Source organism: Macaca thibetana, chromosome 8 (genome assembly GCF_024542745.1).
Source record: "Macaca thibetana thibetana isolate TM-01 chromosome 8, ASM2454274v1, whole genome shotgun sequence".
Classification (NCBI taxonomy): Eukaryota; Metazoa; Chordata; class Mammalia; order Primates; family Cercopithecidae; genus Macaca; species Macaca thibetana.
In genome coordinates, this window is record NC_065585.1 from 100,459,074 (window position 1) to 100,523,144 (window position 64,071).

A 64,071-nucleotide genomic window follows, 5' to 3' on the forward strand; every position below is an offset into this window, starting at 1 on the left:
AACCTCTGCCTCACGACGAGTTCAAGTGATTCTTCTGCCTCAGCCTCCGGAGTGGCTGGGATTACATGCGCTGGTCACCACCCCTGGCTAATTCTTGTATTTTTACTAGAGATGGGGTTTCACGATGTTGACCAGCCTGGTCACACGATCTGCCTCCGTCTCCCAAAGTGCTGGGATTACAGGTGTGAGCCACCGCACCAGGCTCCCTACATTTTCTTCTAGGATTTTTCTAGTTTGAGGTCTTACATTTAAGTCTTTAATCCATCCTCAGCTAATTTTTGTAAATAGTGAGAGGTATGGGTCCAATTTCATTCTTCTGCACGTGGAAATCCAATTTTCCTAGCACTACTTATTGAATAGGGTGTCCTTTCTCCAGTGTATGTTTTTGTCAATTTTCTTGAAGATCAGTTGGCTGTAGGTATTAATATGTGGCTTTATTTCTGGGTTCTATATTTTGTTCTATTGATCTATGTGTCTCTTTCTTTTCTTTTTTTTTTTTTTTGAGACGGTGTCTCACTATGCCGCCCAGGCTGGAGTGCAGTGGTGCAATCTCTGCTCACTGCAAGCTCCATTCCCCGGGTTCACGCCATTCTCCTGCCTCAGCCTCCTGAATAGCTGGGACTACAGGCGCCTGCCACCATGCCCAGCTAATTTTTTTTATATTTAGTAGAGATGGGGTTTCACCATGTTAGCCAGGATGGTCTCAATCTCCTGACCTCATGATCCACCCGCCTCAGCCTCCCAAAGTTCTGGGATTACAGGTGTGAGCCACCGCTCAACCCTTGTGTCTATTTTTATACTGTGGTGTTTTGGTTATTACAACCCTGTGGTATAATTTGAGGTCAGGTAATGTGATGCCTCCAGATATGTCCTTTTCGCTTAGGATTTCTTTGGCTATTCAGGCTCTTTTTTGGACTCACAAATTTTAGGAATTCCTCCCTCCCTCCCTCTCTCCCTCCCTTCCTGTGACAATGTGCTAGCAGCCCTCACTCTCTGCACCTCCTCGGCCTCCGCATCCACCCTGGCAGCGCTTGAGGAGCCCTTCAGCCTGCCACTGGCACTGTGGGAGCCCCTCTCTGGGCTGGCGGAGGCTGGAGCTGGCTCCCTCTGCTTGCGGGGAGGCATGGAGGGAGAGGCCCCCGTGGGAACCAGGGCTGCACACAGTGCTCACAGGCCAGTGCGAGTTCCAGTGGGCGCGGGCTCGGCGGCCCACACTCAGAGCAGCTGGCGGACCCCTGGCCCAGGGCAGTGAGGGGCTTAGCACCAGGGCCAGCAGCTGCGGAGGCTGCGCAGGGTCCCCCAGCACTGCCAGCCTGCATGCACCACGCTTGAATTCTCACTGGACCTCAGCCGCCTCCCCGTGGGCAGGGCTAGGGACCTGCAGCCAACCATGTCCCAGCCCCACCTCCGCGGTGGGCTCCCACCGGCCCAAGCCTCCCCTACCGCACCACCTCCTGCTCCGTGGCACCCAGTCCCACCTACCGCCCAAGGGCTAGAGGAGGGCAGGTGCTGCTTCAGACTGGTGTGCAGCTCAGCCTGCAGCGGGGGTGCTGGAGCCACTAGGTGAAGCCAGCTGGGCTGGTGAGTATAGTGGCAACTTGGAGAACCTTTATGTCTAGCTAAGGGATCGTAAATGCACCAATCAGCACTCTGTCAAAACGGACCAATCAGCACTCTGTAAAATGGACCAATCAGTTCTCTGTAAAATAGACCAATCAGCTCTCTCTAAAATGGACCAATCAGCAGGAAGTGAGTGGGGTCAAATAAGGGAATAAAAGCAGGCTGCCGGACCCCCTCCCCACCCCCACCCAGGGGCAATTTGTTGGGGTCCCTTTCTACATTGTGGAAGCTTTGTTTTTTTGCTCTTTACAATAAATGTTGCTGATGCTGGTTCTTTGGGTCCACAATACATGTGAGAGCTGTTAACAATTACCACGCTCTGTAGCTTTACTCCTGAAACCAGCAAGACCAGGAACCCACCAGGAAGAGAACAACTCCCGACGTGCAGCCTCTAAGAGCTGTAACACTACGAAGGTCTGCAGTTTCACTCCTGTCAGTGACACCAGGAACCTACCAGAAGGAAGAAGCTCCAGACATGCTTGAACATCAGAAGAAACAAACTGTGGACACACTCTCTTTGAGAACTGTAATAGTTCTCAAATAGGTCTGTGGCTTCATTCTTGAAGTGCGCCAGACCAAGAACCCACCAATTCCTAACACCTTTCCTTCCGTCCCTCCCTCCTCTCCATTGCTTCCTCCATTCCCTCCCTCTCTCCCCTCCGTTTTTTCCCTCTCTCCCCTCTTTTCTCTCTGTCCCTTCTTCCCTCCTTCCTTCAGCTCTTGTTGGCCAGGCGCTCACTGCAATCTCTGTCTCCCTGGTTGATGCAGTTTTCCTGCTCAGCCTCCCAAGTAGCTAGGGTTATAGACATGTGCCATGGCTCTTGGCTAAATTTGTACTTTTAGTAGACAGGGTTTCTCCATGTTGGTCAGGCTAGTCTGGAACTTCCGACCTTAAGTGATCTGCCCACCTTGGCCTCTCAAAGTGTTAGTAGTATAGGCGTGAGCCACCGCGCCCAGCCTCTCTCTTTTTTTTTTTTTTTTTTTTTGAGACGTAGTCTGGCTCTTATCCAGGCAGGAGTGCAGTGGCATGATCTCAGCTCACTGCAACTTCTGCCTCCCAAGTTCAAGCAGTTCTTCCTCGTTCAGTCTCCCCAGTAACTGGTTACAGGCGCTTACCATCATACCCAGCTAATTTTTGTATTTTTGGTAAAGACAGCGTTTCACCACGTTGGCCAGGTTGCTCTCAAAACTCCTGACCTCCAGTGATCCGCCCACCTCAGCCTCGCAAAGTGCTAGAATTACAGGGATGAGCCACTGTGCCCGGCCTGTTTTTTCTAATTCTATGAGAAATGATATTGGTATTCTAATAGGAATTGCATTGAATATGTAGATTGCTTTGGGCAGTATGGTCGTTTTAATGATACTGATTTTTCTAATCCGTGATGGTGGGATGTTTTTCCATTCATTTGTGTCATCTGTAATTTCTTTCTTTAGTGTTTTGTAGTTTTCCTTGTAGAGATCTTTCACCTTCTTGGATAAATGTATTCCTAGGTGTTTTATTTTTGATAGCTGTTGTAAATGAGACTGACTGAGACTGACTTCTTGAGTTTGTTCTCAGCTTGATTATTATTGATGTATAGAACTGTAATTAACTTTCATACATTAATTTTATATCTTGAAACAATTTATTCATCAAATTTGGGAGTCTTTTGGAGGAACCTTTAGAATGTTCTGGGTATAAGATTCTATCATCGACAGAGATAATTTGACTTCCTCTTTTCCAATTTGGATGCATATTTTTTTCTCTTGCCTAATTACTCTGGCTAGGACTTCCAGTACTGTGTTAAATAGGAATGGTGAAAGTGGGCATTCTTGTCTTGTTCCAGTTCTTAGGGGGAATGCTTTCAACTTTTCCCCATTCAGTATAATATGGACTGTGGGTTTGTTGTATATGGCTTTTATTATTTTGAGGTATGTTACTTTTATGCCTAATTTAAGATTTTATCATGAACGGATGCTGAATTTTATCATTTTTTTCTTTATTGAGATGATCGTATGGTTTTTGTTTTTAATTCTGCTTATATGGTGAATCATATTTATTGATTTGCTTGTGGTGAAATATTTTTGCCTCCCTGGAATAAAATCCTCTTAATTATGGTATATTATCTTTTTTATGTACTGTTGGATTCACTTTGCTAGTATTTTGTTTAGAATTTTTGCTTCTGTGTTCATGAGGGATACTGGCCTGTAGCTTTCTTTTTCTATTGTGTCCTTGTCTGGCTTTGGTATCAGGATGATGCTGGCTTCATAAAATGAGTTAGGGAGGATTCCCTTCCGCTTGATTTTTGGGAACAGTTTCAATAGGATTGGTACCAGTTCTTTGTATGTATGGTAGAATTCAGCTGTGAATCCATCTGGGCTTTTTGTTGTTGGGAGATTTTAAATTGCTGATTCAATTTCACTACTTGTTATTGGTCAGTTGAGGATTTCTCTTTCTTCCTGGTTCAATCTTTTCTTTTCAAATTAGTTTTTGAGACAGGATCTCACTCCGTCAGCCAGGCTGAAATGCAGTGGTGCAGTCATAGCTACTGCAGCCTCAACCTCCTGGGCTCAAGTAATCCATAGAACCCTGAGCAGCTGGGACTGCAGTAATGTGCCACTACTCCTGACTAGTCTTTCTTTTTCAATTTTTTGGTAGAAACAGGGTCTCACTGTGTTGCCTCAGGCTGGTTTTGAAGTCCTGGCCTCAAGTAGTCCTCCTGCCTCAACCTCCCAAAGTACTGGGATTACAAGTGAGAGCTACTGTGCTTAGCCTTTAATCTTGGGAGGTTATATCTTTTCAGGAATTTTTTCATTTCCTTCTAGAGAAAATACTTATAAAATAAATTATTGGCTGGGAGCGGTGGCTCACGCCTGTAATCCCTGAACTTTGGAAGGCTGAGGCGGGTGGATCATGAGGTCAAGAGATCGAGACCATCCTGGCCAACATGGTGCAACCCTATCTCTACTAAAAATACAAAAATTAGCTGGGCATGGTGGCGGGCGCCTGTAGTCCTAGCTATTCAGGAGCTAAGGCAGGAGAATCGCTTGAACCTGGGAGGTGGAGGTCACGGTGAGCCAAGATTGCACCACCGCACTGCAGCCTGATGACAGAGTGAGACTCCGTCTCAAAATAAATAAATAATTAAAAACCAAAAGCTTGATACTTCAAAATAAACACAGTGCAAGGTGGAGGTTAGTTCTTAAAGTTCAGTTTCCATCATGTTTTTTCTTTGTTCAAACCTTTCAGTGGTTCCCTGTTACCCCAAGACCAAATTTGTTAGCTTAGTGATATGGTTTGGCTGTGTCCTCATCTCAGTCTTGACTTGAATTGTATCTCCCAGAATTCTGACATGTTGTGCAAGGGAGAGGTAATTGAACCATGGGGATCAGTCTTTTCTGTGCTATTCTCATAATAGCAAGTAAGACTCACGAGATCTGATGGGTTTATCAGGGGTGTCTGCTTTTGCTTCTTGTTCATTGCCACTGCCATGTAAGAAGTGCTTTTCACCTCCCACCATGATTCTGAGGCCTCTCCAGCCACGTGGAACTGTAAGTACAATTAAATCTCTTTTTCTTCCCAGTCTCGGGTATGTCTTTATCAGCAACATGGAAACAGACAAATACAGTAAATTGGTACCAGAAGTGGGGTGTTGCTGAAGATACTTTAGGCCCAGCATGGTGGCTCACACCTGTAATCCCAGCACTTTGGGAGGCCGAGGTGGGCAGATCATGAGGTCAAGAGTTTGAGACCAACCTGACCAACATGGTGAAACCCTGTCTCTACTAAAAATACAAAAATTAGCTGGGTGTGGTGGTGCGTGCCTGAGGAGGCTGAGGCAGGAGAATCACTTGAACATGGAAGGCAGAGGTTGCAGTGAGCCGAGATCCCACTGTTGCACTCCAGCCTGGGCAACAGAGTGAGACTCTGTCTCAAAAAAACACACAAAAAAATTTTTTTCCTGAGTTGTCTAAAACTTGGGGTCAGGAGAAAGGAATGTTAAGGTGTGGCCTGAAGGTATGACGCTCTCCAGTTCCCTCAGGAAAAAACTTACAACAAAGAACGGAGTCTGGGTTTAGTTCTCATTCACCCCTTATCTCAAATCCACATGACAGTGGGGTAGCATTTTTCATCTGAAGGAGATACAGTATTCAGAAAACAAGAGCATATCTTAACATGTTATCTTTTAGTTTTCTGTTTGTTTGTTTGTTTGAAGATGGAGTCTCACATTGTCTCCCGGGCTGGTGTGCAGTGGTGCGATCTCAGTTCACTGAAACTTCCGCCTCCCAGGTTCAAGCAATTCTTCTGCCTCAGTCTCCTGAGTAGCTAGGATTACAGGCGCCCACCACCACTCCTGGCTAATTTTTTTTTCTTTTTCGTATTTTTAGTAGAGACTGGGATTCACTATGTTGGCCAGCAGGCTGGTCTCAAACTCCTGACCTCATGATCTGCTGCCTTGGCCTCCCAGAGTGCTGGGATTACAGGTGTAAGCCACTGCTATCTTTAGTTTTTACAAGGAACCAGAACACCTTGTGACTGTAACTTGGGAAAGTATTATTTAAGTTATTACTATCTCTTAGCTTATTGAGTTGTTTATTTACTTTTAATGCTAGCTACGTGCCTGGAAATTTCTTTGAAGGGGCTCAAGATTTTTTCTTTATTTTCATGTCTTGGATGGGGAGGTCTCGGTAGGCCCCTAAGAAGAGTCCCTGCTTTGTCTCAAGAGGGGCAGTTTCTAGCAGATAGCTATGCAGCCCTTCCTAAAAAAATCGCCTTTATTTGCAACAGAGCTTATTACAAGTATCTAAGAGCATTGTCCAAACCACTAGAGATTTACATGATAAGCAACTAAGAGGAAATGAAACAGATCAGCTAGAAGTTTACCAGGAAGAACCAGGGAAAGAACGAGCTAAGAAGGCCCCTCCTAGGGTCAAAGCAAGCTACAAAGCCTGGCACCACCCTGACTTTAATTTAATTAAATCATACCATAGAGCAACTTTTGCCCCACTATACTGTCAAAAACAATAGATGAATCAGCCTGCAACTAGTGCATGCTAACATCTGGGTGTCATTCTGGCTGAGTGAGTGACCAGCCAGAGCTTAACTGTGAGATAAGGGGAATAGACAGCCTTTTCTTCTCTTAACTGATTTTTAAAGCAGTTGCAAAAATGTATGTACATAATTGCACTGTTGGTCCTGTAACAGATAGAAATATAATATATTTGACAATAATAGCACAAAGGCTGGTGAGGACAAAGCTGTGCTAAAGTAAGTCTAGGATTCCAGATGGGCACTAGAATCACAGGAACAAATGGAGAGGAACAGAAATGATAAATCAGAAGGTTAGTATAACAAACTGTAAATGTACACTTTCTCCTTTTGTTTTCCATAAAAGACAAAACATTATATAACATAATAATTATAATAATGCATTGTTGGGTTTGTAACATATATAGACATCATATGCATACCAATAATAGCACGTAAAAAGGGAAGGAACACATTCTAGATATTTGCTATATGACATTGTGCCCATAGTTAAAAATATGATGTTGTGCTCTTAAAATTTTGCTAAGAGGCCAGGCGTAGTGGCTCACGCCTGTAATCGCAGCACTTTGAGAGGCCAAGGTAGGTGAATCACTTGAGGTCAGGAGTTCAAGACCAGCCTGGACAACATGGCAAAACCCAGTCTCTACTAAAAATACAAAAATTAGCTGGGCGTGGTGGCATGTGCCTGTAATCCCAGCTACTCAGGAGGCTGAGGCAGGAGAATCTCTTGAACCTGGGAGACAGAGGTTGCAGTGAGCCAAGTTCACACCACTGCACTCCAGCCTGGGCCACGGAGCGAGACTTTGTCTCAAAAAAAAAAAAAAATTTTTTTTTTTTGCTAAGAGGATTGATCTTGTTAAATGTTCCACACACACACACACACACACACACACACACACACACACACACACTAACAAGAAAGAAAAACCCCACAAAAGGACACAAGAAAGCTTTTGGAGAGGATGAATATGGTTATTACCTTGATTGTGATGACGGTATCATGGGTGTATGTATATGTCCCAAATCATCAAATTATTTAATTTATACTGGACACGTGCATTTATAAAATATAAAAGATATCTCAATAAAGGTGTTTTTATAACTGAGGAGGAGAAAGGAACAGAGCTTAGAAGTGAAGTTTCTGTATCTCACTTGAAATAAGCTAGTTAAGGCTCTGAAGTAGATAGATTATAAGATGTATATTGTAAGCCCTAGATCAACTATAATGAAAATAAGTGAAAAATGTAGCTTAAAATTCATTAAAAATACACTAGAGGCCAGGCACGGTGGCTCATGCCTGTAATCCCAGCACTTTGGGAAGCTGAGGTGGGTGGATCACGAAGTCAGGAGTTTGAGACCAGCCTGGTCAACATGGTGAAACTCCGTCTCTACTAAAAACACAAAAAATTAACTGGGCATGGTGGCGCATGCCTATAATCCCAGCTACTAGGGAGGCTGAGGCAGGAAAATCACTTGAACCTAGGAGGTGGAGGTTGCAATGAGTCAAGATTGCACCACTGCACTCCAGCCTGGGTGACAGTGCGAGATTCCATCTCAAAAAAAAAAAAAAAAAAAAAAAAAAAAAAAGTGTTCTGGAAAAATTATCTGGAAAAATAAAGACTATAAAGGAGAAACAAAGGAGCAAAAGGGATATGAGACACAGACAACAAAAAACAAAATGGCAGATGTAAATCCAACCATATCAATAATACCAGTAAATGTGAATGGATTAAATAATTCAATAAAAGGCAGATATTGTGAGACTGGATTTAAAAACATAATCTAACTATATACTGTCTACAGGAGCCATACTTCAGATTCAAAGATATAAATAGATTGAAAGTAAAAGAATAGAAAAGAAACATTATGCAATAAAGGATCAAAACAGAGCTTGAGTGACTATACTAATATCAGACAAACTATACTTTAAAACAAAAATGTTAATTCAGCTAAAGTGGGATATTTTATAAACATAAACTTGCTAATTCATCAGGAAAAATAACAGTTATGACCACATATACACCTTATAACAGAGCACCAAAATACATGAAGCAAAACCAATTAGAAGTGAAGGGAGAAACGGACAATTAACAATAGTTGGAGATTTCAATGTTTTACTTTTTTTGAGATGGAGTCTCGCTCTGTTGCCCAGGTTGGAGTGCAGTGGTGCAATGTCAGCTCACTGCAGCCTCTACCTCCCAGGTTCAAGCAATTCTGCTGCCTCAGCCTCCTGACTAGCTGGGACTACAGGCACACGCCACTATGCCCAGCTAATTTTTGTATTTTTACTAGAGACGGGATTTCACCATGTTGGCCAGGATGGTCTTGATCTCCTGACCTCATGATCCACCCGCCTTGGCTTCCCAAAGTGCTGGGATTACAGGCATGAGCCCCTGTGCCCGGCCTCAATGCCTTACTTTCAATAATGGTTAGAACAACAAGGCAGAAGAACAGTAAGGAAATAAAAGACACGAGCAATATAAACCAATGAGACTTAACAGACGTCTATAGTACTTCCCACTCAAAAGCATCAGAATATAAATTTTTCTCAAGTGTGCACAGAACATTCTCCAGAAGAGACCATATACTAGGCCATGAAAAAGTCTCAATAAAGTTATTAATTAATTTGTTTGTTTATAGAGTTGAGGTCTCAATCTGTTGCCCAGGCTGGAGTGCAGTGGCATGATCATGGCTTACTAAAAACTTGAACTCCCGGGCTCAAGTGATCCTCCTACCTCAGCCACCTGAGTAACTGGGGCTACAAGTAAGCACTTCCATTCCTGGCTAAGTTTTTTATTTTTGTGACGGTGGGATTTTGCTATATTTCCAGGCTGGGAATAAGCATATTATTCTCTCATCACAATGGAATTAAATTAGAAATGAATAACAGAAGATACTCTGGGAAATTCATGAATATGTGGAAATTAATCAACACACTCCTGAATAATCAATGGGTCAAAGAAGAAATCAAAAGAGAAATTAGAAAATGCTTTGAGATAAGAGAAAATAAAACTACAACTTATAAAAACTTACAGGATGCAGTTAAAGCAGTGCATAGAGAGAAATTTATAGCTGTAAGTACCTATATTATAAAAAGAAGAAAAGATGATTGGGCACAGTGGCTCATGCCTGTAATCCCAGTACTTTAGGAGGCCAAGGTAGGTGGATTGCCTGAGATCAGGAGTTTGAGACCAGCCTGGCCAACGTGGTGAAACTCTGTCTCTACTAAAAGTACAAAAATTAGCCAGGCATGGTGGCAGGTGCCTGTAATCCCAGCTACTCAGGAGGCTGAGGCAGGAGAATTGCTTGAACCTGGGAGGCAGAAGTTGCAGTGAGCCGATGGCACCACTGTACTCTAGCCTGGGCGACGAGAGCGAGACTCCTTCTCAAAAAGAAAAAAGAAAAAAGAAAAGACCTCAAACTAATAGCCTAGTCTTCTCTTCTACTTTAGAAACTGTAAAAGCCCAAGGCAAGCAGAAGGAAACAACACAGATTAAGGCAGAAATTAATAAAATACAGAATAGGAAAAAAAAAAAAAGGAAAATAATCAATGAAACCAAAAGTTTGGGCTTTGAAAACAATCAACAAAATTGGCCAACTTTTAGCTAGACTGACCAAGAAGAAAAGAGAAGAATGCAATTACTAAAATCAAGAATGAAAGAGGAAAACAGTCTCTACTGATCTTACATAACTAAAATGGAATATTTTGAATGCCTGTATGCCAAAAAGTAGATGACTTAGTTGAAATGACAACTTACTAGACAGACACAAATAGACCTATAAGAACTAAAAAGGTTAAGTGCTATGTTTTGAATATGTCCCCTAAAGTTCATGTGTTCAAAAGTTAATCCCCAATGCAACAGTGTTAAGAGGTAGAGCCTAATAGGTGGTGATCAGGTTACTGATGCCTCATGAATAGGTTAATGTCATTATTACAAGATTGGGTTAGTTATTGCCAGAGACGACTGTAATAGAATCAAATTTGGCCCACTCTTGCTCTCTCTCCCCTGCCCTCTTGCTCTTTTTGCCTTCTGCCACCGTATGACACAACATGAAGGCTCTTGCTAGATGTCAGCCCCTCATCCTTGGACTTACCAGCCTCAAGAACTGTAAGAAATACATTTATTTTCCTTATCAATTACCCAGCCTGTGATATTCTATTATAGCATCACAAAATGAATCAGGGCAGTTGGTAATCAAAAAGCTTCCAACAAAGAACAGACCAGGATCAAATCGCTTCACTGGTTAATTCTAACAAATGTTTACTCTCTTTTAATTGATGTGTTTTATCCATTTACATTTTTTTTTTTTTTTTTTTTTTAGAAGGAGTTTCTCTCCTGTTGCCCAGGCTGGAGTGCAATGGTGAGACCTCTGCTCACTGCAACCTCTGCCTCCCAGGTTTAAACAATTCTCCTGCCTCAGCCTCCTGAGTAGCTGGGATTACAGGCATCCGCCACCACACCACTAATGTTTTGTATTTTTAGTAGAGACAGTGTTTCACCATGTTGGCCAGGCTGGTCTCAAACTCCTGACCTCAGGTGATTCACCCACCTTGGCCTCCCAAAGTGCTGGGATTACAGACATGAGCCACCGGCGCATGACCCCGTTTGCATTTAATGAGTTCTTAAAATATCCATTTTACTACTTTTTCCTATTTTTTGTTTGCTTGCTCTCCTTTTCCCCTTTGTTTTGTGTTAAATAAATATCTTTTATTATTCCATTTTATCTCTTTTCTCAGCTTATTAGCTATGTTTTTCTTTGCTTTTTTCCTACTTCTTGTGAACACAAAGCTATGCATTTTTTGTTATGTAGGTCTAGTGGTTGCCTTAGGATTTATAGTATACACCTTTAACAGATCACAGTCTATCTTCAAGTAATATTACACCATTTTACATGTAGTGTAAGAACATTATAACAATAGACTTCCATTTTTCCTCTCCTGACCTTTGTGCTATTATTATCATACATATTTTCTAACCCCACAGTACATTTAACATTAAGAGATTTTTATTGTATTGTATTGTATTGTATTGTATTGTATTTATTTATTTATTTTCAGACATGGTCTTGCTCTGTCACCAAGGCTGGAGTGGTGTTGCGAACATGGCTCCCTGCAGCCTTGACTTCCTGGGCTCAAGCTATCCTCCTGCCTCAGCCTCCTAAAGTGCTGGGATTACATACATGAGCCACTGCTCCCAGCTGAGATTTTTTTGTTTTTTTGGAGATGGGGATTTGCCGTGTTGCTCAGGCTGATCTCAAACTCTTAGGCTCAAATGATCCACCCACCTCAGCCTCCCAAAGTGCTGAGATCACAGGTGTGAGCCACCATGCTTTGCCTGCAGCTGAGATTTAAAAAAAAAAAAAAAAAAAAATCTTTTATATTTACACACATTTGTCATTCACTAAGCTCTTCATTTCTTTGTTTAGATCCACATTTTTATCTGGTATTTTCTCTTCTCCTTGAGTAGCTTTAAAACATTTCTTATAGTATAGGTTTGCTGGTGATGACATTTTCCTGCTTTTACATATCTGCAAAAATATTTATTCCACTTCTGCTTGCAAAACAAATTTTTGCTGGGAATAGAAAATTCTATTTTCTTTTTTGTACTTTAAAAATATTGCTCCGTTGTCTTCTGGCTGGGCATAGGTTCTTTCTGGCACCCCTGCCTGGATCCCCCTCCCAGCCCCATTTCTCATCCTTCTCCCACTGACTCAGACTCCAGGGTGGCTTTGGCATTTGGGAAGGCTGCTGTGCCCAGCAAGGTAGCAGGGAAGCCTGGGGCAGAGTCAAACTCTCACAGAATCCTAAATAACAGGGCAGTTTTGGGAGAGGGCTGCATTCAGCATGACTGTAGGGGGTTAGAACTGGTGCAGTTAGAACCTTGTGATTAATATCCCAGTTGTATTCACAGACTGGAGAGACCGAAACCCTATTTTGTCCATAATTAGTTTAACTGCGTCTTAAAAATAGAAAACTGATACAACATTTTAATAACTGCAACAAAGGGAAGTTTGAGTTATTATCTTGGAATTGACTTTTAATTTTGCTTTTTTGTGGACAGAGAATATTCTATATGATACAGATTTTTTGTTGCTTGTTGAGACTTTTTCGTGCCTTAACAAGAGGTCAATTTTTATAAATCCATGGGTGTCTGAAAAAAATAAATGTCATTTTGTGTAACTATTTCAGCATCTATCACTGTGCCCAGGACATAGTAGAGTTTATTCTAATGTTGAGTTAGCTTTCTCACGTGAAACACTGTACCTTGTATAGCAACTTTGGAATATCTCTAACATTTTTGCTTTGTGACATACAAATTTATGGGGACACAGATGTCCCAGAAACGTCTAACTCTATAATATCACAGAACCACACCGTAAGTGAACTGCATGGACATCTTCCTGCAACTCTCTGGAGGAGTGCTCCTCAGATGTGTAGTGCTGGCCACCTGCATCAGGATCAACTCTGAAGCTTTAAAAGAATGCAGCTACTCGGGAGGCTGAGGCAGGAGAATGGTGTGAACCCGGGAGGCGGAGCTTGCAGTGAGCCGAGACTGCGCCACTGCACTCCAGCCTGGGGCACAGAGCGAGACTCTGTCTCAAAAAAAAAAAAAAAAAAAAAAAAGAATGCAGTTAAATCTGGGTCCCCACGCCAGATCCACTGAATCAGAATTTCTAAGGATGGGGCCTGTAAACTGATCTTTTAAGATTGGCCAGCTGGGTGTGGTGACTTACCCCTGTAATGCCAGTGCTATAGGAAGCTGGGACAGGAGGATCACTTTAGGTCAGGAGTTCGAGACCGAGCCTGGGCAACATATTGAGACTGTTTCTACAAAAAGTAAAAAAATTATCCAGGCATGGTGGCTCACACCTATAGCTTCAGCTACTTGGGAGGCTGAGGTGAGAGGATTGCTTGAGTACAGGAGTTTGAGGCTGCAGTGAGCTGTAATCATGCCACTGCATTCCAGCCCAGGTGACAGAGACTGTTTCTACAGAAAGTTAAAAAATAAAAAAGGCTGGTCGCAGTGGCTCACGCCTGTAATCCCAGCACTTTGGGAGGCCAAGGCAGGCAGATCACCTGAGGTCGAGAGTTCGAGACCAGCCTGACCAACGTGGAGAAACCCCATCTCCACTAAAAATACAAAATTAGCCAGGCATGGTGGTGCATGCCTGTAATCCCAGCTACTTGGGACGCTGAGGCAGGAAAATCGCTTGAACCCAGGAGGCGGAGGTTGCAGTAAGCCAAGATCCTGCCATTGCACTCCAGCCTGGGCAACAAGAGTGAAACTCCATCTCAAAAAATAAATAAGATTGCCCGCACCCTTGATTCTGATGCGCATTAAAATTTGAGAACTGCTAATTAAGAACCGTCATATCTACAGATTTTCAGGTTTTTTTTTTCTTGAAATGAACAAGAAATTGGTATAATTTTTACTTTTTTTTGGTTGTTTTGTTTTTGTTTTTGTTTTTTGAGGCAGAGTCTTACTCTGTCACCCAGGCAGGTAGTGCAGTGGCGCAATCTCGGCTCACTGTAAGCTCCGCCTCCCGGGTTCACGCCATTCTCCTGCCTCAGCCTCCCGAGTAGCTGGGACTACAGGCGCCTACCGCCACGCCCAGCTCATTTTTTGTATTTTTAGTAGAGATGGGGTTTCACCGTGTTAGCCAGGATGGTCTCCATCTCCTGACCTCGTGATTCGCCCGCCTCGGCCTCCCAAAGTGCTGGGATTACAGGCGTGAGCCACCGTGCCCGACCAGTATAATTTTTCTGTAAAAGCAGTCATAGTTTCTGGGTCTTCCTACTGGCTCCAAAAGCCTGTCATTATACCCATCAAAATGTTGTTCTCTGGAAGAAGAAAATTAATGTGCATTACCCCCATGTATTTCAGTAGCTGCTGTTAGTTACGTATTCTAATTAAATCCTCACCACAATCGTGGGACGTGGTGTAGTGAGCTGAAGGGTGGCCCTCCAAAAAAATACGCTCACGTCCTAAGCCCTGGTACCTGTGAATGTGACCTTCTTTAGAAAAAGGGTCTTTGCGAATGTAATTTAATTAAGAATCTAGAGATGAGATTAACCAAGATTACCTGGGAGGTCCCAGAATAACCAGCTTGCTTGTAAGAGACCGAAGAGGAGAAGGCACAGGCACAGAGAAAGCCGTGCAACCACAAAGTCAGAGGCTGGGGCGATTCCAGCCAGGAGCTGGAAGAAGCAGGGAAGGATCCTCCCCTAGAGCCTCCACAGGGAGTGTGGCCTTGCCCTAGCACCTTGATTTAAGACTTTTAGCCTCAGCCAGGCGTGGTGGCCCATGCCTGTAATCCCAGTGCTGTGGGAGGTCAGGAGTTCAAGACCAGCCTGGCCAACATGGTGAAACCCTATCTCTACTACAAATACAAAAATTAACTGGACGTGGTGGTGCATGCCTATAATCCCAGTTATTCGGGAGGCTGAGGCAGGAGAATCACTTGAACCTGGGAGGCAGAGGCTGCAGTGAGCCAAGATTGCGCTACTGCACTCCAGCCTGGGCAACAGAGCAAGACTCCATCTCAAAGGAAAAAAAAAGACTTTTAGCCTCAGAACTGTGAAAGAATGACTCTTTGCTCTATGAAGTCACCAAGTTGGTGGTAATTCGTTATAGTGGTCCTAGGAAACAAACACATTGGTATTGTTATTTTCATTTACAATCACAGAGCTGAGTCTACTACAGTAGAATAAATTTTATTATAATAACTGCTGTGTTCTAGGACAGTGATAACTGAATTGTTTTAAGGGACTTAAAATTTAGGCACATTTCCTTCTACCTTGAAAGGCCCAGAGATGATCATTAAAGGTTGGAGGGAAATAATAGAAGGTTATTACTGATAGAGGGCTCTCAAAGGTCTGTACAGGAATCATTCTGGCTGGAGGTGTGTGGCCCATGTGCTCTCCACCAGCTCTTAGCTTGGAGATGTTCATAGCACAGCTAGCAAGAGCACAACCTGGATGGGTGTGGCTGTCATTGGCCACTCTCCCAGGGTTGGAAACTTGCCTGATATTAGTTTGTGGCCTAAGAGGGCACTCTCCCCAGCTCCCACTTCTGTCTGGCATTATGTCCGTTGTTTCAACTCCCTGTATTAATTAGTCTTGGCTTCCTCACCTTGTGGAGTGGAACAAGGGGATCAGTGGTGAATAATGACGCAGGTGGAGCTAACCATGGCCCATGTCAGTAACAGCTTTCTAGAAATATATTGAACTTATAAAGTATTTATGGATTAAACAGCACTTTGGGATCACCTTAAGGTTAAAGCATAGCTTTGATATAAACGGACCTGGATTGGAATTCCAATTCAGCCACTCATCAGCTGCGATGGACATTTAAGCGAGTCACCTTGCCTCCCTGAGTGTCCAACTCCTAACCTGCAAAATTGGGTCTTGCTTTATAGAGCTGCTGTGAAGATTAAAATAGATAATTTAGAGACCCTGGCATGGTGACTGACACATAGGACGTGCTCAGAGGAAGCTCTAATTATTATTCAATGTGTCAACATTTTCAACAGTTTTAACTTTCACTGCTTGACACCATCCCAGTTTCTAAGCCTCTCTTTTTTTCTTAAAATTTTGATGGACAAAAGCTGGGCATTGTAGAGTTAATTTGAGCCTTCCTTATAATTAGTGATTTATTAAATGTTTCTTTGTGGTTTAAAATTAGCATTTAATTTGAATACTTACCCTACTGCTGTTTCATTTTCCCTGCGTGATTTGGACATGTCAAGAGTGGTGGATGTGAAATACTACCGACTAGGGATGTAGAACATGTGAGAGTTAATGACAGTGGATATTTTAAAAAAGCAGATGGGATCATTAAATTATTGATGATGTTTTTTGCTGCAGTGGAGTTATAAATAATACATGTTTAAAGGGCTATTTCCTTTATATTTCTTTATGGACAACTAAAGAATGTTCTCATTTTGAGTTTAAAGAGAACTGACAGTTGGAGAAAGGTCAACAAAAATGTTCATTTGTGCACTTTCTATGCCAAAAAACCCTCAAACTTCAAACAAGAGCATAGCCAATTTTGTAGAACCATATCAAATCATCTTTATTTTCAGAGCAGAATGAAGCACTGGATTTAATTTAGCAAATGGGGGTGGAGGGGAAGCTTGAAATAATTTTTATAATAAAAGTTTCGGCTAGGCGAGGTGCCTCACCCCTGTGATCCCAGCACTTTGGGAGGCCAAGGTGGGCGGATCACGAGGTCAGGAGTTTGAGACCAGCCTGGCCAACATGGTGAAACCCTGTCGGTACTAAAACAAAAATTAGCCAGGCGTGGTGGCAGGTGCCTGTAGTCCCAGCTACTCAGGAGGCTGAGGCAGGAGAATCACTTGAACCTGGGAGGTGGAGGTTGCAGTGAGCCGAGATCGCACCACTGCACTGCAGCCTGGGATGACAGATGAGACTCCGTCTCAAAAAAAATAAAAATAAAAAGAGAAAGAAAAAAGAAAAAAAAAGTTTTGTATTAAACAGTATCAACCTCTTTTTTTTATTTCAGAAAACCTCTAAATTGAAATGAGCTTCTATAAATAAAACAGAAAAAGAAACCCAACAATTATTCCCTGAAGTCTATCAGTTTCCTAATACATTAGCTCTTTAGAATGTATTGTTTATTTATTATTATTATTATTTTTTGATGCCGGGTCTCATCTCACTCTGTTGCCCAGACTGGGGTACAGTGATACAATCACAACTCACTGCAGCCTTGGCCTCCTGGGCTCAGCGATCCTCTCATCTCAGCCTCCCAAGTAACTGGGACTACAGGCACACACCACCACACCCAGCCAAGAACGTATGATTTTTTTTTTTTTTTTTTGACGGAGTCTCACTCTGTTGCCCAGGCTGGAGTGCAGTGGCACGATCTCAGCTCACTGCTAGCTCTGCTTCCTAGGTTCACGCCATTCTCCTGCCTCAGCCTCCCAAGTAGCTGGGACTACAGGCACCCGCCACCACGCCCAGCTCATTTTTTTGTATTTTTTAGTAGAGATGGGGTTTCACCGTGTTAGCCAGGATGGTCTCAATCTCCTGACCTCGTGATCCGCCTGCCTCAGCCTCCCAGAGTGCTGTGATTACAGGTGTGAGCCACTGTGCCTGGCCCCAAGAATGTATGATTTTTTAAAAGGGATGGTATTGAGTGACTGGGAACAGATACTGGGGGAAACTATGAAACCAACTATGGTTGGTTTTTTTATGAATCTGTGAGTTCCCAGAAGTCATATGCAAAATTCTGTTTAATCTGCATATGTATATGGGGAGGTATAGGATCCATAGCGTCTTTCTTTTTTTTTTTTTTTTGAGACTTCCCAGAAGTCATATGCAAAATTCTGTTTAATCTGCATATGTATATGGGGAGGTATAGGATCCATAGCTTCTTTCTTTTTTTTTTTTTTTGAGACAGAGTCTCATTCTGTCACCTAGTCTGGAGTATAGTGGCGTGATCTCAGCTCACTGCAACCTTCACCTCCTGGGTTCAAGTGATTCTCCTGCCTTAGCCCTCTGAGTAGCTGGGACTACAGGTGCACACCACCATACTTGGCTAATTTTTTTGTATTTCTAGTAGAGCCAGGGTTTCACTATGTTGGCCAGGCTGGTCTTGAACTCCTGACCTCAGGAGATCCGCCCACCTCAGCCTCCCAAAGTGCTGTGATTACAGGTGTGAGGCACCATGCCTGGCAAGATCCATAGTTTCAATCTGACTCATGGACCTGAAAAAGTTAAGATCCACTGCTGCTTCTTATTTCCCTTTAAAAATGGCTACGAGGAATGAGGGGTAATGTGAAGAGGGAAATAAGGGGCAGGAGACACCAAAGCTCTTCCAATATTAATCAGCCTCTTTCTGTCCAGGGTTGCATGTATCCCTCCACTTCCCTTTATCCTTTCCACCTCACTAAACCTTGGACAGCACTCTAAAGTTTAGACTGTTTAAACAATATAGCTGAACAAAAAATAATTGCTGGAATGTGAACATGAAGCAGTATCAGGTAACATCAGGAAACGACAGAATGTCTTTAAATTTTTGGTTTTTTAAATTTATTTTTTGAAAACATATTTATTTTCTCCCTATACATGTGTTTGCTTTTAACTTCCATCTCTGCAATTTTCTTTTCTTTTGAGATGGAGTCTCACTTTGTCACCAGGCTGGAGTGCAATGGCACGGTCTCAGCTCACTGCAGCTTCCACCTCCTGGGTTCAAGCGATTCTCCTGCCTCAGCCTCCTGAGTAGCCAGGATTACAGGCGAGTGCCACCACACCCGGCTAATGTTTGTATTTTTAATAGCAACGGAGTTTCACCATGTTGGTCAGGCTGGTCTCAAACTCCTGACCTCAAGTAATCCTCAGGCCTCGGCCTCCCAAAGTGCTGGGATTACAGGCTTGAGCCACTGTACCTGGCCTGATCTTTGCAATTTTCAAAAAGAGTTTGGAGCAGGATGAAAACCTGTAAATTCAATGACAAATCTCAAGCATTTTTCTGATGATGGGGGCACAGTTTAAATGTTTTCTTTGAATGGAGAATGTATTTTCTTTATAAGCACTTAAACTGTATCCTTCTTACAAGCTGAGGCTCCAACATTTACTTAAATATTGTGTTATCTATTTGAACTGGCAAGAGAGTGAATAACAATTACATGCAAAACTGGTAGAGAGAGATTCAATGATTTCTATTACTAAATTTAATCACATTTTTCTGATGAGGACAGACTGAGGTAGCTTCAGCGACTTGCCCAATGTCCCCCAGGTGAGTCTCAGGACCAGAGTCCAGCTCTGGGTTTGTCTGACTCCAGAGTCCATATTCTCTCTCCTGCATTCCTTGCCTCTGGGGAGCTCTTCTGCAACCTCCGGACATGAAAAGCCCCATCCTCCTGCTCTGCACCCTTAGTATCGTGGCATGCAGTTCGCCTACTCCTAGAATGGAGCAAGCACTGACTTTTGGCGTATTCCAAAGGACTCCTCCTCTAGAGTGGCTTTTTTTTTTTTTTTTTTTTTTGAGAAAGGGTCTCATTCTGTCACCCAGTCTGGAGTGCAGTGACGTGATCAAGGCTGTCTGCAGCCTTGAACTCCTGGGCTTGGGTGATCCTCCCACCTCAGCCTCTCAAGTAGGTGGAACTACAAGTGCATGCCACCATGCCCAGCTAACTGTTTTGTGTATTTTTTGTAGAGACAGGGTTTCACCATGTTGCCCAGGCTGGTCTTGAACTCCTGAGCTCAAGGGATCTGCCCGCCTTGGCCTCCCAAAGTGCTGGGATTATAGGCATGAGCCACCACGCCTGGTCTTTCTTCAGTTCTAACTCCTCTTTGACCAACACTGATATCTGGTCAGAGGCTCAATTAATTAGAAACCCACTGACATGGCCGGGCGCCGTGGCTCACACCTGTAATCCCAGCACTTTGGGAGGCCGAGGTGGGCAGATCACAAGGTCAGGAGATGGAGACCATCCTGGCTAACACAGTGAAACCCCGTCTCTACTAAAAATACAAAAAATGAGCTGGGCGTGGTGGTGGGCACCTGTAGTCCCAACTACTCGGGAGGTTGAGGCAGGAGAATGGCGTGAACCCGGGAGGTGATCCACCATGCTTTGCAATAAGAATATTTAAATAAATGTGAAAATATCCAGGTGGTATGCATTCCTCTCATTCTCTGACATCTAGTCTCTAGTCCTGGATGATCACTGAACTCAGAAAAGGCACTGGAAGCCCTGGAGTCAGAAAAACAAAAACAAAAACAAACTTCTGTTCTCTCCAAGCTGCACTCATTAAGAGAGAAATGAGGATTCATATTGCAGAAAGTTTTCTAACAAGGTTAAGCCTTGATTAACTGGAGAACTCCATGAGTCAGAACAAACTTGTTGGGACCTAGCGTGAGCTTTATCTGTAGTTGGAGCTCAGTGAATTCCCCTAAGATTATGGTTGAAATTGCACCACAGAAAGATCTCAGCCACTCACAGGTGCTTGTCGTCCCAGGGTCCTGTCTGCCCCAGCATTTCCTTTCTGCTTTTCTTCCCCTTTCTTGCATGAAGAGACATCTAGGCTGATAGGAAATGTGATGACTCATCTGACATCAGATCGAATCCTTTTTATTTGCCCTTCATGTCTGCCTCAGTCTCTGATCCTGGGAATAACCATGTGAAGTCCTGGGGATGTTTTGATTTCTCAGAAGACACACACAGATTGCAGTGGGCTTCTGATGATGTCAAGGTTGGATGCATGTGGCTGACTGATAGTTCTTTGTTTTCCACAATCCTTTGCCTAGAAAAAAGGAATCCAAGTGTGTTTTGACCATGCCGACCAGCAAGGGGCAGGGATTCTTTCACAGGGGCTTGTATCTCTGGCTGTGTGTGTTCACACCTTTCTTTAAAGGTAGGTTTCATTTCTGCTTTATCTTCTATTTCCTTTTTAGCTACATGTATTTACTCTCTTTTCTAGTTGTGCTTGAGAAGATACATTAATAAAAGATTCTGTGGTCTGCATAGGAACCACCACTGTTACAACTGCTAATTAATCTATTTGGTTTTTATGCGTTAGGTGTAACAAAAGATGAAATCTGAGGGGTACGGTGGGGAGGAGAGGACCATGAAACATAGTGCAAACCATATTTTATTTTATTTTTCCCAATGAAAATATAAGAAAAATGATACAGTTTTCTATTGATCTCTGCTGTGACTGTATTGAACTTATTTATTGGCAGTTATGTTTAATGTTTTTTCAAAGTGGTAATATATTTGTTAGCTGATATTATTACTCAGTCAATGAACTCTTCCATTTTGTAGGTAATTGTGTTCATTTGGGGAAACACATCACATGATTATGCTGAAACGTATCCCATGAGTAAGATCATTCATTTTAAAAGTTACAACTTAGAAATGAACCACTGCTGTTGTGCTGAATAAAATCACATTTTTATGCTGTTAGATTTGCAGGGGACTTGCTTTTCAAGGCTGATGGAGGGTTTATCTGCTATAAAAAGTCTTCAAGAGGAAGAAAATGGGTAATGAGGATTATTTGTTGTCTGCCATGGAGAAATATGTTTATCATGATTAATTACGATGTCAAGAATGATGTTTTACCTTAAATTTGTCCTTCCTGCTAAAACCCTAGCATTTCAGTGTTTCCAAAGGCATTCATCAGGCAACTCTTTCCATTTAGTAATTTAACAGAGATCTTTCCATTCGTGTTGCCTGATGAACTTTTCAATCCCTTTCCATTTTTTTTCCTTCAATGTATAAATCCCTTTGGGAAATTTGTGGCGTCCTACGTTAGGTATCAAATTTAAATTCTGTGAGGGAAAATGTAGAGGAGGTAGTAATGAAATCAATTATGTCAAATGAGGACAAGTAACCCCACTTTTAAGGTTTTCTTGGAAAAATACAAAGAGATATGCATAAAGTTATTGTCTAAAATTTAGTGAATGAAAGTGCTATTATTTAAAAACCAATTTCAACTTTTAAAAACGTTTCAAGTGGCCGGGCGCAGTGGCTCACGCCTGTAATCCCAGCACTTTGGGAGGCCGAGGCAGGCGGATCACGAGGTCAGGAGATTGAGACCATCCTGGCTAACACGGTGAAACCTCGTCTCTACTAAAAATATAAAAAATTAGCTGGGCTTGGTGGTGGGCGCCTGTAGTCCCAGCTACTTGGGAGGCTGAGACAGGAGAGTGGCGTGAACCTGGGAGGTGGAGCTTGCAGTGAGCCGAGATTGTGCCACTGCACTCCAGCCTGGGCAACAGAGTGAGACTCCATCTCAAAAAAAAAAAAAAAAAAAAAAGTTTCAAGTAAATTTGCCTTAAAAGCCTTGCATTCTCAGAAATCTCCACAATAACTGAATTTCAAAGTTGATTTTTGTTTTATTTTAAGTTCTGTGGTATATGGGCAGGATGTGCAGGTTTGTTACACAGGTAAACGTGTGCCATGGTGGTTTGCTGCACAGATCAACCCATCACCTAGGTATTAAGCCCAGCATGCATTAGGTATTTTTCCTAATGCTCTTCCTCCCTGGACCCCCTCAAGAGGCTCTAGTGTGTGGTGTTCCCCTCCCTGTGTCCATGTGTTCTCATTGTTCAGCTCCCCCTTTAAGTGAGAACATGCAGTGCTTGGTTTTTCATTCCTGTGTTAGTTTGCTGAGGATAACGGCTTCAAGTTCCATCCATGTCCCTGCAAAGGACATGATCTTGTTCATTTTTATGGTTGCATAGTATTCCATGGTGCATATATACCACATTTTCTTTCGGTTTTTTTTTTGAAACAGAGTATCGCTCTGTCGCCCAGGCTAGAGTGTAGTGGCGTGATCTTGTCTCATTTCAAGCTCACTTCAAGCCTCCCGGGTTCACACCATTCTCCTGCTTCAACCTCCCAAGTAGCTGGGCCTACAGGCACCCACCACCACACCCGGCTAAGTTTTTGTGTTTTTAGTAGACACGGGGTTTCACCGTGTTAGCCAGGATGGTCTTGATCTCCTGACCTCGTGATCTGCCTGCTTCGGCCTCCCAAAGTGCTGTGATTACAAGCGTGAGCCACTGCGCCCAGCCTATACCACATTTTCTTTATCCAGTCTATCATTGATGGGCATTTGGGTTGATTCCATGTCTTTGCTATTGTGAATAGTGCTGCAGTGAACATACACATGCATGTATGTTTATAATAGAATGATTTATATTCCTTTGGTATATACCCAGTAATGGGATTGCTGGGTCAAATGGTATTTCAGGTTCTAGGTCTTTGAGGAATCACCACATCATCTCCCACAATGGTTGAACTAATTTGCACTCTCACCAACAGCGTAAAAGCGTTCCTATTTCTCCATAGTCTCTCCAGCATCAACAGATTTCTTGACTTTTTAATTATTGCCATTCTGACTGGCGTGAGATGTTATTCATTGTGGTTTTGATTTGTGTTTCTCTAATGATTGGTGTTCAGCTTTTTTTCATGTTTCTTGGCCACATAAATGTCTTCTTTTGAGAAGTGTCTGTTCATGTCTTCAAAGTTGATTTTTTAAAAGAACATGACTTGCAAAGACCATCATGAAATTACTAGTTATTTCAGTTTCCTTGGTGAAGATTCCCCAGCTAAGCGCCTTGCTGGTGTAGATACAGATGTTAGTTGATTCAGTATTTTAGACAAGAAAGGACAGGATTTTCCTGAATTACTGGAAAGGGTCTAATGCCATCAGTAAGACGGCGAGTTACTTCAGTGGCATAAGCGAAGATTCCAAGCCTTGTGTCTACTCCTTTATATCTGCAGTGCCTTAGACTTTAAGAAATGCTCTGACCAACATAATTTTCTTTGATATTGCTCTAGTCCTGAAATTCAGGCATTACTCTTTTTATCTCCACTGTAAAGGTGAACAGCTGAGGCATAGAGGGTGGGGTGAGATGGGCACTGGTGGAGCATGCACAGGTGGGGACACCACCAGGATGCAGTCATGGGCTGGGACATCCACTCCCCACAGGGCCCGGGAAGAATTGCCTAGAATCTCTGCAGTGGCCAGTGGCCTGGCTGGCTTTAACTCTCCCCTCTGTTTGGCCTCACAGGCGGTGCGGGCTGTGCAACTGAGGAGAGGCTTTTCCACAAACTGTTTTCTCATTACAACCAGTTCATCAGGCCCGTGGAAAACGTTTCTGACCCCGTCACGGTGCACTTTGAAGTGGCCATCACCCAGCTGGCCAACGTGGTGAGTGCCATCTGATCAGAGCTTTCCCCAGCATTGTTACGCTTTTGCAGGCGGTAAATGAAGGAATTTTAGAAACACAGATAAATGCAGATCTACAGAGATCTGGCCCTTCAAAGCCATCCATTTGGGAGGCAGGCACTTTTCCCACCAATGCTGTACCTGTCTGTGTGAGGCAGTGTTTTTCCTTGAAGTGCTTTCAGAACCAGTTTATGAATCAAAAAGTTGCAGGGGGAGTGAAAGGCAGCTAACTTCATGGGGCACCCATTGTGCACCAGACGCCTGTTAACACTGCGTGGCCAACATCTTCATCTCACTGCTGAGGAAATGGAAGTTCAGTTAAGTGACTTTCCCAGGGTCACTTAACTATAACTATAAAATGGCAAAATTGAGATTTAAATCCAAAGCTCGTGCCCTTTTCACTCCACAGTTAAAAAATTGCTTTAAGGCTGGGCGTGGTGGCTCACCCCTGTAATCCCAGCACTTTGGGAGGCTGAAGCAGGCGTATCCCTTGAACTGAAGAGTTCGAGACCAGCCTGAGCAACATAGCAAGCTCCTGTCTCTACAAAAATGCAAAAATTAGCCAGGTGTGGTGGCACATGCCTATAGTCCCTGCTACTAGGAAGGCTGAGGTGGGAGGATTGCTTGAGCCCAGGAGGTCAAGGCTGCAGTGAGCCAAGATTGCACCACTGCACTCCAGCCTGGGCAACAGAGCAGGAGAAAAAAAAATTGCTTTAAGTCTTCTATGTTATGAGAACGAAAAAAATGCAATTTTCATTTAGCCTTGGGGAAAAAAAAAAGGATGGGAATTTGAGGATCTTAATTTAATTCCTTGCTACCGTGTTCAAGGGCAAGTAGGACTGGAGCTCGCTCTTTTGGATCATCTTTGCTCCCCCATTGCAGGGAGAGGGAGTGGCGAGGCCCGTACTCTTGAGTCAGCAAGGTCTGGGCTCCAGGGCTCAGACCAAATTCCAGGAAGATGCAGGCTTAAGAAGCAAGGGAGGTCTGAAGTGTCTCCAGAGAGGGGCTCTGGAGCGTTCTTGAGACTACAGCACGCGGAGGGGAGCCCTGCCCATCAAGTCAGCCCCAGCCATGGATAGTGAAGGGGCCTCCTTCCTCCCAGACTTTGCTCTGTGGGTGAGGTGGCGGTGACTCTTCTGGGTACACCTGGGGAAAGACCCTAATGACAGGCATGAGTCAGACCCCACCACATTCTCCAGTCCATACTTCCCAGTGGATGAAACCAACCCTGGCCCAGTCCTCTATCTGTGACCCAGGCTGGAAGTGTGCATGCACTGGCTGAAAAAAATAAAGCCAGATGTTTCCCCTTACCTGGATGCGCCCTCCCATCCTTTAGTGAGTATTTATTTGGTGCCTGTTCTAATCCCTTTCCCAACTCCAGTAGCTTTGTCCTGGTTCCTGGTCTCCTGCTGGGCTGGAAGCAGTTCTTGCTGTGTACTAGGTTGTTGTGAACTGAGAGCTGAACTGAGTTTCCTCTGAAGTCTGTGAGGGCCACCTCACTGCATGGCATCACTCCATAACCCTGCTGGACACGCCCTTGCAGGAGGTTATTCTGAAGATGGGGGTGAAATGGCTGGTAAATGCAGATTTTGGCATTTACATTTGGTTGCAAGTATCAGATATTAAAAGAAAACCCACAGCCTTTACAAAACAAAAAGTTTATTCCTTTCTTACGCAACAGAAATCTAAAGATTAACAGTCCAGGAGATTAATATCAGTCAGTTTCACGGTGTTAGTGGTTGCACATATATGTTCAGTTGTCCAGGTTATGCACCGCACAGCTCCAAGGAATGTCATTCCAACAGACCGTGATTCTAAACGTATAAACCAGATGAGGCAGCAGTGACCAAGGTTCCTTCCTTCTTTCTATTTCACTACCCTTTGTGCGTTCCTTCTTCCCTCAGTGTTGCTTCATGGTTCAAGATAACTGATGTATTCCCATCCTTACATTCACATTCTTTGCAAGAAACAGAAGGAAGAGAGGAAAAGGGCAAAGTGTACATCCTAGACTTCTGTGACTTCCGTAAGAGTTGTTGCTTTCCATCTCATTGACTACCTCCAGCTGCAAAGCAGACTTGGAACTGCAGGTTTTTAAAATTGAATTTTTATTTCTTGAGATCATTATAGATTGACATGCAGTTGTAAGAAATAACAAAGGATCCCTTGTAGACTCTGCCCATTTCCCCCACTAATCTGCCCTCCATTCTGAAATCTTCTCCTTTCAACAATGTCATACGTAACTGGAATCATAGAGTAGGTAAACTTGTGGGACTGGGTTTTTCCCTCAGCATCATCTTTAGAGATTCCTCTGAGTCGCTGAGTATATCAGTAGTTCATTCCTTCTTGTTGCTGAGTAGTACTCCAGGTTGCTTTTTTTGTTTGCTTGTTTTGTTTGTTTTTGAGACAGTCTCACTCTCACCCAGGCTGGAATGCAGTGGCGTGATCTCGGCTCACTGCAACCTACGCCTCCTGGACTCAAGTGATTCTCCTGCCTCAGACTCCCAAGTAGCTGGGATTGCAGGCATGCACCACTACGCCCGGCTAATTTTTGTGTATTTAGTAGAGATGGGGTTTCACCATGTTGGCCAGGCTGGTCTCGAACTCCTAACCTCAAGTGATCTGCCCACCATGGCCTCCCAAAGTGGGGATTACAGGTGTGAGCCACCACACTTGGACTACGATGTTTTATTTAACCATTAACTTGTTAAAGGACATTTGAGCTGATTCCAGTTTTTGGTCTATTGCAAATAAAGCTACTGTGAACATTTGTGTACAGGTTTTGGTGTAAATATAAACCTCCATGTCTCTGGGATAAATGCCCAGGAGTGCAATAGCTGTGTGTTGTCAGGTGAACTTGGGGTGGCGGAGAGAAGTGGCACAGCCAGGAAACTTTGTTGCCCCTCCCTTCTGGAGGGCCTCGGGGCCCTCTGTCTGATCCCCAGCTTGGCTCTGGAGCACCAGGGCTCTACCTGGAAGTGTGTTTGTGTCATGCAAAATGACCTTGGCCGGAAAGTTTTCTGGTTTCTTTCAGTGCAGGAGCAAGACCAAGTGCCCCTCGGAGGGATCCAGTGTTTGTGCTGGCCTGGTATATCTGAAATGACAAAGATAAAGCTTTGGTGTAATGCAGCCCACTTGGCCTTTCTGATCCGAGTCTCCGAGTCTGCTGCTGCTCCAGAAATGAGTCCATTTGAAATCATAACTCAAAGCCTTTGATGCAGCTGCCATGTCAATGAATTGATTTTTCCAAGAAGGAGGTACAGGTTGATGGTGCCAGGAATGGAGTTGATGCTGTGGGTCTTTGGATTCCTCCAGCAGGGACGTGTGATAGCAGTACCATGCCCATTGGTGGAATCTGGAATTGGATGGAGAGAGTATGACTTGCCAGACAGGTCCTGCTCCATAGGGTCAGATAACATCTCGCAAGGTGTCCACACCCCCATGGGCCATGTCCATAACACTTGGAGCTTCTCTGAGCCTGTGGAAGTGAGGCTGTGGAGTTGGCTATTGCCAGATGATCTCAGCTTTCTGAACACAGTGTGCTCATTCAGAGACAAAGCAGGCTTTGGAGGGCAGTTAGGACTTATACCCTCACCCCCGAGGCCTTCCTGGAACCGAGACTGCAGAGCTAGTCCATTCCTGACCAGCAGTGAGTGGATTTATGGACACAGCCCCTGCTGGACTCTGCAGATTGCAAGGGGACGCTCATCACCAGAAGGCACTGACCGCAGGCTTGTGTAATTGTAAAGCCATGAATTGGTTGACCAATAGATAAGTACAGATAATTTCTTTGCTTCCTGGAACTCACAGGAACCCATGACTGCAACTCCTTTGCTGATCTTTCAAACCCCGGGGCTTACCCTGTCTTGTCACAGGCCCATTTGAAAGAGGAAGCCTGGCAGGGTTTCTGTTTAGAGTTTTCCAGGAGGGGCAGCAGTGGGGATGGAGTAGGGGAGAAGAGAACTGCAGGGCAGCCACTGGCCCAGGGCAAGCTGGTGTCTGAGCCTGACCACGGCTCCCTCGGCCACCACCACTGAGCTCATTTACTCTGGAGGGTGCCTGGGTGTCTTGGGAAGCAAGGCTGACTGAGGAAGACTTGTGAATCTACTGCTGGCCACTGGGGACATACCACAGCCACCAGGCTGCTGGGCCGTAAGGCTGCTCAAGGTGCCAGATGTGTCTTTGGTAGTTCTCCCACTGAGAGGTGGTAGCTTAGGAACTCATTACATTTGGAATGCCACCTGGAATGCTCTTCCTCCACACAGCCCTGTCTGTCTTCTGGTCATTTAAGTATCTGCTTAAACATTACCTCCTCAAAGAAGCCGCCTTTGCCCATCCCATCTAAAATAGATATGTGTGTTTGAGATTATGTGCACGTGTGTGCATGAGCGTGTGTGTGCATGAGTGTGTGTGCATGTACACCAGCGTGTGAGAGCATGTGTATGAGTGTGACTGTGCCTGAGTGTATGAGTGTGTCCATGTGCATGAGTGTGTGTGTGCATGAGTGTGCACCAGTGTATGAGTGTGAGTGTGCATGTATGAGTGTGTAAGTGTGTATGAGAGTATATGTGTGAGAGTACGAATGTGTATGAGAATTCATGAGTGGGTATGTGAAAGTGTGCATGAGTGCGTGTGTTCATGAGTGTATGTGAGAGTGTGTGCATGAGTGTGTGTGTGCATGAGTGTGTATGAGAGTACCATGAGTGTGTGTGCACATGTGAATATGTGTGCATGAGTGTGAGTGTGCATGAGTATGTGCGTGTATGAGTGTGCATGAGTGTGTGTGCATATGTGTGTGTTTGTGTCCACACATGGACCATTCCCTCCTCCTTTATCCTCATAGGACTTACCACTCTCTTACGTTATAGTATAGATCTATTAGTAATTTTATGTCTCCCCATCTAACAGCTAAGACACATGAAGGCAGGACATTTTCCCATCCTCTTACTGCTGTATTCCCAATATTTATAGAGCACGTAGTGGTTACTCAATAAATATTTGTGTAGTGAATGATCGAAGTGGTGGCTTGGCTGGGGATGAGTAGCAGCTGCCAGCTGGAAATTCCATGGTGGCAGAGGCTTTTTTTTTTTTTTTTATTTTTGAGATGGAGTCTCGCTCGGTTCCATGGGCTGGAGTGCAACGGCGTGATCTTGGCTCACTGCAACCTCCATCTCCAGGGTTCAAGCACTTCTCCTGCCTCAGCCTCCCAAGTAGCTGGGATTACAGGCACCTGCCACCACACTCGGCTAATTTTTTGTATTTTTTAGTAAAGACGGGGTTTCACCATGTTGGCCAGGGTGGTCTCAAACTCCTGACCTCAGGTGATGCACCCGCCTCGGCCTCCCAGAATGCTGGGATTGCAGGTGTGAGCCACTGTGCCCGGCCGACTGAGGCTGACATTTTAAGGTAGAATCCCAGGGCAGGGGTCTCAGGACTCAGAGCCTGGAGAGCCCTGAGGCACAGTCGGGGATGGGAGGCGTTTAGGGAACAGGCAAAAACACTGCAGGATTGGAATCCCCACCACTATCTGCAGCATCTCCCTCCCTCCTTCCTGCTGTCGCTCTTCTTTTCTTTCCTTTCCTTCCTTTCATGGAACTAGAAAACTTGATGGGCTGCAGAGATCAGAAGCACTTCACAGAAGAGGTGAGACTTAAATCAGCTATGAAAGAGTTTAAAGCCGCATTTCCTCTCAAAATCCACAGGGCTGGAGCCAGATGTGAAAATGCTGCATTTCTGCTTGCATGCTGAATGCTTTCACACGTTGCCTTTAAGTCTTCTTTCACTGGCATGACTATGTCAGATTTGGTTCTTTTTAGTTGTAATTTTTGCTCTAAGACTCACCTCTATGGCAAGCACATTTGAGGCTAAAAATATTATTTCTTCTTCCCAGGATGAAGTAAACCAGATCATGGAAACCAATTTGTGGCTGCGTCACGTATGTGCCTATATCATCTGTTGGCTTAATGATGTCAAGTGGATAAAACCCACAAGCACTACCTTGTTCCATCTCCAACTGGTTTTAGAATATAAAATATTATCCTCTAGGTCATCTCCAAAGCCTAAAGTGCAGCTCTGGTAATAGCTGACTTGATGCACGCTTCACAGGTGCAGACACCTAGTGACAGAGGTCCTTCTGACATAGAGATTTCCGTCCTTCCTGGTTGCTGCTCTCAGATCTTCCACTTTTCTGTAACTTGAGCTCCCGGGTCTGATGCTTGCCTGCTCTTTGATCCCTGCTTGACCAGGCTTGGAGAAGTCAGTAGCTGAGCTTGGGAGCATGTACATGAGATTCCCAGCAGCTGGTTTTATCAGTCGTACCCCTTCTTCCTTAGGAAAGTCTTGGAGGGGTGCAGTGGCTCACACCTGTAATCCTAGCACCGTGAGAGCCTGAGGCAGGAGGATCACCTGAGGTCAGGAGTTCGAGAACAGCCTGGCCAACATGGTGAACCCTTGTCTCTAATAAAAATACAAAATTAGCCTGGCGTGGTGGTGGGCGCCCCAAACCCAGCTACTCGGGAGGCTGAAGCAGGAGAATTGCTTGAACCAAGAGGCGGAAGTTGCAGTGAGCTAAGATTGCGCCACTACGTTACCAGCATGGGCAACAGAGCAAGACTCTGTCTTGAAAAAAAACCAAAAAACAGAAAGGAAGTCTTAATCATTTATACAGATTTTGTTAAAAAAAAATCCAAAACTTATCATCGTGCCCTTGAACTTTTTGATATTAGAAATGGGTTGCCACTCCAGTGTGAGTGTTGTACCTCATGGAATATGGAAGTTAAACCTAAAACTTTGACCAGCTAACTAATAGTCAATACATAATTATCTAATGAAATATTTGCCTGAATCAGCTTAGCTATTTAGCTCCCTGTTCCCCATGGATAAAATTGTCCGGATTTTGATAGAAACCAATGCATTCTTCAAATAAGAATGTATTCTTTTTACTTTTTTTTTTTTTTGAGACGGAGTCTTGTTCTGTCACCCAGGCTGGAGTGCAGTGGTGCGATCTTGGCTCACTGCAAGCTCCGACTCCCAGGTTCACACCATTCCCCTGCCTCAGCCTCCCGAGTAGCTAGGACTACAGGCGACTGCCACCATGCTCGGCTGCTTTTTTTTTTTTTTTTTGTATTTTTAGTAAAGATGGGGTTTCACCATGTTAGCCAGGATGGTCTCGATCTCCTGACCTCGTGATCTGCCCACCTCAGCCTCCCAAAGTGCTGGGATTACAGGTGTGAGCCACCGTGCCCAGCCGAATGTATTCTTTTTTGAAAAACAACTGTTGAACCATCATAAAGTTAACATTGGAAGAAAAATATTAAGAAACGATTTTTTTTTTCCAGATAGTCTCACTCTGTCACCCAGGCTGTAGTATGGTGACATGATCTCAGCTCACTGCAAACTCTGCCTCCCAGGTTTAAGTGATTCGCCTGCCTCAGCCTCCTGACTAGTTGGGACTACAGGCGGGTGCCACCACACCCAGCTAATTTTTGTATTTTTAGTAGAGACGGGGTTTCACTATGTTGGCCAGGTCTTGAACTCCTGACCTCAAGTGATCTGCCCGCCTTGGCCTCCCAAAGTGCTGGGATTACAGGCATGAGCCACCGTGCCTGGCCAGAAAGTTATTAAGAAATTTTAAAAGCCGATTTCTATTTATTTTAGATCTGGAATGATTATAAATTGCGCTGGGATCCAATGGAATATGATGGCATTGAGACTCTTCGAGTTCCCGCGGATAAGATTTGGAAGCCCGACATTGTTCTCTATAACAAGTATGGGTCTCTGACCACTGTAGCCTCTTTCCAAAGCTGCTGTTGGTGTATTCTGGCCTATAGCAAAGGGAGTGTTACTAATGGTGTCTGACTTGCTTTGCAGTGCTGTTGGTGACTTCCAAGTCCAAGGCAAGACAAAAGCTCTTCTTAAATACAATGGCATGATAACCTGGACTCCACCAGCTATTTTTAAGAGTTCCTGCCCTATGGATATCACCTTTTTCCCTTTTGATCATCAAAACTGTTCCCTAAAATTTGGTTCCTGGACGTATGACAAAGCTGAAATTGATCTTCTAATTATTGGATCAAAAGTGGATATGAATGATTTTTGGGAAAACAGTGAATGGGAAATTATTGATGCCTCTGGCTACAAACATGATATCAAATACAACTGTTGTGAAGAGATATACACAGATATAACCTATTCTTTCTACATTAGAAGATTGCCGATGTTTTACACAATTAATCTGATCATCCCCTGTCTCTTTATTTCATTTCTAACCGTGTTGGTCTTTTACCTTCCTTCAGACTGTGGTGAAAAAGTGACGCTTTGTATTTCAGTCCTGCTTTCTCTGACTGTGTTTTTGCTGGTCATCACAGAGACCATCCCGTCCACATCTCTGGTGGTCCCACTGGTGGGTGAGTACCTGCTGTTTACCATGATCTTTGTCACACTGTCCATCGTGGTGACTGTGTTTGTGTTGAACATACACTACCGCACCCCAGCCACACACACCATGCCCAGGTGGGTGAAGACAGTTTTCCTGAAGCTGCTGCCCCAAGTCCTGCTGATGAGGTGGCCTCTGGACAAGACAGGGGGCACAGGCTCTGATACAGTGCCCAGAGGCCTTGCCAGGAGGCCTGCCAAAGGCAAGTTTGCAAGCCTTGGGGAACCCAGACATCTTAAAGAATGCTTCCACTATCACAAATCAAATGAACTTGCCACCAGCAAGAGAAGATTGAATCATCAGCCGTTACAGTGGATCGTAGAAAATTGGGAGCACTCGCCTGAAGTTGAAGATGTGATTAACAGTGTTCAATTCATAGCGGAAAACATGAAGAGCCACAATGAAACCAAGGAGGTAAATGTGTGTTCCCTCCACCCAGCCAGCTTGCACCCTTCGCAGCCTATGGGCACTCTGGAGGCACAGTCAGACCTTCAGTGTGAGTGTTGTTCCTGAGACGGTCCTGCAGCCTTGCTCTGAGACCTGGCTTTGTTATTGTGTGGTTATGGGTGGACTGACAGGGTCACACCTGCCAGTGGAGTGGGGTCAGGTGCAACAGCCCTAGAGCAAATCTCCACCTCCAGAAATGTGAACTCAAGTAAAATTTGCTTAAAATAAACATTCAGGGCTGGGCACGTGGCTCACCCCTGTAATCCTAGCACTTTGGGAGGCCAAGGTGGGCAGATCATCTGAGGTCAGGAGTTTGAGACCAGCATGACCAACATGGGGAAACCCCGTCTCTGCTAAAAATATAAAAATTAACCAGGCATGGTGGCACAGGCCTGTAATCCCAGCTACTTGGGAGGTTGAGGCAGGAGAATCTCTTGAACCCAGGAGGTGGAGGTTACAGTGAGCCGAGATCACACCCCTGCACTCCAGCCTGGATGACAGAGCGAGACTCCATCTCAAAAATAAAAATAAACAAACAAACTCAGGGCAACCTCAGTTAATGAAACCAAGAACCTCAGCCTCAGCAACATAGCGAGACTCTGAACTACCAAAAAAAAAAAAAAAAATTAGCAGGCGTGTTGGTGCATACCTGTAGTCCCAGCCACTCAAGAGGCTGAGGTGGGAGGATTGCTTGAGCCCAGGAGTTTGAGGCTGCAGCCTGGGAGATAGACGACAGATCAGGGTCCTGTCTCAGAAAAAAAAAAAAAAAAAAAAAAAAAAAGCCCCTGCACAAGAAACAGCGGCAAATAAAAAGGTAGAAAGAGAAAAGCTGCCCCAGAGGGAAGGAGAAATGAGTTCAGAGTAGCGTGCAGCCTGGGGGTGCTGGGAGATGTGGGAGAGGGCAGGAGTGCTTTCGCTCCAGCAGCTCTGGCTCCACTTGTCCTACTTGAGAGGGATTTAGGTGCTGGTGAAATGAGCCCCAGGGATATTTTTAGCATTCACGTACTCTGCTCCTGCTGCCCAGAGTCTAACTATAGCAGCATGTGCCTCCCTCAGCCTCCAAAGACAGAGCTCAAGAGAATCATGCCAATTTCCCACAGCATGTGGGTGACTAGCGGAGGGCATCTGAAACTTGGGCCAGGTGTCTGGGTTTGACTTCAGACTGCAGCTGCTGGCAGCCATCACTCCTAGTGAAAGGATACTGTGAGACCGAAAGTCCACCCTGTTGGTGTAGGAGGAGGATGCTGTGAATGGCTGTCATGCGGACGTGTCACGGGACAAGAGAGCCCAGAAAAATTCACCTTCATACAATTTAAAAGAAGACCCTCTCTCTACAAAAAATACAAAAATTAGCAGGGCATGGTGGCGCATGGCTGTAATTGCAGCACTTTTGGAGGCCAAGGCTGGGGAATTGTTTAAGTAAGGCCAGGAGGAGTTTGAGACCAGCCTTGGCAACATATTGAGACCCCGTTTCTAAAAAACAAATTTTAAAAAATTTGCCAAGTCTGTTGTCCCAGCTACTTGTGAGGCTAAGGCTGGAGGATTGCTTGAGCCCAGGAGTTCCAGGTTTCAGTGAGCCGCAATCACACCACTGCACTTCAGCCTGGGTAACACAGCAAAATCCTGTCCCTAACATTTTTTTTTTTTTTTTTAATTTAAGAAACAGCTGCTGTTGACTTAATCACTACCAGTTAGGGCTCTCAAGACACAAGTACAGAGACAGTGGCAGAAGGCTGGAGGGTCAGGAACTGGGAGAAATACAACCAGCTCTCCATGGCCAGCATCCCTTTGAGGGCTGGAGGGCTGCCTATTCCTGATAAAGTTGTTCTCAATCATACGCCATGTCCTGCACCCCCAGCAGTACCTGCTGCCTCAAACTCATTCCCCAGATTTGCCATGGAGCCAGACTACCGAGCGTTGCAAAGCATGAGTCTAGCTCTCTGAGCAGCTGCTTCTCAGTAGTGTCTCTTGCAGTTGGGGAAAGTCCCTGGGGACCCATGGAGTCAGGGCTTTGCCGCAGACTCTGCTGTCTGAGGCTCTCACAGAGGCTGTGCATTCGCCCTCTGCGGACGAAACAAAATGTCTTATGTGCCCTATACAGGAAACATGGATTCACCAAATACCAATATTTGCTTTATTTTTATTTTTATTTATTTTTCGAAATGGAGTCTTACTCTGTCACCCATGCTGGAGTGCAATGGTGTGATCTTGGTTCGCTGCAACCTCCACCTCTTGGGTTCAAGCGATTCTCTTGCCTCAGACTCCCGAGTAGCTAGGACTACAGGCACATGCCACCACGCCTGGCTAATTTTTGTATTTTTAGTAGAGATGGGGTTTCACCATGTTGGCCAGGCTGGTGTCGAACTCCTGACCTCAGGTGATCTGCCTGCCTGGCTAATATTTGCTTTAAAATGTGCCAGAGAAACCTTCTTTGAAAAAGAAGCAGCTTATTGATGAAACAACGCATGTTTCTTATGATTTTGGTTTTTTAAAACAGCTCTTAATTTTTGTTTGCATTTCAGGTAGAAGATGACTGGAAATACGTGGCCATGGTGGTGGACAGAGTATTTCTTTGGGTATTTATAATTGTCTGTGTGTTTGGAACTGCAGGGCTATTTCTACAGCCACTACTTGGGAGCACAGGAAAATCTTAAAATGTATTTTCCTTTATGTTCAGAAATTTACAGACACCATATTTGTTCTGCATTCCCTGCCACAAGGAAAGGAACGCAAAGGCTTCCCACGCAAGTCCCCCATCTGCTAAAGCTGATGGCTAGATGGAAAAAGAGGACTTTCTTGCACCTCAGGAGGCGGAATATCCTCCAGTGTAGCACAGGGGGAGAAGTGAGAAGTGTTATGACATTAGTGCCCAGATTGGGCAGCACCCACGGCTACAGTATCAGGTCAGTTTTCTCATGTCTGTGTGTTTGGCTTCCCAGGACACAGATGACTTACAATACAGCCTAACTATGTAATTGACATCAAGCCACACTAAGAAGTTCTGCTTTACCTCCAGCGGTTGCTGTTTCTCAGTATTATGACATGTGACAGGTGAACTCTGGGAATTGGACCTTGCAACATTTGTGAACTGTTTACAATACTTGTGAACTATTGCATCCTTGATTTCTTGTGCATGTCTCTGTGATGTAGCTCACCCCCCTCAGCATTATTTGATATAGATTGTTTGTTTTTTTTTAAAAAAAAACAGTTTGGCCAGGTGTGGTGGCTCACGCCTGTAATCCCAGCACTTTGGAGGCTGAGGAAGGAGGATTGCTTGAGCCCAGGAATTCGAGACCAGCCTGGGCAACATAGGGAGACCCTGTGTTACAAAATTTAAAACATTAGCCACTGTGGTGTTTTGCACCTGTGGTCCTAGCTACTTGGGAGGCTGATGTGGGGAGGATTGCTTGAGCTTGGGAGGTTGAGGCTACAGTGAGCCATGATCACACCACTGCACTCCAGCCTGGGTGACAGAGTGAGACTCTGTCTCAAAAATAAATCAATAAATAAAAACTACCAGATAGTCAGAGTCTTTCTCAACAGGCTGTATTTGCTTAGCATTCATCTGGCAAGAAGCTTGAGGGGAAACCCAGCGCTGTGCTAGGCATTGCAAGGGTGACAGCAGTGGGTTCTTTCACACAAGTGCTTGTAGCTTCTTAGGAAAAGTAGTAGCTATGAAGACTGCAGGCCAGATGTCATCTGGGGAATGTCACTAGAGCAACCAGAATAGGAGAACATGACGAGACATGGCCAGGGAAACCTAAAGCAACCCTTTTGTTGTGGGTTGGAAAAAGTTGTCTTTCTAGTCTTTTTAATTTTTTTTTTTTTTTTTTTTTTTTTTGAGACACTGTCTTGCTGCGACACCCAGGCTGGAGTGTAATGGCTCAATCTCGGCTCACTGCAACCTCTGATTTCCCCGGTTCAAGTGATTCTCCTGCCTCAGCCCCGCCGAGTAGCTAGGACTATAGGTGTGTGCCACCACGCCCAGCTAATTTTTGTATTTTTAGTACAGACAGGATTTCACCATGTTGGCCAGGCTGGTCTCGAACTCATGACCTCAAGTGATCCACCCGCCTCAGCGTCCCAAAGTGCCAGGATTTACAGGCATGAGCCACCGCGCCCAGACGTCTAGTCTTTTTTCATCAACAGTTTTCATTTCTTCATTGTACTGATATTGAAAATAAAGTTATTTCTTTTCTTTTCTTTTTTTTTTGAGACAAAGTTTCACTCTTGTTGCCCAGGCTGGAGTGCAATGGCGCGATCTGGGCTCACTGCAACCTCTGCCTTGCGGGTTCAAGCGATTCTCCTGCCTCAGCCTCCTGAGTAACTGGGATTACAGGCATGTGCCATCATGCCCAGCTAATTTTATATTTTTAATAGAGATGGGGTTTCTCCATGTTGATCCGGCTGGTCTCAAACTCCTGATCTCAGGTGATCTGCCTGCCTCGGCCTCCCAAAATGCTGGGATTATAAGAGTGAGCCGCAGCGCCTGGCCTAAGTTATTTCTTTTTTAAAATTTTCATTTAGGTTTTTAGTTCTAAGTTGGGTCCAATGCCACATGCATATTTCTTCTATAAGGAATTATAATCTTGGAGCTTTTGGAGCAATTCCTTTTCTGAGAGGGAGAAGCTTGGGAATTCTGTTTTATCATACTCTGATTATCTTCTTATTTGTCGTAGAAATATTGTAACACTTTTAAACATGTATTTTAAGGCAGAAAACAATAAATCAAATCTAGCAAAGGAAATAATTTCATTTGTGCCTTTTCCCTTCTAGTCTTTGTCTGTATGCAAACACTTCAATTTTACCTTGCAATGCCGTTTCCTTAAAACATAATATCAGCAACGTTCTCCTTTACAGAGTCTTGAAGTATAATTTTTATGATGGCATAATTCACATTGTGTTGGTACATCATAATTTTTATGACTACCATGTGAATTCTTCTTTGTCTTTTTTCTGCTGGGGCTTGAGGTTCTCTGTAGGACATTAGGCAGAGGTCTTGAATTTGAATGACTCTATTTTATTTTTTATTCTTTCTTTATTTTTTTGAGACAGACTCTCACTCTGTCATCCAGGCTGGAGTGCAGTGGCACGGTGCCGGCTCATTGCAACCTCTTCCTCCCGGGTTCAAGCGATTTTCCTGCCTCAGCCTCCTGAGTAGCTGGGATTACAGGGGCCTGCACCATGCCTGACTAATTTTTATACTTTTAGTAGGGATGGAGTTTTGCCATGTTGGCCAGGCTGGTCTCGAACTCCTAACCTCAAGTGATCCACCCGCCTCAACCTCCCAAAGTGCTGGGACTACAGGCATGAGCCACCGCACCCAGCCTGAATGACTCTATTTTAGAGCATTTTTATTCCCTGTAATGTTGGTGACTGTAGTACCTACCTTTTATCTTCCTGTCTTTATAGAGGATTGGTTGTTACACAATACTTTATTTTTTATTCCCAAGCCCAATCAATATTTAATTTCATTTACCTTTTTTTAACTGTGGTAAAATCATGTAATGTAAAATTTCCTATCTTAGCCATTTTTAAGCATCCAGTTCAATGGTATTAAATGCCTTCTTTTTTGTTTTTAAGATGGAGTATTGCTCTGTCACCAGGCTGGAGTGCAGTGGCACAATCTCTGCTCACTGCAACCTCCGCCTCCAGGGTTCAAGTGATTCCCCTGCCTCAGCCTCCCAAGTAGCTGGGACTACAGGCACGCACCACCACGCCCGGCTAATTTTTTGTATTTTAGTAGAGACGGGGTTTCATCATGTTGGCCAGAATGGCCCCTCTGGGTACCTCATATAAGTGGAATCATATTGTGTTTGTTCTTTTGTGACTGGTTTATTTCACATAGTGTAAACAGCTTCAAGGTGCATCTATATCGTAGCATGTGTCAACATTTCTTTCCTTTTCAAGGCTGAATAATACAGTGTCATGTGTATTTACTGAACTTTATGTATCCATTCACCTGTCAATGGACACTTGGGTTGCTTCTACCTTTTGCCTGCTGCCATGAACTTGGGCTTACAAATAATTCTGAGTCGCTGCTTTCAGTTATTTTAGGTATACACTCAGAAGTGAAATTGCTGGATCAGATAGTTATTCTATTTTTTAATTTTTAATTTTTGTGGGTAAATAGTACTTGTATATATTTATGGGTTATGTGAGATATTTTTATATAGGTGCTCAATGTGTAATAATCACATTGGTGATTATTATAAATGGGGTGTCCGTTACCTCAAGCATTTGTCCTTTGTGTTACAATCTAATTATACTCTTTTAGTTATTTTTAAATGTACAATTAAATCATATTTTACTAGTCACCCTGTTGTGTTAGCAAATACTAGATCTTACTCATTCTTTCTATTTCTTTGTACCCATGGTTATTCTATTTTTAATTTTCTGAGGAATCATTATACTGTTTTCCACAGGGCTGCACCATTTTACATATTCCCACCAGCAGTGCACAAGGGTTTTGATTTCTCGGCATCCTCACCAACACTTGTTATTTTCTGGGGTTTTTGGCAGTTGCCATCCTAATGGGTAAGAGGTGATGTCTCATGGTGGTTTTGTTTTGTGTTTCCCTAATGATTAGCAATGTTAAGCATTTTTTCATGTGCTTACCGGCCATTTGTATATCTTCTTTGGAGAAATGTCTATTTAAGTCCTTCACCCATTTTAAAAATCAGGTTATTTGTGGCCTTGCGTTGTGGTGCACGCCTGTAATCCCATCACTTTGGGAGGCCGAGGCAGGCAGATCACAAGGTCAAGAGATCGAGACCATCCTGGCCAACATGGTGAAACCCCATCTCTACTAAAAATACAAAAATTAGCTGGGCATGATGGTGCACACCTGTAGTCCCAGCTACTTGGGAGGCTGAGGCAGGAGAATCACTTGAACCCAGGAAGTGGAGGTTGCAGCGAGCAGAGATTGTGCCACTGCACTCCAGCCTGGCGATAGAGTGAGACTCCATCTCAAAAAATAAAAAAAAATCAGTTTATTTGTTTTTTTGAGTTGTTGAGTTGTAGGAGTTCTTGATATGTTCTGTATATTAATTGCCTAGCAGATATAAAAACAAGACTTTCGGCCGGGCGTGGTGGCTCACGCCTATAATCCCAGCACTTTGGGAGGCCGAGGTGGGCGGATCACAAGGTCAGGAGATCGAGACCATGGTGAAACCCCGTCTCTACTAAAAATAGAAAAAATTAGCCGGGCGCAGGGGCGGGCGCCTGTAGTCCCAGCTACTCGGGAGGCTGAGGCAGGAGAATGGCGTGAACCCGGGAGGCGGAGCTTGCAGTGAGCCGAGATTGCGCCACTGCACTCCAGCCTGGGCGACAGAGCGAGACTCCGTCTCAAAAAAAAAAAAAAAAAAAAGACTTTCAAGAATTGCATTGCAGCCAGGTGCAGTGGCTGATGCCTGTAATCCCAGCACTATGGGAGGCTGAAGTGGAGGGATTACCTGAGCCCAGGAGTTTGAGACCAGCCTGGGCAACATGATGAAACCCCGTCTCTACAAAAAATACAAAAATTAGCTGGATGTGCTGGCACCTGCAGTCCCAGCTACTCATGAGGCTGAAGTGGGAGGATTACTTGAGGCCAGGAGGTCAAGGTTGCAGTGAGCTATGATCATGCTATTGCATTCAGCCTGGGCAACAGAATGAGACCCTGTCACAAAATAAAACAAATAAAATAGAAAAAGGAACTGCATCGCAGGAAGATGGGAGGAGAGTGCTCCCAGCCAGGGTCAAAGCAAACCCCATCCTGACTTCTTAACACATACCTTTCTACTTGAGCATGCCTTAGACTGCTCAGTTCAGCTTTCCAGAAGTTGCTCAGTGACCCTTAGGGGAGAGAGAATCTTGAACTTACAAGTAAACAAACTAGCAACATAGTTTTAAGAAGAAATGAACTGAGCATTGGGGGGGAAAAAGGGGGAATCACAGCATTTGTTCAGAAGAACATATGAAAGCGTGGATTGAAAATGTATAAAGGGGCATGAAGGGAGTAAAAAAAAGGATCTCTTTGTTAATTGAGATTTTTAGCTTTTATTTTTATTTTTATTTTCTTTTGAGCAGGAGTTTTGCTCTTGTCACGCAGGCTGGAGTGCAGTGGTGCGATCTTAGCTCACTATAACCTCCACTTCCTGGGTTCAAGCGATTCTTCTGTCTCAGACTCCCTAGTAGCTGGCATTACAGGCACACGCCACCATGCCCAGATAATTTTTGCATTTTTAGTAGAAATGGAGTTTTATCAAGTTGGCCAGGCTGGTCTCAAACTCCTGATCTCAGTTGATCCACCGGCCTTGGCCTCCCAAAGTGCTGGGATTACAGGCATGAGTTACCTCGCCTGGCCCGAGATTTTTTTTTTTTTTGAGGCAGAGTCTGGCTCTCTTGCCCAGGCTGGAGTGCAGTGGCCGGATCTCAGCTCACTGCAAGCTCCGCCTCCCGGGTTCACGCCATTTTCCTGCCTCAGCCTCCCGAGTAGCTGGGAGTACAGGCGCCCGCCACTTCGCCCGGCTAGTTTTTTGTATTTTTTAGTAGAGACAGGGTTTCACCGTGTTAGCCAGGATGGTCTGGATCTCCTGACCTCGTGATCCGCCCGTCTCGGCCTTCCAAAGTGCTGGGATTACAGGCTTGAGCCACCGCGCCCGGCTGGCCCGAGATTTTTAACTTTTAGAATTGACTTCAAACAATCTTGATTATGATTTCATCATTAATATCTGTATGTGTGTATGTTCACACATGTGCACATGCATTGGGGATTGTCTGTGTATCTGAACTATAGAATCAATGACTTAGACGTGAAATGAAACTCATAGATTATTTAACCCGTCTTACTTTATCTCAAAAGATAGAGTAGTTTGTCCACAATCATACAGCTAATTAATAACAGATCCAACACTAAAAAACAAATCTCCTGACTCTTTAACCATGTCTCTACCTCGTGTACAATTCATCCTCTTCCATGAGATGAGAGTAGAAAAAGAAGTAAATCAATTGAGATAGTTCAACCTGTCCCCGCCCCAAACCCAGGCTCACTACCACAGGACAGGGGTGGCAGGGGATGCCCGAATTAGGGAGGGTGGTTTTGGGGACACCTTTCACTGTCAGTAGTCAGTAGGGAGAAGGCGGCTTTCAAATGTAAACCGTGTCAGGAAGATGATGGAGCATGCGGCCCACTTATTTTAGGAAGATCAGGGACTGGGTGCGGTGACTCCTGCCTGTAATCCCAGCACTTGGGGAGGCCGAAGCGGGCGGATCACGAGGTCAGGAAATCGAGACCATCCTGGTTAACACAGTAAAACCCCGTCTCTACTAAAAATACAAAAACTTAGCCGGATGTGGTGGCGGGCGCTTGTAGTACCAGCTACTCGGGAGGCTGAGGCAGGAGAATGGCGTGAACCCGGGAGGCAGAGCTTGCAGTGAGCTGAGATGGCGCCACTGCACTCCAGCCTGGGCGACAGAGTGAGACTCTGTCTCAAAAAATAAACAAATAAAAAAAATAGGCCGGGCGCGGTGGCTCAAGCCTGTAATCCCAGCACTTTGGGAGGCCGAGACGGGCGGATCACGAGGTCAGGAGATCGAGACCATCCTGGCTAACACGTGAAACCCCGTCTCTACTAAAAAAATACAAAAATTAGCCGGGAGCGGTGGCGGGCGCCTGTAGTCCCAGCTACTCGGGAGGCTGAGGCAGGAGAATGGCGTGAACCCGGGAGGTAGAGCTTGCAGTGAGCTGAGATCCGGCCACTGCACTCCAGCCTGGGGGACAGAGCGAGACTCCGTCTCAAAAAAAAAAAAAAAAAATTAAAAAATTAAAAAAAAATAAAAAATAAAAAAGGAAGATCAGGACTATCAGTTGGGGGGGGAACCTGAGAAAGTTTATTTTAATGAGCATAAAGGATAAAAATACCTAATGTATACAAGTTTTCACAATGAGACCAATCAAGGAGGTGGCAAGCTGAGTTGCGTGGTTGATATTTGGAGGAAGACAAGTCACAGGCCAGATGGAAGCATCCCAGGTTTCCTCTTCCCACTGCCCTGCCCCACCCACCCTGTCACACTTTCCATGGCAGAGGCAGCAGAAAGTGGGCAGAGGAAAAACCACTGACATCATCAGATGCTGAGTGCAGAGGGGCGATGTCCGGAGTAGGTCATCCTGGGAGCTCATGAGCCAGATTGGAGTTGGCTGGAAAAGACAGGCAGACACCCCTGTGCCCTCACCCAGCTCCACTCGGTAGCCCTCGAAGCCGCATGCTGGATGTGGCCTCAGGTGCTTGATCATCTGATTTTTCAGAGAATGACCAAAATGAAGGACTGAGGCATGTCTCTATCATTGAGGTTTATTAAACCACTTGAAGGCGAGTCTGGGAAAAACACCGCACCTGTGGGACACACCTGTGGCTGTTTTTCGGAAGAGGATTTCAGTAGGTTTAACATTTATACACGTCCTTAGAGGTGGGGGTGGGGCAAGTAGGGAGAGGGACAGGCTGGCTCCAAATGGTGCATTTTACATAAGAGAAGGTGAACATCTGGAGAGGAAAATGGGAAAGAATCAAGCTGGGCGTGGTGGCTCATGCCTGTAATCCCAGCACTTTGGGAAGCCGAGGCAGGTGGGTGCTTGAGCCCAGGAGTTCGAGACCAGCCTGGGCAACACAGGGAGACTCCCATCTCTACAAAAAAATACAAAAATTAGCCGGGTGTGGTGATGCCTGCCTGTGGTCCCAGCTAGTTGGAGAGGCTGAGATGGGAGGATCATCTGAGCTTGGGAAGTCAAGGCTGCAGTGAGCTGTGATCCTGCCACTGCACTCCAGCCTGGGTGACAGAGTAAGACCCTGTCACAAAGAAAAATAAAAAAAGATAACAACAAAGTTAAAACTATAAACTAAATTTTCCCAGTTTGGCCTATGTCCAGGGTTAAACGATGGCAGCTTGGAGGTTAAAGGCAAGATGGAGTGGGTTAGGTCAGATCTCTTTTCTCACTGTTATAATTTTTACAAAGGTAGTTTCAGGAACAAGGCAATAAGAATAGGGGCACACATGTGCACACCTCCCCTCACCCATCCCCTTTAGACTTTGGAGCGATCGTCTCAGTACTTCAGCATATCCAGCTGCTGTAGACTGAATGTGTGTCCTCCCCAAACCCGTAAGTGTATTTTATTTTATTTTATTTTATTTTATTTTATATTTTATTTTATTTTATTTTATTTTATTTTATTTTATTTTATTTTATTTTTTGGAGACAGAGTCTCACTCTGTCACCCAGATTGGAGTGCAATGGTGTGATCTGGGCTTACTGCAACCTTTGCCTCCCAGATTCAAGTGATTCTCCTGCCTCAGCCTCCTGAGTAGCTGGGCTACAGGCAGCTGCCACCACATCTGGCTAATTTTTTTAATTTTTATTTCTAGTAGAGATGGGGTTTCACCATATAGGCCAGGCTGGCCTTGAACTCCTGACCTCAAGTGATCTACCTGCCTCAGCATCCCGAAGTGCTGGGATTACAAGCGTGAGCCACCGTGCCTGGCCCAAACCTATAAGTTTAAATCCTAAACTCCAATGTGATGATGTTAGGAGGTGGGGCCTTTGGAAGGTGATTAGGTCATGAGAGTGGAGACTCCGTGAATGGGATTAGTGCCATTATAAAAGATACCCCAGAGAGTTCCCTCACCCCTTCCACCATGTGAGGACTCAGGGAGAAAAGGGCCGTCTATAAACCAGGAAGCAGCCCTCACCACACACCAGACCTGCCAGCACTTTGTCTTGGACTTCCCAGCCTCCAGAACTGTAAGCGATAAATTTCTGCAGTTTAGAAGCCACCCAATTTATGGTACTTTTATTATAGCATCCTGAATCGATTTAGATACCAGTTATTCTCAACTGGAGATGCCACTGCACCCATTCTACACACACACACAGACACACACACACACTCACACAATTTCCCATTGGTGTTTGGAAATGTTTAAAGGGGTATTTTGGCTGCCACGGTGACTGGGGGTGGCCGAGTAAAGTAGGGTGAATCCTTCCCCATTCCCACTCCATGGAATTTTGCAGATGAAGAGAACCTTCATCTGTAAAACAAGAGCGATAATAGCGCCTTCCTCACAGGGCTGTTTCTCTAAGGTTGCCTGAGCTGACGTCACAGTTTTCATCCTTCTGTTGTTTCCTTTTGAACACTGTGATCTTCTAGCCTGGCTGACTCTCCTCTTGATGCCCAGAGCTGAGACTGTCCTTGAGCATTCAGATGAGCATGTGTAATTCCACAGCAGGCCAGGCTGCCCTGTCCCATGACCATCAACACTGCCTGGAGGTGTGACAGTCCACATCTGGGCACGGATTGCTGCTCTCACCTAGTTTTCCCAAACCCGAGATTATGTCCATGAGCCAAAGACATAGCATTACTTTTATGGTCACTGGTACTTGATTGACATACCGAACAGAAAGTTTTAATGCAAAGAAGAAATACATGTCAGGTTAAACATATATGGTAAGCACTGTGTTAATTAAATGAATGAATTTAAGTGGATAACAGTAGGTACTTCAGAGAAAGAATTTTGACACAACCGAAAGGTCCATTGCAACATAAGAACATTACTCTCTGGAAATTACTGTGTTCCAATGTTAACTGGCTATACACCATCTCCAAAGGGACCAAGATCATAGCTAAGAGTTTTTGTAACTTTGCTGTGTGTTGTGGCCACAGGCTAGACCACAAGATTTACTACTGGATACAGTGGAGAGATCAGACTTGCATTACCTTAATCTAGGGATTAATCTTAACTCTAAAGATCAAATAGCCAAGTAGCCTCCCTCCTCACTATGGTACAATATGAACACTATGTTACCATCTATAGCACATCCCTAACAAAAAGACTGCGGTGGCTCACGCCTGTAATCCCAGCTCTCTGAGAGACCCAGGTGGGAGGACTGCTTGAGGCCAGGAGTTCAAGATCAGCTGGCCAATATGGTGAAGCCCCATTTCTACTAAAAATACAAAAATTAGCCTGGCGTGGCGGCACAAGCCTAGTGGCACAAGCCTATAATCCCAGCTACTCAGGAGACTGAGTCAGGAGAATCACTTGAACCTGGGAGGTGGAGGTTTCAGTGAGCCGAGATCGTGCCACTGCACTGCAGCCTGGTGACAGAGCGAGACTCCGTCACGGGGGGAAAAAAAAAAAGATTGAACCAGAATTATGGTTAGGGATACAGTTGTAACTTTCAGTTTACAGAAAAATACAGGAGACAAAGGAATAAGCTAAATGCCACCAGAAGCAAGGAACCAGACAAACTCCAAGTAGGGAGATATACTTGGGGAAAACGGATCTGGTCCTTTCAACAAATCAGTGCCAAGAAAGAGATTAAAATAGATTTAACATCACGCCTGTAATCCCAGTACTTTGGGAGGCCGAGGCAGGCAGATCACGAGGTCAGGGTATCGAAACCATCCTGGCTAACATGGTGAAACCCCATCTCTACTAAAAATACAAAAACAAAATTAGCCGGGCGTAGTGGCGGGCACCTTTAGTCCCAGCTACTCAGGAGGCTGAGGTGGGAGAACGCGTGAACCTTGGAGGTGGAGCTTGCAGTGAGCTGAGATCATGCCACTGCACTCCAGCCTGGGTGACAGAGCGAGACTCCGTCTCAAAAAATATATAAATAAATAAATAAAAATAAAAAGATTTAAGAGGCATAACAAACGGTCTTGGGTCAACTCTTATTTGAGACAAGCTAAATATCAAATTAGGATATTTTTGAGGCGGGGAACTTGAATGTAGAATTATTAATTTTGCTAAGTACGATAATAGTATTTTGGAGAGTGTTTTAATGTAAGAAAATGTTGTTTAAGGTGCATACTGAAAATTACACACACACACACAGCTAGAAATATTTGGAGGGGCTGAGCAAGAGTACACGTTTGTCCCCATTTTAGACAACTTCGTCCAAAATTCCTGGTATCTGGTTTAATTAATCAACAAATATCAAGTAAGCCTTGACTGTGGACTAAGCTCTATTAGATGTTGTTTGGGTATTATAGAGAATATGCTGGTATAGCTAAAAAAATGAGGTTCACTTAATATAATAATAGAAATGATATTCGAAATCATACAGCACACACTGGAAATGCCACTGGCTTTCCAACACAGGGAGCCTGGTGGGGGCCATGTGTTCTATGAAGGCTTCAGGAGGAGCAGTGGAGCGGGAGTGTGACCAGAAGTCTGAAGGCTGCACATAACGTGGACAGTTCTCTGTGGCCCCCCGTGTGTGGGCCTGCACACGTGTGTCCCGTACTCACACATGTGATACAGAGAGAAATCGTTCTTGCAACTTTCACTTCTTGGATTAGTTGGCAGATTTTGCACACAGATTTTTCTTGCTATACATTTGGAATTAAAATTTATTTGCCTTAGAGTGATCTTTTGTGGTTACTTCCTTAGGATTATTATGTTAAATAAATATTTGTTCTTTTCTGTGTTTGAAGCTGTTATCATCTCCCACCTTGGCTATGTGCATGCATGTGAAGGCTTAATCTTTTCTGAATCTGTGTCTGATCAGTAAGAAGCTTGCTGTAGAAGGTGTTTCATGCTGGTATTTTCCTTTTTTTTTTTTTTTTAACATTGTTTTGTTTTTGTTTTAGACATGAGGGCTCACTCTGCTGCTCCAGGCTGGAGTGCAGTGATACAATCACAGCTCACTGCAACCTTCAACTCCTGGGCTCAAGTGACCCTCCCGTTTCAGCCTCCCATGTGACTGGAATTACAGGCATGAGCCACCCCACCTGGCTCATACTGGCATTTTTTCAAAATTTGAAAGTGAATTCAGATCTAAACACATTTTTCTGAAATTAGTATCATCATTGTGAAAATAAATAAAATTTAAAAGCTGTTGGAAATCCCCAAATGCTTTAAGCTTTGAGAGAGATGTGGCTGTTATCTGAGTTATATGGCATGTTGTTGTAACATCTGTTTCTTAGATTATAACTTAACTCTCTTCCTCATTGTCCTTGTTCTGTCATTGTCTAGGAAAGACCAGACCTCCCTCTTCCAAACACTGAGCGTTGTGATAGATTAACTGCCTCCTTTGTTTTCCTGTACCTAACTCAGGCCAGATGGTGTCCCAAACAGGGACCCCATGACAGTTCCATCTTCGGTGTAGAATTTTTTTTTTTTTTTGAGACGGAGTCTCGCTCTGTTGCCCAGGCTGGAGTGCAGTGGCGCAATCTCGGCTCACTGCAAGCTCCGCCTCCCGGGTTCACGCCATTCTCCTGCCTCAGCCTCCCGAGTAGCTGGAACTACAGGCGCCCGCCACCGCGCCCGGCTAATTTTTTGTATTTTTAGTAGACATGGGGTTTCACCGTGGTCTCGATCTCCTGACCTTGTGATCCGCCCGCCTCAGCCTCCCAAAGTGCTGGAATTACAGGCGTGAGCCACCGCGCCTGGCTAGAATGTTAAATATACCTTTCCCAAAAGAAAAGAACCACCTTGACTAATGAGATCATTGTGACTATGCATTAAGACTTACATAGAAAAAGGTTGAAATTCTGTTAAACTTCCCTAAGGTTTGTCTATAAAAGTGATCCCAAATTTGTAACTTTGGAACGCTGACTTCTTTTCTTTGGAATCTGTGCTTCCTGGGAGGGTTGTCCTCAAACTTTGCACTTGAATAAACTGCTTAAACTAGATTCTGAAACTTTTGATTATTTTAGGTTGACATCATTTACTTAGCAAACTAAGAGTTGAAGTTAAGTGGTGTGTTAAAGTCAATAGTATTCTCAATAAAAAGGAGAGGAATAGTGGCTTGCCCTTTGAATCCACAATCCCATCAATAATTTAAGGCAAGGAATCCTTGATTTTCATCACAATGTGTTCCTGCAAATCCCGTCCTAAAGTACTGATAAAGCAGATTCTATTTTCCCAAAGGAACAAAGTTACAATGAGTTGGGTGGTTTAAAAACTGTGAAAGCTCCAGTAAAATTATCCAAAGTATAGGAATTAAGAGCACGGGAGAGCTTCAAAGGTCATGCATGAATTATAACTTTTGTAAGCTGAAACTAAAATGTTAAGGCCTCCCAACCATCTGAATGGTCCCCTCCTTTTGGCCAGGGCAGTCCAAAATTAATCTGAAAAATTAATCTTGTTCAGGCCATGATGGAAGTGGGGCTCAGACATGCCTCACTATACCCTCCTCCTTTTTGGAATTTAGGAAAAGCCAACCAGAATTAACATCAACACCAATTTGAAGTCTGATAAGGAACATTTGCAATCTCTTATCTCCGAAGCCTGCTACTTGGAGGCTTCATCTGCATGATAAAACCCCTCATTGTCAACCAGACATTCCTTTCTACTGATAATAACTCTTTCAACCAATTGCTAATCAGAAAATTTTTAAATCTACCTACCACTCAGAAACTCTCTCCAACCCCACTGCTTTTAGTTGTCCTGCCCTTCCAGATAGAACCATTTTAGGCTGGGCGCGGTGGCTCACGCCTGTAATCCCAGCACTTTGGGAGGCCGAGGCAGGTGGATCACAAGGTCAGGAGATCGAGACCATCTTGGCTAGCACGGTGAAACCCCATCTCTACTAAAAATAAAAAAAAATAGCCGGGCATGGTGGTGGGCGACTGTAGTCCCAGCTACTCGGGAGGCTGAGGCAGGAGAATGGCGTGAACCCAGGAGGTGAAGCTTGCAGTGAGCTGAGATTGCGCCACTGCACTCCAGCCTGGGCGGCAGAGCAAGACTCCATCTCAAAAAAAAAAAAAAAAAAGAACCATTGTAAACCTTACATGTATTTGATTGATGTCTCCTGTCTCCCTGAAATGTATAAAACTGGGCCATGCCCTGACCACCTTGGGCACATGTCCTCAGGATCGCCTGAGGGCTGTGTCACAGGTCATGATCACTCATATTTGACTCTGAATACATCTCTTCAAATATTTTACAGAGTTTGACTCTTTTGTTGATACTTCTTGTTACCAACTGGAAACTGAAACCCAAGAGGGACCTATTGAGTGGGGAATAAACATCGACCCCAGCATGCTCCCCATCTAGAGCACGGGATATCACACAATAATGTTTTCAAAGCTCCAAGGGAAAATGATTTTGAAACAGAATTCCATGCCCAGCCAGTCCATTATTTAAATGTGAGTGTCACACGCATCCGTATGAAGAGAGTCCACCAACAGGCTTTGTGTGAGCAATAAGGCTATTTATTTCACCTGGGTGCAGGTGGGCTGAGTCCGAGAAAGGAGTCAACAGGCCGGGTGTGGTGGCTCGTGCTTGTAATCCCAGCACTTTGGGAGGCTGAGGCAGGCGGATCATGAGGTCAGGAGATCGAGACCATCTTGGCTAACACAGTGAAACCTCATCTCTACTAAAAAATACAAAAAAATTAGCTGGACGTAGTGGCGGGCACCTGTAGTCCCAGCTACTCGGGAGGCTGAGGCAGGAGAATGGCGTGAACCTGGGAGGCGGAGCTTGCAGTGAGCCGAGATCGCGCCACTGCACTCCAGCCTGGGCGACAGAGCGAGACTCCATCTTAAAAAGAAGAAGAGTGAGCAAAGGGTAGTGGGAATACCATTAGTTCTTATAGGTTTTGGGATAGGCGGTGGAGTTAGAAGCAATGCTTTGCGGGCAGTGGGTGGATCTCACAAAGTACATTCTCAAGGGTGGGGAGAATTACGAAGAATCTTCTTAAGGGTGGGGGAGATTGCAAAGTACATTGATCAGTTAGGGTGGGGCAGAAACAAATCACAATGGTGGAATGTCATCAGTTAAGGCTATTTTCACTTCTTTTATGGATCTTCAGTTGCTTCAGGCCATCTGGATGTATATGAGCAGGTCACAGGGAATATAATGGCTTAGCTTGGGCTCAGAGGCCTGACATTCCTGTCTTCTTATATTAATAAGAAAAGCAAAACAAAATAGTGGTGAAGTGTTGGGGTGGCGAAAATTTTTGGGGGTAGTATGGAGAGATAATGGGTGATGTTTCTCAGGGCTGCTTCGAATGGGATTAGGGGTGGCATGGAAACCTAGAGTGGGAGAGATTAACCTGAAGGAAGATTTTGGGGTAAGGATGATATTGTGGGGTTGTTAGAAGGAGCATTTGTCATATAGAATTATTCGTGATGGCCTGGATGTGGTTTTATATGAATTGAGAAACAAAACGAAAGACACAACGTCCAAGTAAAAGAAGGAGAAAAATAGGTATTAAAGGACTAAGAATTGGGAGTACCCAGGATGTCCAAGTAGAGAGTGTCCAAGGGGGTTCAAAGTTATTGTTTGCTTGGTTGGTGAGGTTTTGGGCTCTATCCTTGGGTTTTTTTTATGATGTCATATACCAGGCCAGATTGATTTAGGTAAAAACAACAATCTTCATTTAAAAATATACAGCGTGTTTCATGTGTCCGTGTGAAGAGACCACCGAACAGGCTTTGTGTGAGCAACGTAGCTGTTTATTTTACCTGGGTGCAGGCGGGCTGAGTCCGAAAAAGGAGTCAGCAAAGGGTGGTGGGATTATCATTGGTTTGAAACTAGGCCTCATAAAATTTAGAAAATAGGCCTCATATAGAAAAAATTAACACCAGGTGGCTCTGGATAGGGTCCCACCCTGCCTCAATAAGGTCCCACCCTGATAGGGTCCCACCCTGCCAATTCCGGGAAACAACCTCATGGGGTCCCACCCTGCCTCGAAGTTCCCGGAATCAGCAACTCCAAGAAAAAACCTCATAAGGTCCTGCTCTAACCAATTAGCATAAGACACCTTGCTCAGGCCATAGACAGACCCAATTACCACGCGCCTAAAGCTCTGTTTGAATTTCGCGCCCTAAGCTGTGTTTGAACTTGTATTTGCCTATATAAACAGCCTGTAACAAGCAGTCGGGGTCCCAGGGCCAACTTAGAACTTGGGACCCTAGCGCGCTAGTAATAAATAACTCTCTGCTGTGAATCTCGTGTCGGTGATCCTTCGCGGCGACCCCTGCCCAGGAAGGAATCGACAGTTCGGTTCCAACATTTGGTGCGTTGGCCGGGAAGTGGGGTCGTCCGAGGACCCCCGACCCATCCGGCGGAGACCTATCTGGCCCGGGCCACGGACTGCTGACTGAACGGACCTACCAGGTACCTTCGTTTTGTTCTGTCTGTCTTGCCGGCTACCTCTGAACTCTGGAGAGTACTCCTTCTGAATTAAGTGGGGAAGGGGGACAGACGTGTCCCGCACCTTCCCACTTTTCGCCCTAGGGGACGCCCTGGCGGTAGTCTGGGAGAAGGCTAATGACTCGGTCAGCCTCCTCAAATCTGTAGGCAGGCCGCCCCTGCCGTCTGAATATTTTGTAATCTTGTGGCGCTACTCTCTGGCCGCGCGGCTTCTCCTTACTTGTCTGGTCTTTGTTTTTGTTACTTTTGTTTTGTCCTTGTTTGTTATACGTGGACGAAATAAGACAGACGTTGACGACTCCTTTGTCTCTGACCCTGACTCACTTCCCTGACGTTCGGGCTCGAGCCCACAACCTCTCCATAGAATTCCATAAGGGACGATGGCGAAAATTCTGCTTGTCCAAGTGGCCTACCCTCCATGTTGGGTGGCCCCGGGACGAAACATTTAACCTCCCAATTATCTTACAGGTTAAAGCAACAGTGATGGATCCTGGGCCACACGGACACCCAGACCAGGTGGCCTACATAATTACTTGGGAGGATTTGGTCCGAAACCCTCCCTCTTGGGTGAAACCCTTCCTCCATTCCCCTTCCCCATCCCAATCTACCCTCCTTGCCTTAGAAGCCCCAAAGAATCGGAATCCGGACCTGCATAAGCCAGTCCTCCCAGATAAACCCCAGAGGGACCTCCTCTTTCTCGACCCCCTGCCTCCTCCACCTCAAAACCCCCTTCTGGGACCTCCACCTTACGCTTCACCCTTGCCCCCTGTCTTGTCCCCAGCTCTTTCCTCTACCGCCTCGACCCCTACCCTTTCTCCAACTTCTCCCTCGGCCCCTCCCTCCACCCCGTCTCCTCCTCCAGCCCCGCCCAAACTCACCCCTCGGACGCCGCCGCCGACACCTCCTCGTCTCCGCTTGCAGCGGACTGAGGACCCAGAAGGCCCTTCCACTTAGCAATCCTCCCTTTTTCCCCTCCGTACTGTCAGTCACACAGTCCAGTACTGGCCCTTCTCTGCCTCTGACCTCTATAACTGGAAGACCCATAACCCTTCCTTTTCCCAAGACTCTCAGGCCCTAACCTCGTTAATAGAATCCATTCTCCTCACCCACCAGCCCACCTAGGATAATTGCCAGCAACTCCTGCAGGTCCTCTTAACCACTGAAAAAGGCAGCAAGTCCTCTTGGAGGCCCGGAAAAATGTGCCAGGACCAGGAGGCCTCCCAACCCAACTTCCCAATAAAATAGACGAGGGATTTCCCCTCACCCGCCCGGACTAGGACTATGAAACGGCACCAGGTAGGGAGAGTCTCCAAATCTATCGCCAGGCTCTGTTGGCGGGTCTCAAAGGGGCAGGAAAACGCCCCACAAATTTGGCCAAGATAAGAAAGAAACCCCTAAGGAAAGGGAAGCCAGGTTAGCGAAGGAACAGATAGAGCGAGAGGATCGTAAAAACCGAGTAAAGGATAAGCATTTAACAAAAATCCTGGCAGCAGTTGTGAGAAAGAAAGGACCAGGGAGAGAGGGAAAGAAGCGGAGACGGCCAAAAGTGGAAAAAGACCAGTGTGCCTGCTGCAAAGAACAGGGGACTCGCGGAGACGTTAAGGACAAAAGAGGGCGCGGCCAACTCCCGGAGGAACGGCAGGCTGAGAGCGCGGCGCCCGGGCCTGGCGCCAAGCCTGAGCCCGCCAGACGGGAGGCGGCCCCGCCGCGGGCTCGGCTCCGGCCCCAGCCACGCCAGCATGGCCGGCCGGACCGTACGGGCCGAGACCCGGAGCTGGGCCGAAGATAACATCAAGAAGGTAATGGCGACCATCAAGAAGGTCCAAAAATGGAAGAAGCAATGAGTGACTGTAGGCAACACTTCCCTTCGTATCTTCAAGTAAGTGCCAGTGGTGGACCCCCAGGAGGAGGAACGAAGGCGGGCAGGTAGCGGGGCAAAGAGATCCCGTGGCCGGGAACGTCGGGGCAGGGGCGCCAGTCCCCGAGGGGGTGGCCCTCTCATCCTGCTGGATCTCAATGATGAGAACAGCAACCAGAGTTTCCATTCGGAAAGTTCCCTGCAAAAAGGCACAGAGCCCAGTCCTGAGGGCAGCCCCCAGCCCAGCCGCCCTGTGTCACCTGCCGGACCCCCAGAAGGGGTCCCTAAAGAGGCTCAGCCCCCACGGCTGGGCCAAGAAAAAAAATCCCGGGGGCATAACTGCTGGCAGCACTGACGAACCCCCAATGCTGACCAAGGAGGCCCTGGCAATGATCCAGCAGATGCATGCCTGGACACACTTAAATAATTGAAAGCTAAAATTACTGATTAAAAAAACTGACTTTCTAATCCCAAAGACAAGTACCCTGGTAGAACAAGTGACATCTGCCTGTAAGGTCTGTCAGCAGGTAAACGCTGGGGCTACCCGAGTGCCAGAAAGGAAACGAACTCGTGATAACCGCCCAGGAATCTATTGGGAAATAGACTTCACTGAAGTAAAACCTCACTATGCTGGATATAAGTACTTACTGGTGTTTGTAGATACCTTTTCAGGATGGGTAGAAGCCTACCCCACCCGGCAAGAAACGGCACACATAGTAGCCAAGAAAATTTTGGAAGAAATCTTTCCTAGATTCGGACTTCCCAAGGTAATTGGGTCAGATAACGGGCCGGCCTTCGTTTCTCAGGTAAGTCAGGGGCTCGCCAGGATATTGGGGATTAATTGGAAATTACATTGTGCCTATAGACCCCAGAGCTCAGGACAAGTAAAAAAAAATAAATAAAACAATAAAAGAGACCCTTATTAAATTGACCTTAGAGACTGGTTTAAAAGATTGGAGACGCCTCCTATCCTTAGCTCTGTTAAGGGCCCGGAATACACCTAACCGTTTTGGGCTCACTCCATATGAAATCCTCTTCGGAGGACCTCCCCCTTTGTCAACCTTGCTTAATTCCTTCTCCCCCTCCGATCCTAAGACTGACCTACAGGCCCGGCTAAAAGGACTCCAAGCAGTACAGGCCCAAATCTGGGCCCCCTTGGCAGAACTGTACCAACCCAGACATCCACAGACCAGTCACCCCTTCCAGCCATAAAGGTTGACGGAATCTCCACTTAGATCCACGCATCCCACGCCAAGGCTGCTCCAGAGACGTCCGGATCAACACCACTTAAGACGTGAAAACTCCAACGCTCCGCGGACCCGCTCAAGATAAGACTCTCTCGTATCTAACTCCTTACTTATTGTTTACCCTTCTTCCCTGCGCCGTCTCTAGTATAGTTTTTGACGCTAACCCCCACCGGCCATTTAGCCTGACCTGACAGATAATTAATTTTAATAATCAAGAGGTCTTAAATAAGACCTCCGAGAATGCTCCTATAAAGACTTGGTTTCCAGACCTCTATTTCAACCTAAAAAAAAAAAATATATATAGCAAAAAAAAATAAAAGACACAGGCCCCCGGTTTACTAGTCCCACAGGAGTCCTATTAAGAACTCCTCAAGATAGACAAAAATAAAAAAGACAGGCTAGAAAAATGTCCATCAGCCGGAACAGGTTTTATGCCTGTCCCGGATGCAAGACAGAACCAATAAAAAACTTGTAGAAATCTGACTCACTTGTATTGCAAAAACTGGTCCTGTGTAACTACTAATAATAAAAAGTAAAAATAAGCCACAAAACCTTAGTATATAACTATGCCCTTTGTCCAGCCCTGTACCACAACCCGATATTCAGAAAATTGCAACCTGGTTCACATCAAGTTTAAAGATGCGGCAAAATCTGATAACAGATAGATAACAACAAAATTAATATAAAGTCTCTATTTATACCAGCACAACCCGCCTAAAATTCCCCTCCAAATCAGACTATTAGTCAATCCAGACACTGCCCCTGTTGCAGTAAGGCCAGACCAGGTTTTATTAGAAGCTAAGAAGCCCCCGGTTTCCATATCAGAGAAGCCCCAACTAAAAACTCCTCAAAGCACTTCCCCGCCCTTAATCTCCCTCACCCTCGCCGACATGTTAAAAATTAAGGTAGCGGCTAAAGTTAAGACCAGGACAGCAGCCCTAGTGCATAGTAACCATCATCTGCAACAACTTAAAGTAGCCATAGATAAAAACCTTAAAGCCCTTGACTTCTCTGTCTGAAATTATATTACAAAACCGACAAGGACTAGAAATTGTCTTTCTAAAAAAGGGCGGGCTCTGTGCAGCCCTAAAAGAGCAATGTTGTTTTTATGCAGATCATTCAAAAATAGTTAAAGATTCTATGGCAAAACTAAAAGAGAAAAAATCTCAACAAAGTTAGTTTAAAAATTAGTACAACCAATCCCCTTGGCTTAGCACCCTAATCTCCACCATCTTAAGACCCCTCATCCTGCTCACGCTCATCCTGACTTTCAGGCCATGCATACTCAACCGCTTACTCACCCTTATTAAAAATAGATTACATGCTATGGTTCTGACCCAACTATACCAGACCCTCAGGACTAAAAAAAAAAGAGGCTCACGATTGAGCCTCTGACACAAAAAGAGGAGGGAATGAAACTAGGCCTCATAAAATTTAGAAAATAGGCCTCATATAGAAAAAATTAACACCAGGTGGCTCTGGATAGGGTCCCACCCTGCCTCAATAAGGTCCCACCCTGATAGGGTCCCACCCTGCCAATTCCGGGAAACAACCTCATGGGGTCCCACCCTGCCTCAAAGTTCCCGGAATCAGCAACTCCAAGAAAAAACCTCATAAGGTCCTGCTCTAACCAATTAGCATAAGACACCTTGCTCAGGCCATAGACAGACCCAATTACCACGCGCCTAAAGCTTTGTTTGAATTTCGCGCCCTAAGCTGTGTTTGAACTTGTATTTGCCTATATAAACAGCCTGTAACAAGCAGTCGGGGTCCCAGGGCCAACTTAGAACTTGGGACCCTAGCGCGCTAGTAATAAATAACTCTCTGCTGTGAATCTCGTGTCGGTGATCCTTCGCGGCGACCCCTGCCCAGGAAGGAATTGACAGTTCGGTTCCAACAGGTTCTTACAGGTTTTGGGATAAGTGGTGAAATTAAGAGCAATGTTTTGGGGGCAGGGGTAAAGCTCACCAAGTACATTCTCAAGGGTGGGGAGAATCACACAGAAACTTCTTAAGGGTTGGGGAGATTATAAAGAACCTTCTTAAGGGTGGGGGAAATTACAAAGTACATTGATCTGTTAGGGTGGGGCAGAAACAAATCAAAATGGTGGAATGTCATCAGTTAAGCCATTTTCACTTCTGTGGATCTTCAGTTGCTTCAGGCCATCTGGATGTATACGTGCAGGTCGCTGGGGATATGATGGCTTAGCTTGGGCTCAGAGGCCTGACATAGAGTCCTCCTTTTTCAGCGGCAAATAAATTGAGGCCTTGGCAGTTCTGGAGCTAAAGAGTCAACCTGGACTTGGAGAACAGATAAAGTTTGTGATATGTCTGTAATGCTAGCAGAGAAGTCATTAGAGAGGGTGTGGAATGTTGTGACAGAGGTTGAGATGCCTGCTATTCCAGTTCCAAGTGCAATAGTGGAGGCAGAAAGTCCTAGACACACAATTAAAGGGATTAGTGGGATGACTCTTTTTTGTAGTGTTGGTGTCATGAGGGGGACAGGCAGTTGTTCGCTCCCAGCTGCAAACTGGATTTTGGGGGTAAGGAAGACTAGAATACATGTGCCCATCCAGTTGGCAGGTAGGTACATGTAGGTGGAAGAGCCACATAAAAAGAAGAGACCTTGTGTCAGGCAGAACTGGAAATGTAAAGTGAAAAGGTGAGAGGGTATACTGAAAGAGGAATCCTGCACCCAAAATCCTAGAGATCCAGTAAGGGCAGCAGCCGTTAGAGGTTGTAATGGGGATGGATGGTGCAACTGCATAGAGAGAGAGGTTTGGTTTTCATGGTGTATCAGAAAATGCATAGTGTCTACAAGTAACCTTTCACTGCTATTCATGGGGCTGGATATAAGCAAGCAAGAGGAGGGGCTAGAAGGAGATTCAGATGAGCAGGGGGAGGGTAGCCAAGGATGGAGTGAGATGCAGGGTAGGTGTCTTCCTAAACAATAGTGACTGCCAATGTTTTTTAGTTTGTCAGTAATGATAGAGGGCTTATCAGTAATGCGAAGTTGGAATGCTCCCATCTGTTTGGTAATGTGTGGCTGGGTTCTGGAGATAAAGAGTAAAGGTACATTTGGACAGTGGAAGGTTGCCTAAAGGGATTCCAGTAGGCTGTTGTTGGGAGATGCATAAAGGAGTGGCAACAGGGATAGTTGTTTGTGTGGTTAGGGGTCCAAATATGGAGGTGGTGGTGGAATTGACATAAGAAGAAAGGTGCCGTAAGTAGATGTGGAGAAGTGTGGCAGCTTGTTGGTATGAAATGTCTGGGGAGTTCTCACCAAATTTGTCTAGAAAGTAAAGAAGTTCCTCAGGTGGGTAAAGATGAGGGCTATTAAAGGAGGTTCTGAGGTGTGGGGAGACAGGAGAGGTAGCCCAGTCGGCCTGTAGAACAGGCGTGGCTGTCTAAGAGCAGGAAGAAAAGGAAACGCATAGCCAGCAATTCTGTGCTAGAGAAGGATTGGAGGCAGTGAGGAGAGAGTGGGTGAGATTGATAGTATGCTGGAGGTAACTAGGGAGAGGTAGTGAGTGGCATAAGAATGGGAATGAGAATAAGAGTGAGTATAAAAGTAAAGAATAGAACTTCATCAGGGTACTGCACAGCCCTGCACTTTGGCTGTGTGTAATGAAAAGGGTTGGGATGAGTCAAGGAGAGCTAGTGTGGGAGCAGTCTCTAAAGCTGTCTTCAAGGAATGGAAAGAGGAGTGGGGAAAGGATTTAGGATCTGTGGAGTCAGCTAGATTTACTTTTGTGAGTTTACATAATGGTTTAGTCAGGATGGTAAAACTAGGTATCCAAAGGCGGAAGTACTTAACCATGCCTAGGAAGGAAAGGAATTGTTGTTTTGTAGAAGCAGTTGGGGTTTGGGAGATTAGCTGGACACGATCAGCAGGGAGAGCATGTGTGTTTTCATGAAGAATTATGCCGAGATAGGTAACAGATAAGGAAGAAATTTGGGCTTGACTGAAGTAATGGGGCTGTCCGCAAAGACTTGTGGCAGTACAGCCCAGGTAATTTGCTGAGCCTAATGGGTGTCAGGGTCAGTACAAGTGACAGCAAAAAGAGGCTGGGATGAAGGGTGCAAAGAAATAGTAAAGAAAACATGTTTGAGATCCAGAACAGAATACCGGGTTGTGGAGGGAGGTACTGAGTATAGGAGAGTATATGGGTTGGCACCACGGGGTGGAGAGGCAAGATGATTTGGTTGATAAAGCACAAATCCTGAACTAACCTGCAAGGCTTGTCCAGTTTTTGGACAGGTAAAATGGGGGAATTGTAGGGAGAGTTTATAGACTTTAAAAAGCCATGCTGTAACAGGCAAGTGATAACAGGCTTTAATCCTTTTAAAGCATGCTGTGGGATGGGATATTGGTGTTGAGTGGGGTAAGGGTGATTAGGTTTTAATGGGATGGTAAGGGATGCATCATCCATCACCAAGGAGAGAGGTAGAGGTGTCCTATGCTTGTGGATTAAGGTGGGGAGATACAAAGAGAGGATGTGAAGGAGGCTTTGAACTGGGGGAAAAGGCGGCAATGAGGTGTGACGTTAGCCCAGGAACAGTCAGGGGAGCAGATAATTTAGTTAAAATGTCTCAACCTAACAAGGGAACTGGGCAGTGGAGATAACTAAAAAAGAGTGCATTAAAGAATGTTGTCCAAGTTGGCACCAGAGTTGGGGAGTTTTAAGAGGTTTAGCAGCCTGGCCATCAATACTCACAACGGTTGTGGAGGTAAAGGAAACAGGCCCTTGAAAAGAAAGTAATGCGGAGCGGGTAGCCTCCACATTGATTAAGAAGGGGATGGACTTACCCTCCACTGTAAAAGTTACCAAAGTGTCCATGATGGTCCAGGAGGCTTCTGAGTCGATCGGGCAGCATCAGTCTTTAGCCGCTAAACTGAGAAGATCTGGAAAGGAGTCCGTCAGAGAGCCTTGGGCCAGAGTTCCAGGGACTCTAGGAATGGCTGCCGGGTGAGTTGGACAGTCCAATTTCCAGTGGGGTCCCACACAGATGGGACATGGCTTAGGAGGAATCCCGGGCTGTGGGCATTCCTTGACCCAGTGGCCAGATTTCTGGCACTTGAAGCAAGATCCTGGGGGAGACAGTCCAGGAGGAATGCCTGGCCACTGTGGTTCGACGTTTTGAGGTTCTTGTGTGCTGGAGATGTGGCTGGGGTTTCTCTCACAGTGGATGCAAGTAGTTGCAACTCAGAAATACGTTGCTACTTGGCTGCCTCTAATCTATTACTGCACACCTTGAAGGCAAGGTTAATTAGGTCCTGTTGTGGGGTTGGAGGGCTGGAATCTAATTTTTGGAGCTTTATTTAATGTCGGCAGCAGATCGGGTAATAAAATGCATATTGAGAATAAGACGGCCTTCTGGCCTTTCTGGGTCTAGGGTGGTAAACGTCTAAGGGTTGTTGCCAAATGGGCCATGAACTGGGTTGGGTTTTTATATTTGATGGAAAAGAGCCTAAACGCTAACTGATTTGGGAGAGGTTGGATAAAGAAAAAGGAGCATTAACCTTGGCTTTGCCTTCAGTTCCAGCGACCTCTTTAAGAGGAAATTGTTGGGCGGGTGGGGGAGGGCTAGTCACCGAACGAAACTGTAAGCCAGACCGGGTGCGAGGAGGGGAGGTAATAGAAGGATTGTAGGGTAGGGGAGCGGAGGCTGAGGAAGAATTGGGACCTGGCTCGGCCTGGTGAGGAGCAGCCTGGGGAGGAGGCGAGAGGTCAGATGAGTCCACAGAAAAGGATGAGTCCCTAGAAAAAGAGGATTCAAAGGACTCAGAGCTTGGGGTGGAGACTGAAGGAACAGACAGGAAAGAAAGAAGAAAGATTTGGGACGAGTTGCATTGGGAGCAGAGACTAGGGAGTGACAAATGTGTAAAAGAATGCCTGGACGTCAGGCACCTCAGACCCATTTGCCCATTTTTCAACAAAAATCATCCAGGTCTTGTAAAAGGAGGAATCAAAAGTGTCATTTTCTGGCTGTTTAGTACGATTGTCGAGTTTGCATTGGGACCAAGCGGTGTTGCAGAAGAAAATAAGACACTTACATTTTAGGTCAGGAGAAAGTTGAAGGTTTTTAAGTTCTTGAGAACACTGGCTAAGGGAGAAGAAGGAGGAAGGGAGGGTGGAAGTTTGCCCATAGTGAAGGAGGTAAGTTTAAAGAGAAAGGTAGCCGGGCGCGGTGGCTCAAGCCTGTAATCCCAGCACTTTGGGAGGCCGAGACGGGCGGATCACAAGGTCAGGAGATCGAGACCATCCTGGCTAACCCGGTGAAACCCCGTCTCTACTAAAAAAATACAAAAAACTAGCCGGGCGAGGTGGCGGGCGCCTGTAGTCCCAGCTACTCGGGAGGCTGAGGCAGGAGAATGGCGTGAACCCGGGAGGCGGAGCTTGCAGTGAGCTGAGATCCGGCCACTGCACTCCAGCCTGGGCGACAGAGCGAGACTCCGTCTCAAAAAAAAAAAAAAAAAAAAAAGAGAAAGGTAGAGACGCAGAGAAGAGGGTGGGTGAGCAGCCAATGCAGGCGTCCCGCAATTGACTTGCCACCAAGGGAATGTAGGTGAATGACCAAGGCAGGCATCCCCGCGGTGATCAGACACCAGTGAAATGTGGGTGAATAATCAGGCAGGCATCCCCGCAGTGATTAAACACAAGGGAAGACTGTCTCCCCGAGTCCGTGACCGGTGCTGGAGTTTTGGGTCCATGGATGAAACATGTCTCCTTTGTCTCTACTAGAGAGGAAAAAGAACTGGAGTTGGAAGGACAGGGAGATTGAAGGGTAGGAAGAGAGGCTGGAGAAGAGAGTGAAAAGACTGCTTACCCGATTTGAAATTGGTGAGATGTTCCTTGGGCTGGTTGGTCTGAGGACCCGAGGTTGTAGGTGGATCTCCTCATGGAGTGAGGGCGAGGACAGGGGACTGGTCTCCCAAAGAAGTCCTCCTGTCCTGGGTCTTTGGCACCAAATGTCACGTGCATCCGTGTGAAGAGAGTCCACCAACAGGCTTTATGTGAGCAACAAAGCTGTTTATTTCACTTGGGTGCAGGGGGGTTGAGTCCGAAAAAGGAGTCAGCAAAGGGTAGTGGGATTATAATTAGTTCTTTAGGTTTTGGGATACCGGGTGGAGTTAGGAGCAATGTTTTGAGGGCAGGGGGTGGATCTCATGAAGTACATTCTCAAGGGTGGGGAGAATTACAAAGAACCTTCTTAAGGGTGGGGGAGATTACAAAGAAACTTCTTAAGGATAGGGGAGATTACAAAGTACATTGATCAGTTAGGGCGGGGCAGAAACAAATCACAACGGTGAAATGTCATCAGTTAAGGCTATTTTCACTTCTTTTGTGGATCTTCAGTTGCTTCAGGCCATCTGGATGTATAGGAGCAGGTCACAGGGAATATAATGGCTTAGTTTGGGCTCAGAGGCCTGACAGTGAAGGCAAAATCAATTACAATTTCAGAAAAGCAAGGGTTCAGGAAGGTTACCACACTCAAATACTTCCTGAAAAAATTACTTGAAGACATGTTCTTCTGAATAATGGAAGAAATGAAGCCGAAAAAGAGGAGTGCTTAAGATGAAAAACAGTGATGAACAAAGAAATGAAATTGTTTGCCATGTGGTTGTGGACAAAACGTGTGGTCAATACATAGTTCTTAGGGAAAGGAATACATAATATAAAAATTAATCATACTGAACTAAAATTTATGATTTAAAGAAAATGTAGAAGGGGATAAAAGTGAAATGAAGGTGAGGGGAAATGAGAGTCCTAAAGAAATTATTTTGTGTAGAAAGTGGCAGCCACAAACACTAATTCTCAACATGGATTTTAAAAGTTGAATGTTTATTAATAAATTAACAGAAGTGGACACGTAATTTTCAAGCTATTAAATGCAAAGAAGGAATGGGCAAACTACAAACTCGGCCAAGGCTGAAAAAGAGGGAGAAAGGTGAAGGAACAAGAAAATGTTATACAGAAAACACAAACTAAATGGCATTAATAAGACAAAATACATCAGTAGTAAAAATATGTGAAGGTTTTTTCATGCTTAGATTTTTTTTCTTGTTTTTAATGGAGTTTTGCTCTGTTGCCCAGGCTGGAGTGCAGTGGCGTGATCTCAGCTCACTGCTAGCTCTGCCTCCCGGGTTCAAGTGATTCTCCTGCCTCAGCCTCCCAAGTGACTGGGACTACAGGCATAGGCCACCACACCTGGCTAATTTTTTGTATTTTTAGTAGAGGTGGGGTTTCACCATGTTAGCCAGGATGGTCTTGATCTCCTGACCTTGTGATCCACCTACCTCAGCCTCCCAAAGTGCTGGGATTACAGGCGTGAGCCACCACACCCGGCCATTTAGATTTTCTTTAAGAGACTGCGTCTTGCTCTGTTGCCCAGGCTGGAGTGCAGTGGAGCAATCACGGCTCACTGCAGTCTCCAGCTACTGGGTTCAAGTGATCCTGCCATTTCAGCCTCCTGAGTAACTGAGATTATAGGCACACATCGCCATTTAAAATTGTTAAAATTTTAATTTTTAAAATTTTTTGTAGAGATAGGGTCTTGCTGTAGAGAGAAGGCTGGTCTCAAACTCCTG

At 45.1% G+C, this 64,071-nt stretch overlaps 1 protein-coding gene across 1 annotated transcript; it reads left to right on the forward strand.

Annotated features, from left to right (window-relative positions):
• The first annotated feature begins 20,304 nt into the window (after nucleotides 1-20,304).
• On the forward strand, nucleotides 20,305-36,425 carry CHRNA6 (cholinergic receptor nicotinic alpha 6 subunit). The gene is made up of 6 exons (XM_050800459.1): nucleotides 20,305-21,032; nucleotides 24,199-24,338; nucleotides 30,244-30,288; nucleotides 32,010-32,119; nucleotides 32,223-33,201; nucleotides 35,757-36,425. The coding sequence occupies exons 1-6, from the start codon at nucleotides 20,954-20,956 to the stop codon at nucleotides 35,886-35,888; spliced, it is 1,485 nt and encodes a 494-aa protein (XP_050656416.1). The 5' UTR covers nucleotides 20,305-20,953; the 3' UTR covers nucleotides 35,889-36,425.
• The last annotated feature ends 27,646 nt before the right edge of the window (nucleotides 36,426-64,071 follow it).

What these genes read in the sequence shown, in the direction of transcription:
- CHRNA6 (XM_050800459.1), top strand. Translation starts at nt 20,954, where the DNA reads ATGCCGACCAGCAAGGGGCAGGGATTCTTTCACAGGGGCTTGTATCTC. An exon ending in GACATTGTTCTCTATAACAA is followed by an intron (nt 32,120 to 32,222) that starts GTATGGGTCTCT and finishes CTTGCTTTGCAG; the next exon opens with TGCTGTTGGTGACTTCCAAG. An exon ending in GCCACAATGAAACCAAGGAG is followed by an intron (nt 33,202 to 35,756) that starts GTAAATGTGTGT and finishes TTTGCATTTCAG; the next exon opens with GTAGAAGATGACTGGAAATA.